We start from the raw sequence: 72,089 nt of genomic DNA, 5'->3' as shown, positions 1-72,089 counted from the left end.
TCTAAACTACTGTCTAGTGCAGTTATTTTATTAAAAAAATAAACATGCTGTCATCTTTATTTTTTAATATACTACACTAGACAGTATTTTGGGGCAGATTTATAAAATTTACCAGAGATCTGATCTCTGGTTAATTTTATAAGCGCTAATTGCTACCGCGAGATTGCGGTAGCAATAACCAGACACTTGTAATGGCTGATTAAGTATCACGCGCCCGCAAACTGGCAAATTTGCCTGTTTGCAGGAGCACAATAATTTAGCACTCCACTTGTAATCTAACCCTAAGTCTTTACTCATTGCTGAACATTAACGTGCTGCTCAGCGCCTTCAACAGAGGTATTATGAATTTAGTGATAAACTAGGCAGATTATTAGCCAGAGCTCTTAAGCGGAGGCAATTAAAGTCACATTATCCACACCCTAAAAGACAAACAAGGGAAAATTAATGCTGACAGTCCATCAATGGCAAAGGTGTTCGAGAATATTTTCACTCTCTATACAATTTGTCAAAGAGCACTTAACACAAGAGGAATCTGGTCTATATAACATAGAGGAGCAACATTTCAATAATTATCTTAAAAATGTGACACTACCATCATTGCAAATAGAAGATAAAGGATTTCTTGATAATTTGTTCTCACCAGAAGAAGTACTATTGGTGATTAAGTCTCTCCCGATTGGTAAGAACCCAGGACCCGACGGTCTCGGCACTAAATACTATAAGCTTTTTGCTAACATTTTAGTCCCTCACCTGACGGAACTTTTCAAAACAGTAGAGCAAAATGGTGGCTTCTGTTAAGAGCCTTAAGGTACACAAATCTCCAGGGCCAGACGGGTTTGATGCCATGTTCTATAAAAAGTTTGTGGCTCAATTGTGCCCCATCCTCACCCGTGTGTTTGGCGAGGCCATGGACACTGGTAGATTCCCCCAGGATTTTTTAGAGGCATCGATTATAACTATACCCAAGCCCGGGAAGAACCCTGAGTTCTGTGAAAGTTACTGCCCAATTTCTCTCATAAATGGCGATGTAAAATTATACGCCAAAATCCTGGCCTCGAGGCTAAATAAGACCCTTCCGGTCTTGATCCATCCAGACCAGGTGGGATTCACCCCGGGACGTCAGGGCTCAGACAATACAAGACGCCTACTGAACATTTTCTTTGAGGCGGCTGCGCTCGGAATCCCACTGGTTACCCTGTCGTTAGATGTCGAAAAAGCATTCGACAGGGTCCGGTGGGAGTACATGGTTGAGGTCTTGCGTTCTTTCGGGTTTCCTTCCGCCTTTATCACGGCGGTAATGGCTCTTTACTCTGGCCCATCTGCTATAGTGAGAGGGTTAGGATTTGTATCCAGGGCTTTTAAGATCAAGAATGGCACGAGGCAGGGGTGTCCTCTGTCGCCACTTCTTTTTGCCCTGATGATGGAACCTCTGGCGACCAGGCTTCGGACGACCCCCTCTGTCCAGCCCCTAGTACTCTATGATATCCTGCAAGTCCTAGCGCTGTTTGCGGACGACTTGACGATATTCTTAGCTGAGCCGGAAGAATCGCTTCCTGAACTATTTAAAATATTGGCTGAGTTTGCTAACTTAACATACTATAACATATATAGTATACTATAACATATATAGTATACATATATACTAAGACAGAAGCCTATGCTATAGGCCTATCCGAGGCCACATTGGAGACCTTGAGGGGGTCTTACCCGTTCAAATGGTCCATTGAAGGACTAAGGCACTTGGGTGTGATGCTCTCTCATGACCCCAAACGGATTGTGGCCGCAAATTATGGGTCCCTTCTCAGGGATTTTCAGCAGACGGTGACTGGCTGGAAGGTCTCAGAAGTGTCATGGACGGGCAGGGTCGCGGCTGTGAAGATGTTTTTGCTCCCAAAACTGATTTATTTTTTTAGGTGCCTCCCGGTTCCAGTCCCGGCATATCTTCTTAACCATTTTCAGTCTGTCTTTACGAAGTATATATGGAAAGGACGTCACGTGAGGCTTCCGCTGACCCAATTACAAAAACTAAAAAGATGCGGGGGCATATCAGTGCCAAATATTTCACTTTACTACAAAGCTGCTATGCTCTCACATATAGCTGCTTGGGGGGTTAGGGATTGTTCCTCCGGCTGGTTCCAGATAGAACAGGGTTCGTTACCCGCTGGAGTGGACTTGGCAGATCTTATCTGGATCCCGGACCATGCTGAGTTCCTGAGCGGAATCCACAGTCGCATAATTAAGGCCTGCCTGAGACTTTGGAGGGAACTGAGATCCCTCGATTTGGTTGCACTGTATCCCTCCCCAATACACTCCATTAAGGCTTTACTACATTGCCTCCCTGACTCCCACCCCAAGAAATGGGAGGCCTTAGGGATCAGACTACTATCGGATCTGTATAGAGGAGGCGTATTGGCTATCCCGCCCCACTCCTACCCGACGGACAACTTCCCTAGAGAGCTACAGTTTGAATACCTTCGTCTGGTTTCACTCCTTCTGTCCTGGGGATTTCAGAAATCGAACATGCGAGTCCTCACCAAGTGGGAGAGGAGATGGTTTGCGGGCAGATCTTTGCGTGGTTCCCTGTCATTCCATTACAGAACTCTCCTTGACTCTCCTCGCTTCACAAAAACTCAGTCTACGGAGGATTGGGAGAGGGACTTGGGGGTGGTGGCTTCAGATGGGATCTGGCAGTGTGCTCTCCAGGATGTCAATGCGGCAGTGCGGTGCTCTAACTTGTTTGAATTATATCTTAAAATTCTACTTAGGTGGCATTGGGTCCCGACCAGGTTGCATAGAATATACTCCTCCCGGTCGGCAGATTGCTGGAGGGCTGGGCGCACAACGCGGTACACATCTACACAATTGGTGGGAATGCCCCAGACTGGGACACTTTTGGACTCAGGTAGCGGACTTACTCCAACGGTTAGGTCTGACTGACACTCTCAAAGGAGATATGGCACTCTTCCACCTTGGACTGCAGGATCTCCCAAAACCATCCCGACTACTATGTGTTATTATTCTCCTGACGGCAAAGCTTGTTATAGCCAGGCAGTGGGCAAAACTTACCCCTTTCACGCTGGCCCCAGTTCTAGACTCCCTATACTATATCCAAAAAATGGAAGAATATGCGCTGAGAATTGAGGGTCGCTATGACTTTTACTGTTCTATTTGGTTTATATGGGATGAATATAGACAGGCTAGAAATACCAGTAGTTCAGCGGGAGGTCAGGTCGCTGCGTAGTTCCTTAGACTTAACTGGATTGGTGGTGGCCCGACCACTCCTCCAAGGCTTGCTGGAACCCCTCCTTTCCTCCCCCTTTTTTTTTTTTCCTCTTTCCCTTCCTCGTGCCCTAACCCCTAGCAGAAGTTCTTCGGGTTTATACCCCCCATTACCACGTTATGATCATTAGATGTGTTAAGCTTTATAGTTTACGAATTTGCATCCTGTACATCTTAGACGATTACACCTTGTACAACATTTGGTTTCTATTTTATATGACTCACAATGCGAAGTCCTGAAACCAAGAACTCTGTCTTCTGATCAGTACCAGATACCAGATCCCGTGAGCGGATCTACTTTGCATTGTTGACGTTAGAGTGTTCCACTATTTAACAAAAAATGAGGCACCATTAAGGTCAATACCATGTTCCCATTAATGTTCTTTGTATACTTGTTTGAAGTACGGAATTATTGTTATGTATTACTACCTGAGATATTGTCCTTTACTTTGTGATTGTAACTCTGACTTCTTTTATTGCCTCAATAAAAATATTTAACAAAAAAATAAATTAAAAAAAATGGTGGCTTCTCCTGTTGTCTGCCCATACAACAGTTATCCTGAAAACAGGGAGATCCCTAGACAAACCTGAGAATTTCAGGACCATCTATTAAATACCGACATAAAAATCTTTGCCAAAATAATAGCTCAATACATTTTTAACACATTTAATTTCTCCCGACCAGGTAGGTTTCATACCTGGAAGAGAAGAGAGAGATAGCACCATTATAACTATATATTTGACTGATTATGCTCATCTTCATAAAATATCTATGCTTATAGTTTCTACCGACAGAGATTAAGGCAATTACGGTTCTCTCTAAGGCCTTTAGTTATCAACGTGTCTACTTACCTGCCTTCGACAGCCCCAATACGCTCGCCTAAGCTCGTCTCACATCGCTGCCGCGGACCTGAATTTGTTCGCCAAAGTTATCAAAGTTATCAAAAAAGCTGTCAAAAAGCCGCGCACCAAGTACGGGGCGATGAGCAGCGGACTGTGATAGTTATCACTCATCCGATCTCACTGCTCTTCGGCTTTTTCCCAGCTTTATTGATAAGCTGTCACTAAGCACCCACACTTAACTACACTGTTCTACCCCCTATACCGGCGCCTCCGGAGCCCCCCGCAACTAAATAAAGTTATTAACCCCTAAACCGCCGCTCCAAGACCCCGCCGCAACTATAATAAATATATTAACCCCTAAACCGCCGCTCCTAAACCCCGCCGCAACTAAATAAAGTTATTAACCCCTAAAACGCCGCTCCCGGACCCCGCCGCCACCTACATTATACCTATTAACCACTATCCTGCCCCCCCTATACCACCGCCACCTATAATAAATTTATTAACCCCTATCCTGCGGATCCCGTACCCCGCCGCAAGTAAATAAATTGTTTAACCCCTAAACCGCCGCTCCCGGACCCCGCCACCACCTATATTAAACGTATTAACCCCTAATCTGCCCCCCTACACCGTCGTCACCTATAATAAATTTATCAACCCCTATCCTGCCCCCCTATACCGCCCCAACCTATAATAAAATTATTAACCCTAAACCTAAGTCTAACCCTAACACCCCCCTAACTTAAATATTAATTAAATAAATCTAAATAAATTTACTATTATTGACTAAATTATTCCTAGTTAAAACTAAATACTTACCTATAAAATAAACCCTAATATAGCTACAATGTAATTAATAATTACATTGTAGCTATTTTCGGATTTATTTTTATTTTACAGGCAAATTTCAATTTATTTATCTAGGTACAAAAGCTATGAAATAGTTATTAACTATTTAATAGCTACCTAGATAAAATAAAGTCAAATTTACCTGTAAAATAAAAACTAACCTAAGTTACAATTACACTTAACACTACACTATCATTAAATAAATTATTCCTATTTAAAAATAAATACTTACCTGTAAAATAAACCCTAAGATAGCTACAATGTAATTAATAATTACATTGTAGCTATTTTAGGATGTATATTTATTTTACAGGTAACTTTGTATTTATTTTAACTAGATACAATAGTTATTAAATAGTTATTAACTATTTAATAACTACCTAGCTAAAAGAAATACAAATTTACCTGTAAAATAAATCCTAACCTAAGTTACAATTAAACCTAACACTACACTATCATTAAATAAATTAACGCCTAGATTTAGAGTTCTGCGTTAGCCGTCAAAACCAGCGTTAGGGGCTCCTAACACTGGTTTTGGGCTACCGCTGGTATTTAGAGTCAGTCAGGAAAGGGTCTAACGCTCACTTTCCAGCCGTGATTTTTCCATACTGCAGATCCCCTTACGTCATTTGCGTATCCTATCTTTTCAATGGGATCTTTCTAACGCCGGTATTTAGAGTTTTGGCTGAAGTGAGCGTTAGAAATCTCCAGCCGCAGAAAAAAGCCAGGAGTTAAGAGCTTTCTGGGCTAACGCCGGTTCATAAAGCTCTTAACTACTGTGCTCTAAAGTACACTAACACCCATAAACTACCTATGCACCCCTAAACCGAGGTCCCCCCACATCGCCGCAACTCTAATACATTTTTTTAACCCCTAATCTGCCGACCACACACCGCCGCAACCTACATTATCCCTATGTACCCCTAATCTGCTGCTCCTAACACCGCCGACCCCTATATTATATTTATTAACCCCTAATCTGCCGCCCCCAACGTCGCCGCTACCTACCTACAATTATTAACCCCTAATCTGCCGACCGGACCTCACCGCTACTATAATAAAGTTATTAACCCCTAATCCGCCTCACTCCCGCCTCAATAACCCTATAATAAATAGTATCAACCCCTAATCTGCCCTCCCTAACATCGCTGACACCTAACTTCAAGTATTAACCCCTAATCTGCCGACCGGACCTCACCGCTACTCTAATACATTTATTAACCCCTAAAGCTAAGTCTAACCCTAACACTAACACCCCCCTAAGTTAAATATAATTTTTATCTAACAAAATAAATTAACTCTTATTAAATAAATTATTCCTATTTAAAGCTAAATACTTACCTGTAAAATAAACCCTATGATAGCTACAATATAAATTATAATTATATTGTAGCTATTTTAGGATTAATATTTATTTTACAGGCAACTTTGTATTTATTTTAACCAGGTACAATAGCTATTAAATAGTTAATAACTATTTAATAGCTACCTTGTTAAAATAATTACAAAATTACCTGTAAAATAAATCCTAACCTAAGTTACAATTAAACCTAACACTACACTATCAATAAATTAATTAAATAAACTACCTACAATTATCTACAATTAAACCTAACACTACACTATCAATAAATTAATTACATAAAATACCTACAAATAAATACAATTAAATAAACTAACTAAAGTACAAAAAAATAAAAAAAGAACTAAGTTACAAAAAATAAAAAAATAATTTACAAACATTATAAAAATATTACAACAATTTTAAGCTAATTACACCTACTCTAAGCCCCCTAATAAAATAACAAAGCCCCCCAAAATAAAAAAATGCCCTACCCTATTCTAAAATAAAAATAGAAAAGCTCTTTTACTTACCAGCCCTTAAAAGGGCCTTTTGCGGGGCATGCCCCAAAGAATTCTGATCTTTTGCCTGTAAAAAAAAACATACAATACCCCACCAACATTACAACCCACCACCCACATACCCCTAATCTAACCCAAACCCCCTTAAATAAACCTAACACTAAGCCCCTGAAGATCATCCTACCTTATCTTCACCACGCCGGGTATCACCGATCAGTCCAGAGGAGGCTCCGAAATCTTCATCCAAGCCCAAGCGGGGGCTGAAGAGGTCCATCATCGGGCTGAAGTCTTGATCCAAGCGGGCGTGAAGAGAACCATCATCTGGCTGAAGTCTTGATCCAAGCGGGCGCTGAAGAGGTCCATCATCGGGCTGAAGTCTTCTATCAAGCGGCATCTTCAATCTTCTTTCTTCCGGATCCATCTTCATCCCGCCGACGCGGAACATCCATCCTGGCCGACGACTTCCCGACGAATGACGGTTCCTTTAAGGGACGTCATCCAAGATGGCGTCCCTCGAATTCCGATTGGCTGATAGGATTCTATCAGCCAATCGGAATTAAGGTAGGAAAATTCTGATTGGCTGATGGAATCAGCCAATCAGATTCAAGTTCAATCCGATTGGCTGATCCAATCAGCCAATCAGATTGAGCTTGCATTCTATTGGCTGTTCCGATCAGCCAATAGAATGCGAGCTCAATCTGATTGGCTGATGGAATCAACCAATCAGAATCAAGTTCAATCCGATTGGCTGATCCAATCAGCCAATCAGATTGAGCTCGCATTCTATTGGCTGTTCCGAGCAGCCAATAGAATGCAAGCTCAATCTGATTGGCTGATTGGATCAGCCAATTGTATTGAACTTGAATCTGATTGGCTGATTCCATCAGCCAATCAGAATTTTCCTACCTTAATTCCGATTGGCTGATAGAATCCTATCAGCCAATCGGAATTCGAGGGACGCCATCTTGGATGACGTCCCTTAAAGGAACCGTCATTCGTCGGGAAGTCGTCGGCCAGGATGGATGTTCCGCGTCGGCGGGATGAAGATGGATCCGGAAGAAAGAAGATTGAAGATGCCGCTTGATAGAAGACTTCAGCCCGATGATGGACCTCTTCAGTGCCCGCTTGGATCAAGACTTCAGCCCGATGATGGACCTCTTCAGCGCCCGCTTGGATCAAGACTTCAGCCAGATGATGGACCTCTTCAGCCGGATGATGGATGTCTTCAGCCCCCGCTTGGGCTTGGATGAAGATTTCGGAGCCTCCTCTGGACTGATCGGTGATACCTGGCGTGGTGAAGATAAGGTAGGATGATCTTCAGGGGCTTAGTGTTAGGTTTATTTAAAGGGGGTTTGGGTTAGATTAGGGGTATGTGGGTGGTGGGTTGTAATGTTGGGGGGTATTGTATTTTTTTTTTTACAGGCAAAAGAGCAGAATTCTTTGGGGCATGCCCCGCAAAAGGCCCTTTTAAGGGCTGGTAAGGTAAAAGATATTTTCTATTTTTATTTTAGAATAGGGTAGGGCATTTTTTTATTTTGGGGGGCTTTGTTATTTTATTAGGGGGCTTAAAGTAGGTGTAATTAGCTTAAAATTGTTGTAATATTTTTATAATGTTTGTAAATTATTTTTTTATTTTTTGTAACTTATTTCTTTTTTTATTTTTTGTACTTTAGTTAGTTTATTTAATTGTATTTATTTGTAGGTATTTTATGTAATTAATTTATTGATAGTGTAGTGTTAGGTTTAATTGTAGATAATTGTAGGTAGTTTATTTAATTAATTTATTGATAGTGTAGTGTTAGGTTTATTTGTAACTTAGGTTAGGATTTATTTTACAGGTAATTTTGTAATTATTTTAACTAGGTAGCTATTAAATAGTTATTAACTATTTAATAGCTATTGTACCTGGTTAAAATAAATACAAAGTTGCCTGTAAAATAAATATTAATCCTAAAATAGTTGCAATATAATTATAATTTATATTGTAGCTATATTAGGGTTTATTTTACAGGTAAGTATTTAGCTTTAAATAGGAATAATTTATTTAATAAGAGTTAATTTATTTTGTTAGATAAAAATTATATTTAACTTAGGGGGGTGTTAGGGTTAGACTTAGCTTTAGGGGTTAATACATTTATTAGAGTAGCGGTGAGGTCCGGTCGGCAGATTAGGGGTTAATACTTGAAGTTAGGTGTCAGCGATGTTAGGGAGGGCAGATTAGGGGTTAATACTATTTATTATAGGGTTATTGAGGTGGGAGTGAGGTGGATTAGGGGTTAATAACTTTATTATAGTAGCGGTGAGGTCCGGTCGGCAGATTAGGGGTTAATAATTGTAGGTAGGTGGCGGCGACGTTGGGGGCGGCAGATTAGGGGTTAATAAATATAATATAGGGGTCGGCGGTGTTAGGGGCAGCAGATTAGGGTGACATAGGGATAACGTAGGTTGCAGCGGTGTACGGAGCGGCAGATTAGGAGTTAATAATAATATGCAGGGGTCAGCGATAGCGGGGGCGGCAGATTAGGGGTTAATAAGTGTAAGGTTAGGGGTGTTTAGACTCGGGGTACATGTTAGGGTGTTAGGTGCAGACTTAGGAAGTGTTTCCCCATAGGAAACAATGGGGCTGCTTTTTTGCAGGTGTTAGGCTTTTTTTCAGCTCAAACGGCCCCATTGTTTCCTATGGGGGAATCGTGCACGAGCACGTTTTTGAAGCTGGCCGCGTCCGTAAGCACCGCTGGTATTTAGAGTTGCAGTGGCGTTAAATTATGCTCTACGCTCCCTTTTTGGAGCCTAACGCAGCCATTCTGTGAACTCTAAATACCACCGGTATTTAAAAGGTGCGGGGGAAAAAAAGCATGCGTAGCTAACGCACCCCTTTGGCCGCAGAACTCTAAATCTAGCCGTAAATTAATTAACTACAAATACCTACAATTAAATACAATTAAATAAACTAACTAAAGTACAAAAAATAAAAAAAACTAAGTTACAAAAAATAAAAAAAATTACAAGATTTTTAATCTAATTACACCTAATCTAAGCCCCCTAATAAAATAACAAAGCCCCCCAAAATAAAAAAATGCCCTACCCTATTCTAAATTACAAAAGTTAACAGCTCTATTACCTTACCAGCCCTTAAAATGGCCTTTTGCGGGGCATGCCCCAAAGTAATCAGCTCTTTTGCATGTAAAAAAAATTACAACCCCCCAACATTAAAACCCACCACCCCCAGACCCCTACTCTAACCCACCCAAACCCCCCTTAAAAAAACCTAACACTAACCCCCTGAAGATGTCCCTACCTTGAGTCGTCTTCACCCAGCCGACCACCGATGGAACAGAAGAGGACATCCGCAGCGGCCGAAGTCATCATCCAAGGGGCGCTGAAGAGGTCTTCCATCCGATAGAAGTCTTCATCGATGCAACGTCTTCAATCTTCATCCATCCGGAGCGGAGCGGAGTCTTCTTCAAACGAGCGGACGCGGAGCCATCCTCTTCCAATGACACCTACCCGACGAATGGATATTCCTTTAAGTGACGTCATCCAAGATGGCATCCCTCGAATTCCCATTGGCTGATAGGATTCTATCAGCCAATCGGAATTAAGGTAGGAAAAATCTGATTGGCTGATGCAATCAGCCAATCAGATTGAGCTCGCATTCTATTGGCTGATCGGAACAGCCAATAGAATGCGAGCTCAATCTGATTGGCTGATTGGATCAGCCAATCGGATTGAACTTGAATCTGATTGGCTGATTGCATCATCCAATCAGATTTTTCCTACCTTAATTCCGATTGGCTGATAGAATCCTATCAGCCAATCGGAATTCGAGGGACGCCATCTTGGATGACATCACTTAAAGGAATATCCATTCGTCGGGTAGGCGTCGTTGGAAGAGGATGGCTCCGCGTCGGCTCATTTGAAGAAGGCTCCGCTCCGTTCCGGATGAATGAAGATTGAAGATGCCGCATGGATGAAGACTTCTATCGGATGGAAGACCTCTTCAGCGCCCCTTGGATGATGACTTTGGCCGCTGCGGATGTCCTCTTCTGTTCCATCGGTGGTCGGCTGGCTGAAGACGACTCAAGGTAGGGAGGTCTTCAGGGGGTTAGTGTTAGGTTTTTTAAGGGGGGTTTGGTTGGGTTAGAGTAGGGGTATGTGGGCGGTGGGTTTTAATGTTGGGGGGGTTGTATTTTTTTTACATGCAAAAGAGTTGATTACTTTGGGGCATGCCCCGCAAAAGGCCCTTTTAAGGGCTGGTAAGGTAATAGAGCTGTTAACTTTTGTAATTTAGAATAGGGTAGGGCATTTTTTTATTTTGGGGGGCTTTGTTATTTTATTAGGGGCTTAGATTAGGTGTAATTAGATTAAAAATCTTGTAATATTTTTTTATTTTTTGTAACTTAGTTTATTTTATTTTTTGTACTTTAGTTAGTTTATTTAATTGTATTTAATTGTAGGTATTTGTAGTTAATTAATTTACGGCTAGATTTAGAGTTCTGCATTTATTTTAACCAGGTACAATAGCTATTAAATAGTTAATAACTATTTAATAGCTACCTAGTTAAAATAATTACAAAATTACCTGTAAAATAAATCCTAACCTAAGTTACAATTAAACCTAACACTACACTATCAATAAATGAATTAAATAAACTACCTACAATTATCTACAATTAAACCTAACACTACACTATCAATAAATTAATTACATAAAATACCTACAAATAAATACAATTAAATAAACTAACTAAAGTACAAAAAATAAAAAAAGAAATGTTACAAAAAATAAAAAAATAATTTACAAACATTATAAAAATATTACAACAATTTTAAGCTAATTACACCTACTCTAAGCCCCCTAATAAAATAACAAAGCCCCCCAAAATAAAAAAATGCCCTACCCTATTCTAAAATAAAAATAGAAAAGCTCTTTTACCTTACCATCCCTTAAAAGGGCCTTTTGCGGGGCATGCCCCAAAGAATTCTTTTACCTGTAAAAAAAAAATACAATATCCCCCCCAACATTACAACCCACCACCCACATACTCCTAATCTAACCCAAACCCCCCTTAAATAAACCTAACACTAAGCCCCTGAAGATCATCCTACCTTATCTTCACCACGCCGGGTATCACCGATCAGTCCAGAGGAGGCTCCGAAATCTTCATCCAAGCCCAAGCGGGGGCTGAAGACATCCATCATCCGGCTGAAGAGGTCCATCATCTGGCTGAAGTCTTGATCCAAGCGGGCGCTGAAGAGGTCCATCATCGGGCTGAAGTCTTGATCCAAGCGGGCGCTGAAGAGGTCCATCATCGGGCTGAAGTCTTCTATCAAGCGGCATCTTCAATCTTCTTTCTTCCGGATCCATCTTCATCCCGCCGACGCGTAACATCCATCCTGGCCAACGACTTCCCGACGAATGATGGTTCCTTTAAGGGACATCATCCAAGATGGCGTCCCTCGAATTCCGATTGGCTGATAGGATTCTATCAGCCAATCGGAATTAAGGTAGGAAAATTCTGATTGGCTGATGGAATCAGCCAATCAGATTCAAGTTCAATCCGATTGGCTGATCCAATCAGCCAATCAGATTGAGCTCGCTTTCTATTGGCTGATCGGAACAGCCAATAGAATGCGAGCTCAATCTGATTGGCTGATTGGATCAGCCAATCGGATTGAACTTGAATCTGATTGGCTGATTGCATCATCCAATCAGATTTTTCCTACCTTAATTCCGATGGGCTGATAGAATCCTATCAGCCAATCGGAATTCGAGGGACGCCATCTTGGATGACGTCACTTAAAGGAATATCCATTCATCGGGTAGGCGTCGTTGGAAGAGGATGGCTCCGCGTCGGCTCATTTGAAGAAGGCTCTGCTCCGTTCCGGATGGATGAAGATTGAAGATGCTGCATGGATGAAGACTTCTATCGGATGGAAGACCTCTTCAGCGCCCCTTGGATGATGACTTCGGCCGCTGCGGATTTCCTCTTCTGTTCCATCGGTGGTCGGCTGGCTGAAGACGAAATCAAGGTAGGGAGATCTTCAGGGGGTTAGTGTTAGGTTTTTTTAAGGGGGGTTTGGGTGGGTTAGAGCAGGGGTATGTGGGTGGTGGGTTTTAATGTTGGGGGGGTTGTATTTGTTTTACATGCAAAAGAGCTGATTGCTTTGGGGCATGCCCCGCAAAAGGCCCTTTTAAGGGCTGGTAAGGTAATAGAGCTGTTAACTTTTGTAATTTAGAATAGGATAGGGCATTTTTTTATTTTGGGGGGCTTTGTTATTTTATTAGGGGGCTTAGATTAGGTGTAACTAGATTAAAAATCTTGTAATAATTTTTTATTTTTTGTAACTTAGTTTTTTTATTTTTTGTACTTTAGTTAGTTTATTTAATTGTATTTAATTGTAGGTATTTGTAGTTAATTAATTAAATGTATTTAATGATAGTGTAGTGTTAGGTTTAATTGTAACTTAAGTTATGATTTATTTTACAGGTAAATTTGTATTTCTTTTAGCTAGGTAGTTATTAAATAGTTAATAACTATTTAATAACTATTGTATCTTGTTAAAATAAATACAAAGTTACCTGTAAATAAATATAAATCCTAAAATAGCTACGATGTAATTATTAATTACATTGTAGCTATCTTACGGCTAGATTTAGAGTTCTGCGGCCAAAGGGATGCGTTAGCTACGCGTGCTTTTTTTCTCCCGCACCTTTTAAATACAGCTGGTATTTAGAGTTCACAGAAGGGCTGCGTTAGGCTCCAAAAAGGGAGCGTAGAGCATATTTACCGCCACTGCAACTCTAAATTCCAGCGGTGCTTACGGATGCGGCCAGCTTCAAAAACGTGCTCATGCACGATTTCCCCATAGGAAACAATGGGGCTGTTTGAGCTAAAAAAAAACCTAACACCTGCAAAAAAGCAGCGTTCAGCTCCTAACGCAGCTACATTGTTTCCTATGGGGAAACACTTCCTAAGTCTGCACCTAACACCCTAACATGAACCCCGAGTCTAAACACCCCTAACCTTACACTTATTAACCCCTAATCTGCCACCCCCGCTATCGCTGACCCCTGCATATTATTATTAACCCCTAATCTGCCGCTCCGTACACCGCCGCAACCTACATTATACCTATGTACCCCTAATCTGCTGCCCCTAACACTGCCGACCCCTATATTATATTTATTAACCCCTAATCTGCCGCCCCCAACGTCACCTCCACCTACCTACAATAATTAACCCCTAATCTGCCGACCGGATCTCACCGCTACTATAATAAATGTATTAACCCCTAAAGCTAAGTCTAACCCTAACATTAACACCCCCTAAGTTAAATATAATTTAAATCTAACGAAATAAATTAACTCTTATTAAATAAATTAATCCTAATTAAAGCTAAATACTTACCTGTAAAATAAACCCTAATATAGCTACAATATAAATTATAATTATATTGTAGCTATTTTAGGATTAATATTTATTTTACAGGTAACTTTGTAATTATTTTAACCAGGTACAATAGCTATTAAATAGTTAATAACTATTTAATAGCTACCTAGTTAAAATAATTACAAAATTACCTGTAAAATAAATCCTAACCTAAGTTACAATTAAACCTAACACTACACTATCAATAAATTAATTAAATAAAATACCTACAATTATCTACAATTAAACCTAACACTACACTATCAATAAATTAATTAAATAAAATACCTACAATTAAATACAATTAAATAAACTAACTAAAGTACAAAAAATAAAAAAGAACTAAGTTACAAAAAATAAAAAAATATTTACAAACATTATAAAAATATTACAACAATTTTAAACTAATTACACCTACTCTAAGCCCCCTAATAAAATAACAAAGACCCCCAAAATAAAAAAATGCCCTACCCTATTCTAAAATTAAAATAGAAAAGCTCTTTTACCTTACCAGCCCTGAAAAGGGCCCTTTGCGGGGCATGCCCCAAAGAATTCAGCTCTTTTGCCTGTAAAAAAAACATGCAATACCCCCCAACATTACAAGCCACCACCCACATACCCCTAATCTAACCCAAACCCCCCTTAAATAAACCTAACACTAAGCCCCTGAAGATCTCCCTACCTTGTCTTCACCTCGCCGGGTTCACCGATCCGTCCACCAAAGTCTTGATCCAAGCCTCCGAAGTCTTGATCCAAGCCCAAGCGGGGGGCTGAAGACATCCATCCTCCGGCTGAAGTCTTGATCCAAGCGGGCAGAAGAGGACATCCGGACCGGCAAACATCTTCATAAAAGCCGCATCATCTATGTTCTTCAATCCGAACATGACTGGCTGATCTTCAAGACCTCCAGCGCGGATCCATCCATCTTCACCGATGACTTCCCGATGAATGACGGTTCCTTTAAGGGACGTCATCCAAGATGGCGTCCCTCGTATTCCGATTGGCTGATAGGATTCTATCAGCCAATCGTAATTAAGGTAGGAAAATTCTGATTGGCTGATGGAATCAGCCAATCAGATTCAAGTTCAATCCGATTGGCTGATCCAATCAGCCAATCAGATTGAGATCGCATTCTATTGGCTGTTCCGATCAGCCAATAGAATGCGAGCTCAATCTGATTGGCTGATCGGATCAGCCAATCGGATTGAACTTGAATCTGATTGGCTGATTCCATCAGCCAATCAGAATTTTCCTACCTTAATTCCGATTGGCTGATAGAATCCTATCAGCCAATCGGAATTCGAGGGACGCCATCTTGGATGACGTTCCTTAAAGGAACCGTCATTCGTCGGGAAGTCGTCGGTGAAGATGGATGGATCCGCGCTGGAGGTCTTGAAGATCAGCCGGTCGTCATCGGATTGAAGAACATAGAAGATGCGGCTTGGATGAAGATGTTTGCCGGTCCGGATGTCCTCTTCTGCCCGCTTGGATCAAGACTTCAGCTGGAGGATGGACGTCACTCTTCAGCCCCCCGCTTGGGCTTGGATCAAGACTTCGGAGGCTTGGATCAAGACTTCGGTGGACGGATCGGTGAACCCGGCGAGGTGAAGACAAGGTAGGGAGATCTTCAGGGGCTTAGTGTTAGGTTTATTTAAGGGGGGTTTGGGTTAGATTAGGGGTATGTGAGTGGTGGTTTGTAATGTGGGGGGGGGGGGTATTGTATGTTTTTTTTACAGGCAAAAGAGCTGAATTCTTTGGGGCATGCCCCGCAAAGGGCCCTTTTCAGGGCTGGTAAGGTAAAAGAGCTTTTCTATTTTAATTTTAGAATAGGGTAGGGCATTTTTTTATTTTGGGGGTCTTTGTTATTTTATTAGGGGGCTTAGAGTAGGTGTAATTAGTTTAAAATTGTTGTAATATTTTTCTAATGTTTGTAAATATTTTTTTATTTTTTGTAACTTAGTTCTTTTTTATTTTTTGTACTTTAGTTAGTTTATTTAATTGTATTTAATTGTAGGTATTTTATTTAATTAATTTATTGATAGTGTAGTGTTAGGTTTAATTGTAGATAATTGTAGGCATTTTATTTAATTAATTTATTGATAGTGTAGTGTTAGGTTTAATTGTAACTTAGGTTAGGATTTATTTTACAGGTAATTTTGTAATTATTTTAACTAGGTAGCTATTAAATAGTTATTAACTATTTAATAGCTATTGTACCTGGTTAAAATAATTACAAAGTTACCTGTAAAATAAATATTAATCCTAAAATAGCTACAATATAATTATAATTTATATTGTAACTATATTAGGGTTTATTTTACAGGTAAGTATTTAGCTTTAAATAGGAATAATTTATTTAATAAGAGTTAATTTATTTCGTTAGATTTAAATTATATTTAATTTAGGGGGGTGTTAGTGTTAGGGTTAGACTTAGCTTTAGGGGTTAATACATTTATTATAGTAGCGGTGAGATCCGGTCGGCAGATTAGGGGTTAATTATTGTAGGTAGGTGGAGGCGACGTTGGGGGCGGCAGATTAGGGGGTTAATAAATATCATATAGGGGTCGGCGGTGTTAGAGGCAGCAGATTAGGGGTACATAGGTATAATGTAGGTTGCGGCGGTGTACGGAGCAGCAGATTAGGGGTTAAAAAAAATATGCAGATGTCAGCGATAGCGGGGGCGGCAGATTAGGGGTTAATAAATATAATATAGGGGTCGGCGATGTTAGGGCCAGCAGATTAGGGGTACATAGGGATAACGTAGCTGGCGGCGGTGTACGGAGCGGCAGATTAGGGGTTAAAAAAAATTAATAGAGTGGCGGCGATGTGGGGGGACCTCGGTTTAGGGGTACATAGGTAGTTTATGGGTGTTAGTGTACTTTAGAGCATAGTAGTTAAAGTAGTTAAGAGCTTTATAAACCGGCGTTAGCCCAAAAAGCTCTTAACTACTGACTTTTTTCTGCGGCTGGAGTTTTGTCGTTAGATTTCTAACGCTCACTTCAGCCAAGACTCTAAATACCGGCGTTAGAAAGATCCCATTGAAAAGATAGGATACGCAAATGGCGTAGGGGCATCTGCGGTATGGAAAAGTCGCGGCTGCAAAGTGAGCGTTAGACCCTTTCCTGACTGACTCCAAATACCAGCGGGCGGTAAAAACCAGCGTTAGGAGCCTCTAACGCTGGTTTTGACGGCTACCGCCCAACTCTAAATCTAGGCCTTAGGGTTTATTTTACAGGTAAGTATTTATTTTTAAATAGGAATAATTTATTTAATGATAGTGTAGTGTTAGGTGTAATTGTAACTTAGGTTAGTTTTTATTTTACAGGTAAATTTGACTTTATTTTATCTAGGTAGCTATTAAATAGTTAATAACTATTTAATAGCTTTTGTACCTAGTTAAAATAAATTAAAATTTGCCTGTAAAATAAAAATAAATCCGAAAATAGCTACAATATAATTATTAGTTAGATTGTAGCTATATTAGGGTTTATTTTAAAAGTAAGTATTTAGTTTTAAATAGGATTAATTTAGTTAATAAGAATAATATTTATTTAGATGTATTTAATTAATATTTGTTAGGGGGGTGTTAGGGTTAGGGTTAGACTTAAGTTTAAGGGTTGATAATTTTATTATAGTGGCGGCGGTGTAGGGGGGGCAGGATAGGGGTTGATAAATTTATTATAGGTGGCGGCGGTGTAGGGGGGGCAGGATAGGGGTTAATAGGTATTATGTAGGTGGCGGCAGGGTCCTGGAGCGGCGGTTTAGGGGTTAACATATTTATTATAGTTGTGGTGGGCTCCGGGAGCGGCGGTTTAGGGGTTAATACGTTTATTAGAGTGGTGGTGGGCTCCGGGAGCGGCGGTTTAGGGGTTTGCATGTTTACTATAGGTGGCGGCGGTGTAGGGGGGCAGATTAGGGGTGTTTAGACTCGGGGTACATGTTAGGGTGTTAGGTGTACACACTTCCAATAGGAATCAATGGGATGTCGGGCAGCAGCGAACACGAACTTTCGCTATGGTCAGACTCCCATTGATTCCTATGGGATCCGCCACCTCCAGGGCAGCGGATTGAAAACCAGGTACGTTGGGCCGGAAAAGTGCAGAGCGTACCTGCTAGTTATTTGATAACTAGCAAAAGTAGTCAGATTGTGCCGAACTTGTGTTCGGAACATCTGGAGTGACGTAAGAATCGATCTGTGTCGGATTGAGTCTGGTGGATCGAAGCTTACTTCACTAAATTCAACTTTTGCCGGTGTTTAGGGCTTGATAACTTAGGCGAATCAGCCTCGCCACAAATACGCTGCGGAATTCCAGCGTATTTGAGGTTGACGGCTTGATAACTAGAGGCCTAAGTCTCTTTGTCAGCCATGAAATTCGACCACAAATTTATTAAAAATGTTTTCTCCCTTTATACTTCTCCCACTGGTGGCAGAAAGTCCAAAAAGAAATGGAAATAAAATTAAGTGTAATGCTCAGAAGCAGACCAACTATCTTATTGTTTCATGGCCTTCCTAAATTGAAAGATAAACCTTATAGCGCTAAATCTCTAATTCCCAAAAACTGGAAATCCTCCTCAGCTACCGCAATTGGTGAATGGAGATCACAAGTGGAGAGGTTTCTCCAATTGGATCATTTCAGATATCTAAAAGAAGGTAGAACTGACATATATTAATACATGATTGAGTTGTGGAGAACAAAATCTTATTCCTCTTAAACAATACATTATTTGGTTGGATAGGCATGGTGTGAGCAACACCCAGGCCCCCGTGAGGCAGTTTGGGTGCCATATACCACCTATATTTACATCACTTAGCACTTTACTACAACACAAATCAAATCAATAAAATCCATTTTAACTCCTTCCCCCCCTCTCCCTTCTTTCCTTACCTCTTTTCTTTCTTTCTTTCTTTCTTTCTTTCTTTCCTCTTTGCCTTATACATATTTAAGTGCAAAATATATCTGTTTCTAATTGTTTATGTATATTAATATGATGTGTTCAGACTAGACATATATCTAGGACTTTCTCAATTGAATGTTAAAGTTATGTTTTATTCAGAAATAAAAAAACAAACAGAGCTGTTCATAATAAGTAAGCATGGACTCTTTAACCGGACATGAGTTTCCAGGAGGAAGACGGCATTCTATCACAATTCTCTTACAAAATTTTCGTCACTTTTATATATAGATGCCTGAAAAGAGATGTATTTTTTTCTATGTATTTCATGGTGTTTACTTATGTTAAGTTTGTAATTCATTAATATTCAATAAAGCTCTTATAAAAAAATAAATAAGTATTGGCACTTGAAGTAACACCTTCCCCTAGAGTAATTTACAAGAAGACAAAAAAATCTAAAACAATACTTGCCCTAGCAAATGTAAAACTGAAAAGAAAATAATGAAAGACCAAGACCTCTTTGGAAATGTACTTAAAGGTTTTTCCCTTGCTTTGAGAGAGTCAATATACAAAATTTATATGCAGAGAAAAAGAAGGAATTTATAGCCACACAAACTGTGGAAAACTTTAGAATTAATGAAACAATCAGATGTTCAGAAGGGGGTTGTGTGTATGATTGAGTGCACCTGCAAAAATAGTACTTAGGTGAAACTACAAGACCCCTAAAGGACATAATACGGGAGTACCTTAGTTTCATTAGAAGAGGAGATTTAGATCAATATATTTATAAACATTTCAGAAAAAATCATGGAAACAATTTCAAAGATCTAACATTTTGGGCAGTATACAATGTACAACATAACTGGAGAGGAGGGAATTTTGAAGAGAAGTTACTCTACAGGGAAGCTGAACTTATTTACAAATTAAAAACCTTGCAACCAAGAGGTTGAAACTATGTCTTTAACCCATTTGATAAACAAATAGCTACTTGCAAGCAACAGAGCAATAATAAAATAAGATATGAGAGCATTTTCTTTTTGCCTTTTTATGTCCCTTTAAATGTTATTTGGGGGGTTAGCTAAGGGTTAGGGCTAACAGTGGTGGAGGACCAAGTTGTGGTTAACATTAATTGTGGTTTGGGGCCAGGTCTTCTATGTATAGGGTTTACTATAACCTTTATTACATAGTTACCAATGGTATAGCAACAGTGACCAGCAGAATTTAAGGAGCTGGTCATGTCAGTTATCCCTAGGAACCTGCTACATTTACTGTTGCTAATAGTAACGTGCAGAACTCTTAGTATCTCCATTTCTATGGCTTGCATGAGATATAGGCATTTGTATCCCCAAATCTACTATGTTTCTAACAAAATATTACAACAAACAAGACACTATAGATGCAGATAGGTTTTACAACACATTGTATAAAAGATATGGACATTTTAAGCAGAATGGCTTTAACATTGATGATATACCATAATCTGGTATACAGTTAGGTCCCTTTAAGAGCCTTCTTGCCAGTTCCCAGCTGTCATGTCTTTCAGCACACCTCTCATTCCCACACCACCAATGATCACTGCCAAGGACAAGATGACCTTCAGTCAGACTTATGTCACATAACACTCACAGCAGCCTTGCACTGACTGGCATTATGCAAAGCATTCTCACGCACCAGGGTGACTATGGGGAGCGAAATACATAAACTGTGCTGCTCTCCATACCCGGTTGATTCCATGGAGGTCAGAAATGAGTTACTGAAGACAAAGGACAGCTGATGTCCTCTCTGCTAGTAATGCTGGTGAAAGATTAATTTATAATATATATTGTTTATGCGTGTGTGTGTGTGTATATATATATATATATATATATATATGTATATATATATATATTATGGGAGAGCAATGTTAGAAAAGGCTTGTATGGTTATAGAATTAAAGGCAATGATAACATATAGCGTGTACAAGTAGTTTTCTTGCTGAAAGATGATTTAATAATTACACATTACAGCCTGTGCCTGGGAGTTATCATACTTAAAAAAATTTTTTTAAAGGAACATTTTTTTAAGCTAATTTCTATAGAAGCTTTTAGGAGCAGTGCCCCCTCTTGTATTGTCGAGCCTTAAATCTGTTTGATAATACTGAAAAGTGTAATGCATCGTATATCTTTTTGATCACGCATAAGGTGGTGTTCAAATTAATAATAGTTTGACCTTAAGCATGGTATTAACAAAAATAGGCTAGATTAGGAGTGGAGCTTTAACTGTTGTGTGCAATGGAAATAGTGAGCGTATTACAAGTTGAAAGTAAATTAGTTCGCTCGAGCACAAACGAAATTTATGCTCGTCAGGTTAGAGCAATTTAAGATCTTGCGTAAAGGGTGGTGGTGGGGGGGGAATGTGCCTTTAAACACCACATGAATACACTTAAAAGCACAGCTACATTCATATAAACACTATCTGCTAAAAAATATTTTTATAAAATAATAAAATTATAGTATAAGGTGTTTGAAAAATAAGGCTGTAAAGGTCTTTAACATATATATGCATACATGCACGTCTAAATATTTGTGTGTATGTACAGTATATATATAGATGTGTGTACAAATGTATTTATGTTTTAGTCACCTAGATTACAAGTTTTGCGCTAAACAGAGTGTGAAACTAACGCCAAAAAAGTTGCGTTATTTCACTCTCCATAGCGCTGCCATTACGAGTTACTGAAAGGCCTCCTTGTGCGTGCGATATGATGGTGTTAAGCTCCATACCACACAAAATCCAAAGGCTGATTTAACATGCTCGTGCAATCTTTCCCCCATAGACATCAATGGGGAGAGAGTCTTAAAAAGAAAACAAACACCTGAAGTGCAGAATGAAAAATCTCCGTAACGCAACCCCATTGATGTCTATGGGGGGAAAAAAGTTAAGTTTACACCTAACACCCTAACATAAACCCCAAGTCTAAACACCCCTAATCTGCTGCCCCCTACATCACCGACACTTAAATAAAGTTATAAACCCCTAATACGTCGCCCCCAACATCGCCGACACATAAATAAAGTTATTAACCCCTAATCTGCCGACATCGCCAACACTAATAAAAGCTATTAACTCCTAATCCGCCGCTCCCCGACATCGCCAACACTATAATAAAGTTATTAACCCCTATTCCGTTGCTCCCCGACATCGCCAACACTATAATAAAGTTATTAACCCCTATTCCGTTGCTCCCCGACATCGCCAACACTATAATAAAGTTATTAACCCCCTATTCCGCCACTCCCAAACATCGCCGAAACTATAATAAAGTTATTAACCCCTGTTCCGCCGCTCCCCGACATCGTCAGCACTATAATAAAGTTATTCTGCCACTCCCCGACATCGCTGATACTATAATAAACCGATTAACCCCTAAACCTTTGCCTTCCACACCGCCGTCACTAAATAAACCTATTAACCCCTAAACCTCCAGCCTCCCACATCTCCGCAACTAAATAAACCTATTAACCCCTATTAACCCCTAAACCGCTGCCCCCCCCCACATAGCAAAACAAAAACTTAAACTATTACCCCTAAACCTAATACCCCTCTAAATTTAAATTAAAATTACAATATAAGCCGGTATTACAAGCTTTTTTTTTTTTGGCCAAAAAGGTGAGCGGTACAGCCTATCCCACAAGATTCGTAACGCATTCTAAAGTCAGTAGTTATGAGTTTCACACTACAAAGCCGTAGCATAAAACTCATAACTAAAGTGCTAAAAAGTACACTAACACCCATAAACTACCTATTAACCACTAAACCGAGGCCCTCCCGCATTGCAAACACTAAAATAAAATTATTAACCCCTAATCATTGCCGCCACTAGAATAAACATATTAACCCCTAAACCGCCGCACTCCCACCTTGAAAACACTAGTTAAATATTATTAACCCCTAATCTGCTGTCCCTAATATCGCTGCAACCTACCCACATTTCTTAACCCCCTATCTGCCGCCCCCAACGTCGCCGCCACTATATTATATTTATTAAACCCTAAACCTAAGTCTAACCCTAAAACCCCCTAACTTAAATACAATTCAAATAAATCTAATTAAAACCTACAATTAATAACTAAATAATTCCTATTTAAAACTAAATACTTACCTGTAAAATAAACCCCATCGCCTAGATTTAGAGCTCTGCGTTAGCCGTCCAAACCAGCGTTAGGGGGTCCTAACGCTGGTTTTGGCCGCCCTCTGGTATTTAGAGTCAGTCAGGAAAGGGTCTAACGCTCACTTTCCAGCCGCGACTTTTCCATACCGCAGATCCCCTTACGTCAATTGCATATCCTATCTTTTCAATGGGATCTTTCTAACGCTGGTATTTAGAGTCTTGGCTGAAGTGAGCGTTAGAACGACAAAACTCCAGCCGCAGAAAAAAGTCAGGAGTTAAGAGCTTTATGGGCTAACGCCGGTTTATAAAGCTCCTAACTATTGTGCTCTAATGTACACTAACACCCATAAACTACCTATGTACCCCTAAACCGAGGTCCCCCCACATCGCCGCCACTATAATAAAAATTTTTAACCTCTAATCTGCCGAACGCACACCGCCGCAACCTACATTATCCCTATGTACCCCTAATCTGCTGCCCCTAACATCGCCGACCCCTATATTATATTTATTACCCCCTAATCTGCCCCCCCCAACGTCGCCGCTACCTACCTACACTTATTAACCCCTAATCTGCCGACCCGACCTCGCCGTCACTATAATAAATGTATTAACCCCTAAACCGCCTCACTCCCTCCTCAAAAACCCTATAATAAATAGTATTAACCCCTAATCTGCCCTCCCTAACATCGCCGACACCTAACTTCAAGTATTAACCCCTAATCTGCCGACCGGACCTCGCCGCTACTATAATAAATGTATTAACCCCTAAAACTAAGTCTAACCCTAACCCTAACACCCCCCTAAATTAAATATAATTTTTATCTAACTAAATAAATTAACTCTTATTAAATAAATTAATCCTATTTAAAGCTAAATACTTACCTGTAAAATAAACCCTAATATAGCTACAATATAACTAATAATTATATTGTAGCTATTTTAGGATTTATATTTATTTTACAGGCAACTTTGTATTTATTTTAACTAGGTACAATAGCTATTAAATAGTTATTAACTATTTAATAGCTACCTAGTTAAAATAATTACAAAATTACCTGTAAAATAAATCCTAACCTCAGTTACAATTAAACCTAACACTACACTATCAATAAATTAATTAAATAAACTACCTACAATTATCTACAATTAAACCTAACACTACACTATCAATAAATTAATTAAATAAACTATCTACAATTATCTACAATTAAATCAACTAAACTAAATTACAAAAAAAAAACTACTAAATTACAAAAAATAAAAAAAGATTACAAGAATTTTAAACTAATTACACCTACTCTAAGCCCCCTAAAAAAATAACAAAGCCCCCCAAAATAAAAAAATGCCCTACCCTTTTCTAAAATAAAAAGTTAACAGCTCTTTTACCTTACCAGCCCTTAAAAGGGCCTTTTGCTGGGCATGACCCAAAGAAAACAGCTCTTTTGCATTTAAATAAACATACAATACCCCCCCAACATTACAACCCACCACCCACATACCCCTAATCTAACCCAAACACCCCTTAAAAAACCTAACACTAAGCCCCTGAAGATCTCCCTACCTTATCTTCACCACGCCGGGTATCACCGATCCGTCCAGAAGAGGGTCCGAAGTCTTCATCCAATCCGGCAAGAAGAGGTCCAGAAGAGGCTCCGAAGTCTTCATCCTATCCGGCAAGAAGAGGACATCCGGACCGGTAGACATGTTCATCCAGGCAGCGTCTTCTATCTTCATCCACCCGGCGCGGAGCGGGACCATCTTGAAGCAGCCAACGCGAATCCATCCTCTTCTTCCGGCGACTCCCGATGAATGAAGGTTCCTTTAAGGGACGTCATCCAAGATGGCGTCCCTCAAATTCCGATTGGCTGATAGGATTCAGCCAATCTAAATTAAGGTAGGAAAAATCTGATTGGCTGATTGAATCAGCCAATCAGATTCAAGTTCAATCCGATTGGCTGATCCAATCAGCCAATCAGATTGAGCTCGCATTCTATTGGCTGATAGTTTAGTTAATTAATTTATTGATAGTGTAGTGTTAGGTTTAATTGTAACTTAGGTTAGGATTTATTTTACAGATAATTTTGTAATTATTTTAACTAGGTAGCTATTAAATAGTTAATAACTATTTAATAGCTATTGTACCTAGTTAAAATAAATACAAAGTTGCCTGTAAAATAAATATAAATCCTAAAATAGCTACAATATAATTATTAGTTATATTGTAGCTATATTAGGGTTTATTTTACAGGGGGTTGTAGGGGTTGGCAATGTTAGGGGCAGCAGATTAGGGGTACATAGGGATAATGTAGGTTGCGGCGGTGTCCGGAGCGGCAGATTAGGGGTTAATAATAAAATGCAGGGGTCAGCAATAGCGGGGGCAGCAGATTAGAGGTTAATAAGTGTAAGGTTAGGGGTATTTAGACTCGGAGTACATGTTAGGGTGTTAGGTGCAGACTTAGGAAGTGTTTCCCCATAGGAAACAATGGGGCTGCGTTAGGAGCTGAATGCTGCTTTTTTGCAGGTGTTAGGTTTTTTTCAGCTCAAACTGCCGATTGTTTCCTATGGGGAAATCGTGCACGAGCACGTTTTTGAAGCTGGCCGCGTCTGTAAGCAACGCTGGTATTTAGAGTTGCAGTGGCGGTAAATTATGCTCTACGCTCCCTTTTTGGAGCCTAACGCAGCCCTTCAGAGAACTCTAAATACCAGCGTTATTTAAAAGGTGTGGGGGGAAAAAGACACAAGTAGCTAACGCACCCCTTCTAACGCAAAACTTTAAATCTAGGTGTAAGCTAGCTACAATATAACTAATAGTTACATTGTATCTAGCTTAGGTTTTATTTTTATTTCACATGCAAGTTTGTATTTAATGTTAATTTAATGTTTGCGATGCGTGAGTGTGGTGGTTTAGGGGTTAATATGTTTATTATAGTGACAGCGACGTTGGGGGCAGCAGATTAGGGGTTAATAAATGTAGGTAGGTTGCGGCGACATTGGGGGAGGGAGATTAGGGGTTAATAAATATAATGTAGGTGTCGGCGATGTGCGGAGCGGCAGATTAGGGGTTAATAAGTATAATGTAGGTAGCGGCAATGTCCGGAGCAGCAGATTAGAGGTTAATAAGTATAATGTAGGTGTTGGCAATGTTGGGGGCAGCAGATTAGGGGTTAATAAGTGTAAGATTAGGGGTGTTTAGACTCGGGGTTCATGTTAGGGTGTTAGGTGTAAACATAAATTTAGTTTCCCTATAGGAATCAATGGGGCTGCGTTACTGAGCTTTACGCTGCTTTATTGCAGGTGTTAGGCTTTTTTTCAGCCGGCTCTCCCCATTGATATCTATGGGCAAATTGTGAGCGAGCACGTACAACCAGCTCACCGCTGACTTAAGCAGTGCTGGTATTGGAGTGCGGTATGGAGCACAATTTTGCTCTACGCTCACTTCTTGTCTTTTAACGCTGGGTTTAGAAAAACCTGTAATACCAGCGCTGTAGGTAAGTGAGCGGTGACAATAACGTGCAAGTTAGTACTGCACCCCTCTTACCGCAAAACTCGTAATCTGGCCGATAGAGCGTTATACTCAGAGAAGTATTTCTGCCACGCATATGAGCCAAAGTATACATAAAGCTCAATATTTGTTGCAGAGTTTAAAGAGTCTTAAGGTTTGTTGAAAAGGTACTAGGATACAGTTTGCAACTCTAGTCATATAAGTATAATAGGCTGGTATTGTTAAGCATATAGAACATAAGCAGTCCAATCACCTTTTGAGGAATAACTTGCAGAGTGGTAAGTACAAATGTATTTTTACGGTATTACCAGATATGAAAATAGCATTACAATACTTGTGGTCTGATGCGATGAGTATAACTATGATTTGAACAGCTGTTACCAAGAGCCGATGTCGTGACCGAGCAGACTGGTGTTATGCAGGAGACAAACTTGGCATTCAGCGTTACCGGAACAAAGGTAAGATGAGAGGTCATGTGATGAGCCGTATAGGCGATGAGTATGCAGCTGAGCAGTAATATCCAAATAAGTATCAGAGAGTTTGCAAATGCGATAGAGATTCCGTCTCTATAAACAGATACAGCCTAGGTGGAAATAAGATACTTGCGACTTTGAGTCCAAACAAATAACAAGATTACTTCACAAACATAATGAAGTCTAAGTTGAGTAGGACCTAATAATCAAAGTTAGTTTATGGAAAAAACACAGAGCAATACTTGAGGGTTAACTTCCTTCAATATTCAGGCAATGTTAGAAAGCCGCTTTGCTTCGCGCCGCCGGGGATGAAGATAGAAGACGCCTCCGTGATGGATGAAGATGTCGCCGCCTGGATGAAGACTTCTCGCCGCCTGGATGGAGATGGATGTCCGGACTTCAGGAACCGTGAGTAGATATTCTGGGGTTAGTGTTAGGTATTGTTTTTATTTTTTGGGGTGTTTTTTTTTCAGATTAGGGTTTGGGCAATTTGACAAAGAGCTAAATGCCCTTTTAAGGGCAATGAAAAAGAGCTGAATGCCCTTTTAAGGGCAATGCCCATACAAAGGCTTCTTATGGGGCTATTGGTAGTTTATTGTAGGCTAGGGGATGTTTTTATTGTTGGGGGGCTTTTTATTTTAGGTGTAATTGTTTTTATTTTTGATAATTTCGTTTATTATTTTTTGTAAGCATAGTGTTTTTTAATTTTCTTAATTTAGTGATTATTATTTTTTGTAATTTTAGATTTTTTTATTTTTTTTATTTTTTTTCGTAGTGTTAGTTTTTTTTTATTTGTAATTTAGATTTTTTAATTGGTATTTTTTTATTTTATTAGAATAGTAATGTTAAGTTAATTTATAGTTTAATGTAAGGTTTATTTTTATTTCACAGGTAAGTTTTTATTTATTTATTATAATTTTAATTTAAAGTTAGGGGGGTGTTAGGTTTAGGGATTAATAGTCTAATTTAGTGTTTTGCGATGTGGGGGGCTGGTAGTTTAGGGGTTAATAGGTTTATTTAGTGACAGTGTTGTGGGAAGCCGGAGGTTTAGGGGTTAATAACTTTATTATAGTGTCAGCAATGTCGGGGAGCGGTGGATTAGGGTTTAATAGCTTTATTATAGTGTTGAAGAACTCAGCAGCAGATTAGGGGTTAATAAATTGATTTAATAGTCGCAATATGGGTGGGCGGCGGATCAGGTGTTAATAAGTTTAATATAGTATTTGCAATGCGGGAGGGCAATGGTTTTGGGTTTAATAGGTAGTTTATGGGTGTTAGTGTACTTTGTAACAGTTAAGTTATGAGTTTTGTGAAACATTTTTGTTACACAAAATCCATAATTACTGCTCTCAGATGGCGGTATGGATCATGTCGGTATAGGCTGTAACGCAAGAATTTTAGCCTGAGCGCACAACCTGTAATACCAGCGCTATGAAAATCCCACACAAAAACGTAATTTTTTTGAGTGCGGAATGGACGTTGCATTACAGGCTAAAATGCTTGCGCATAGCTATACCGACACGACTCGTAATATGCATTCTTGGCCATAACCCAAAACTTGTAATCTACCTGTATGTGTTTTACTGTATATTTACTGTACATATTTCACATTCCAATGTTCTTCACTTATAGAACAATGTCATTTTTATTATAAATACATATTTTTATATATATCTATATATCTGTACAGCTATTCCTATTGATATATAGGTAACGATATCTATTTTCCATTAACAGTATCAAATATATCTAGAAATATATATTGAATAATAATAATTACATTTTCTATGTGAAGAACATAGGAATGGAAAATATACATAACATAGGGTTCAGCAGATGAAGACTTACTAACTTCAATGAGCATTTTTGAAATATTACATATAAAATATTAAAAATATTAATAATAATTAATAAAAATATATATATATTCTATGGATTATTTAGATTTTTTACAGTATGTAGAATACCTTTTTATTAATCATTATTGTTTTTTAATATTTTATATTTAGTATCTCAAGAACGCACATTGAAGTTACAATTCTTCATGTGCGCTAACCTGACACTGAACCCCGATGCGCGTTACGCATATTTTCCATTCCTATGTTCTTCACATAGAAAATAATGTAATATTTATTATTAAATATATATATATATATATATATATATATATATATATATATATATATATATATATATATATATAGATACAGTTGTGCTCATAAGTTTACATACCCTGGCAGAATTTATGATTTCTTGGCCATTTTTAGAGAATATGAATGATAACACAAAAACTTTTCTTTCACTCATGGTTAGTGTTTGGCTGAAGCCATTTATTATCAATCAACTGTGTTTACTCTTTTTAAATCATAATGGCAACAGAAACTACCCAAATTACCCTGATCAAACGTTTACATACCCTGGTGATTTTGGCCTGATAACATGCACACAAATTGACACAAAGGGGTTTGAATGGCTATTAAAGGTAATCATCCCCACCTGTGATCTGTTTGCTTGTAATTAGTGTGTGTGTATAAAAGGTCAATGAGTTGCTGGACTCCAGACAGACCCTTGCATCTTTCATCCAGTGCTGCACTGACGTTTCTGGATTCTGAGTCATGGGGAAAGAAAAAGAATTGTCAAAGGATCTGTGGGAAGAAGGAAGTTGAACTGTATAAAACAGGAAAGGGATATAAAAATATATCCAAGGGGGGGACTTCCGGGCAGCAGCCATCTTACTGGTCGCACTGAGTCTCAGCTCCTTAAGTTTTCTCCAAAATCACTAATATTGTGAAGCTAAAACTGGATGTACATTACTCAAACAGTTGGAGAAACTGGTCTGTGGATGGCCTGATTTGAAATTTTGGGTTTTGAATCTCGACGTGGCACTTTTGCCCTCAGTACCGGGCCACTCAACTTGAGGCCTTCCCTTATAACAGAAGCCTCAACGTCGTCCCCACAATAAACTGTGCCTGAGTGCGCAGTCCTTCTTCTTCTGAAAGACAGCTCTATCCCTACTTATGAGAGGACTATATACTTGCAGCATACTAAGGTTACAAGTTTAAGATATCCCCTACACGCTGACTGGAAATGGAAGAAGCCATCTTCCTTAAGCAACTACGTGCGGTGCTGCAGGAGCATATTCAGAAACTGGATGAAAGAATGGCAGCGATCTTGCACCCAGCTCTTCAAAAGCCGGATATGGTAAGGCTTACCGGCATACAAGAGACCAATCATTTGAACCCCGATTTAACAGACATGGATATGACAGGGAAAGGAGCTCCCTCTTCGGAAGCTGACAGCAGGGCTGCTCTACATTTGAAGACAGCGGATTATCCGAAGCAGCTTATCCCCAACAGCCTGGCTATCATAACAGGGGTAGAATCAGCGCCTGAGCCTACCACAATGCAGCTCCAACTCAACAAACCAGCGGTTGAAGCACACAGGAGCTTTGCGAGTGTAGGAGTAAATCCCCATCAGATGACAGAAACTCGCAGTGGTTCTGCTGACATGCACAAACCATCTCCCGCAGCAAGCCTGGAGTACACACTGCCAGCAACCCCTGGGACTGCAGCTTTTCTCTGGGATACTCCAAATACAGAAGTATGGCCGCACTCCCTTATTACTCACGGTCCAGCCACCGGAGTGATTAGCAGTTCCGCTGCATATTATCAGACCTCCCAACAACTGCCTTCTATTTGCGACTACACAATGATAAGGGGAATACTCCGGGTCTCAGAAGATCTTTCTCAACTGACCCCATTGCCTTTCCTCAAGTTTGTGCTTGCCGATCCGGCTCCAAATGCCACCTGGTTACAAGAAAAAACTCTCCCTATAACCCAGGTACTGAACTTTCAGATTGGAGTGGGCTGAGAACCTTCCCCCCCAACCCTAATTTAACAAGCTTCCCCCCCCCCCCCCCACATTGTGAGTAGTTCGGGAGGCAAAAATATGTTCTGATACCCTTTCCCTGCAATGGACAGACGTTTGTATTAGAATTGTTTATACATGTGTTTCTTTTTATCTTTTCTTTTTTTTTTTTTATTATTTTATTAACTGCTGGTGCTTACTCTCCTAAAGTAATAGTTGTTCTTTTTAAATATCTAATGTAAACAGTGTTTTGTCATGCTATGTTTCAAGCCACTTGTAATAGTAAGTGACCACCTGCTCACTACACTTAAAAGCACGTTCTAGCTGCAGAATTCACTTTAATACTGAAGATATATTCTGCATACCAAAGTCTCACCACCACATTCAAGCTCACTTCTATAACCAATCCTGTAAAGCCTGTATAGATACCATAAGTAAAACACACAGCCCTCTGTGTAATAATTATATATAGAAGGCCTTTGATTGCCCGTAGGATAATTTCTGAAGTCTTTCCAGGGTCAAATGTACTCCAATTGAAGAGAGTTTTAGCATTAGCCTGCTTTAGTTTGTTGTTATTTAGTGTTGTTGCATTTAAAATATTTATTTTTTTCTTTTCTTTTTTATTAACTGCTGGTACTTACTCTCCTAAAGTAATAGTCATTCTTTTTAAATTTCTAATGTAAACTGTTTTGTCATGCTATGTTTCAAGCCACTTGTAATAGAAAGTGACCACCTGCTCACCACACTTAAAGGCACATCCTAGTTGCAGAAATCACTTTAATCCCGATGATATATTCTGCAATCTAAAATCCCACCACCGCATTCAAGATCACTACTATAACCAATCCTGTAAAGCCTTTATATTTACAATAAGAAAAACACACAGCCTTACTTATTCTGAGGGATGGCTTATTTTACAGACATATCTCTCTAAATTTAACCTTCAGTCACTCTCTGTGTAATAATTATATATAGAAGGCTTGTGATTGCCCGTAGGATAATTTCTGAAGTCTTTTCAGGGTCAAATCTACTCCAATTGGAGAGAGTATTAGCATTAGCCTGCTTTAGTTTGTTGTTATTTTGTGTTGTTGTATTTAAAATATTAAAATCCCAACAATGTGTACTCATACTCTATAAGGGACAGTTATCGGACCTATAGCGAAACACAGAAGAAAAAGTACCACCATAACTTACCTAATATATATATGTATGTATATACAGTATATATATATATATATATATATATGTATTTACAATAAAAAGTAGATTATGCTGTGAAGTAAAGAACATTGGAATGTGAAATATTCATGACTCCTGTCGGGTTAGCGCGCGAGCAATAGGTGTTAGGTTTTATCTTCTGATTGGTTCAGCCAATCGGATTGAACTTGAATCTGATTGGCTGATTCAATCAGCCAATCAGATTTTTCTACCTTAATTCCGATTGGCTGATAGAATCCTATCAGCCAATCGGAATTCGACGGACGCCATCTTGGATGACGTCATTTAAAGGAACCTCATTCATCGGGAAGTCGTCGTGCCGGATGGATGCTCCGCGGCGGATGAGCGAAGAAAGAAGATTGAAGATGCCGATTTGCTTGAAGACATCGCCAATGGAAGAAGACTCTCTGCCGCTTGCTTGAAGACATCCCGCGGATGGAAGAAGACTTCACTGCCGCTTGCTAGAAGACATCGCCCGGATCGGATGAGGAGTTCAGCCTGGCTGGGTGAATACAAGGTAGGGAGATCTTCAGGGGGGTAGTGTTAGGTTTATTTAAGGGGGGTTTGGGTTAGATTAGGGGTATGTGGGTGGTGGGTTGTAATGTTGGGGGGTGGTATTGTGGTTTTTTTTTCAGGCAAAAGAGCAGTTTTCTTTGGGGCATGCCCCCACAAAAGGCCCTTTTAAGGGCTGGTAAGGTAAAAGAGCTTTGAATTTTTTTTAATTTAGAATAGGGTAGGGAATTTTTTTATTTTGGGGGGCTTTATTATTTTATTAGGGGGCTTAGAATAGGTGTAATCAGCTTAAAAATCTTGTAATCTTTTTTTTATTTTTTGTAATTTAGTATTTGGTTTTTTTTTGTAATTTAGTTTAGTTTATTTAATTGTATTTTTAGATAGATATTTGTAGTTTATTTAATTTATTGATAGTGTAGGTGTATTTGTAACTTAGGTTAGGATTTATTTTACAAGTAATTGGGTAATTATTTTAACTAGGTAGCTATTAAATAGTTAATAACTATTTAATAGCTATTATACCTAGTTAAAATAATTAACAATTTACCTGTAAAATAAATATAAACCCTAACATAGCTATAATGTAATTATTAATTATATTGTAGCTATCTTAGGGTTTATTTTATAGGTAAGTATTTAGATTTAAATAGGAATATTTTAATTAATAATATTAATATTAGATTTATTTTAATAAGAGTTTAGTTAGGGACATTAGAGTTAGATAGGGTTGTTATACTTCATATATATATATATATATATATATATATATATATATATATATATATATTATAATAACGATATTAACTATATTAACCCTAATATAATTAGGGTTAATATAGTTAATATATATAATATAATAATTATATTAACTATATTAACCCTAATATAATTAGGGTTAATATAGTTAATATAGCTGGCGGCGGTGTAGGGGGATTAGATTAGGGGTTAATAATTTTAAAATAGATAGCGGCGGGGTAGGGGCTCACTTTAGGGGGTTATAGATTTAATATAGCTGGCGGCGGTTTAGGGGTTAATAACTTTATTAGGTAGCGGCGGTTTAGGGGTTAATACATTGTTATTTTTAGGATAGTGAGGGGGTATAGCGGATAGAGGGTTAGACGTGTCGGGCTATGTTAGGGAGGCGTGTTAGACAGTGCGGGTGATTTAGACTTTAGTCAGGTTTTGTAGGCGCCGGCAGTTTCTAACGTGCCGCAAGTCACTGGCGACGCCAGAAATTTGTACTTGCGCAGATTTCTGGACATCGCTGGTTTATCCGATTTACGGCACGTTAGCATCTGACGGCGCCGTATATGGGATAGCTCGAGTTGCGAGCTGAAACTGCGGGCGACGCGGGTTCCCTCGCTTGCGCCGCAAACTACGATCTATATCGGATCGCGCCCCATATACTTGCAGTGAGACTCCCACTGTGTGCGCATCCCTGGTGCTGGTGAGGTGCAGACAGTTGGGACCTCATGGAATATAAGCTGTGATGTCACATTATACAAGGATTTACTAAGCTATCCGCACACTCAATGCTGTGTTAGTCTCCATCCACATGGCAGAATTATTTTTACACCATGGGAGTTCATTGTATATCTGCCAACAGCCTTACTTTTTAATGATCTCATTATGTTAAGCACTATTAGAGACATTTACTCACTACAACAATCATTGCATGCACTCTTGTTCTAGGTTCAGCTGCTTAGTTTTATAGAATGCAATAATGCATTAAAACCTGATGTACTCATAAAGGGAGTTAAGCTGTCAGCGGATATAAAATTAACTGGTTTAAAGATAATTCTGACATGTGATTGGAGACAAACACAGCATTGAGTGTGCAGATAGCTTAGTAAATCATTTTATCATGCAACGTCACAGCTTATATTCTATGGAGTCCCGGCTTTCTGCACCTCACCAGCACCAGGGATGCACACACAGTGGGAGTCTCACTGCACCCCAAACTCCCAAAACAAGTGAGTGATGCAGCTGCAGAAATAAAAGTTACTCCAGCAACAGTTTTAACAAGCAGCCTGAAACTAGGATGTTTCCTCTGCTACACTGAGCTGCATTGCAGGGGCAGGGTACCCTCTTCCATGATACCTTTATAGTTACCCACCACCTGCACTGCTCCAGCCATCTAAATAGCATCAACTAAAATAGAAAGTTCTAAGAGCAAAACAAATCATTTGCATTTATTAGTTTCACAAGCTCCATTTATATCATGCATTAATTATAAAATACTTGCTAGGTGGTATTTAACCCCAGTTCATGTATTGTGAACCCCCATTTGAATAACCCATGAGCCGCCACTGTGTCTCAATAAACAAGGACTCAGTCATCTTGAGAAGGTGGTATGTGAAATGTGTTAGATGGTGGCAAAGTATCAGACTTATTTACATGTTGTTACTGCTTTGAATTTTTAAATGGACTTAAATAAAATACATGTTTTACTTTATAATTTACCCAAGTGACTTTACTTGCAATCATGTTGCCTGTTAACACTCCATATTATTAGGAGCATTCAGCTAGTACCTATTTATACCTCATTATTTTTCCAGACAATTATAGTCTTTTGTGACTGCAGCTCATGGGAATTAACTGTCTAAGGTATTAAAGTACTATATCAGTGATCCGTCCAACTACAAATATCACTATAGTTACAAGCGTAAACAGGGCTTGCTATTGTCATTTTGTTAATAAAATCTCTATTGTTTTGCAGTCTCTTATGTGATCAACTCTGCTGAGGCATGATAAGGCTGAGAAGTGGAAAATCCATACTATTCAGACTTAAATTACAGGAAAAAGGGCAAATAAATAATGAACATATATTGTAAATTATCATGCCCCTAGAAGCTTACTTGAGCACTGCCAGGGCCACGCTAAGCTGAGACTTAGAAATTCTGTAAAGATTGGGGGTCAGGTTAAGAGGAAGATCGTGAGCATGGCTAGAGTCCAAGGCTGGGAAAGAAACAGGGGCTTAGTACTGCTGATAGTGTGGGTGTGCTGTGTGCATTGCAATGTTGGAGATGGATTCAGAAGGGTGCACAGGGTCTGCTGGCTTCTAATAACTGTGTGAAGTGTGTGATAACAGTATTTGTACCCTCGGTGTCACAAGTGACCGTGTGGCCGAATTGGCACCAAGAATCACAGAGGAAGTGTTAAAAGGATCCTGCTAACACCAATACTTGCTTGGTTATTCTCTATAGAAGTCCTGGCATTCTTGTTTATGACCTGTTCACCTGGTTCTGACCCTAGCGTGAACCCTGGCTTAAATGTTTTGCCTTACTCTTGCCTGTAACTTGAATTGTAGACTAATGAACTGGTTGCTGACTTCTGGAACAGAACTTTTGACAACTCTTTTGCTGTGACGCTTGTCTCTATGGGGTTCTGGTATTGGACCCTAGCCTGACCACTGACTGTTCTGAATTTTAACTATTAAAACTATTTAAAGGACAAAAGTAAGATTTCATAGAAAACTGTAGAATTGTAGACATGATTAATTATTTTGTACTAAGTTGCTTAATGTAAAACCTTGGGTTTGAATTCTGATCTTCTTTTCTGCTTAATATTGTCCATTTAAAATATTTAATTAACTTGCTGAATTATCCTTTGTTACCAATTATCCTACAATTAAAATGACTATGTCTCATTAAGGTTTGACCTTTCCTTAAAGGGACAGTATACACTCATTTTCATATAACTGCATGTAATAGACACTACTATAAAGAATAAGATGCACAGATACTGATATAAAAATCCAGTATAAAACTGTTTAAAAACTTACTTAGAAGCTGTCAGTTTGGCTCTGTTGAAAAGGAAGCTGGAAAGCCCAATGCAAGTGGCAAATAAGATACTCCCCCCCTCCCCCTTCTTTTGCATATGAAAAGACCCCTTACACAAACAGGAGCAAGCTGGAGAAGGTAGCTGACAGTATTCACATAAAACTTTGGGGCTTGGTTAGGAGTCTGAAAATCAGAGCAATGTTATTTAAAAATAAGCAAAACTATACATTTATTTAAAAAAAACTTTATGGGCTATATAAATAGATCATCTACAAAACATTTATGCAAAGAAAAAATTAGTGTATCATGTCCCTTTAAAATATAGAAACCTGCCAATAAACACAGATGAGATTGCATATTACTAGTGCTTTCTTCTTATGTGTAACAGCCATCTGGGACTTTCAGTTTCACCATCATATATGAATCTCATCTATATCACAGACTCAAAGAAGCTCTAGGCAACCCTTAGGCATCATACTCAATATTCTTTAGCAAATCAAGGCATTTCCGGCTCCGAATGAGAGGTCTCAACACCATTTTAAGGTAGGATACATTAATAAATTAGGGATATTCTGGAGACTGCTAGCATGTTACAGAAAAAGTACAGTTTGTGGTGTAAGTGATCAAAAACATCTGACACATCTAGTTTGTTGGACTTTTTTGAATGATTGGTCTCATGGATGGGGAATGTGATATTTCCATTATAAATGATCTCTAGTGTTTACATGCCTCCCAACATTTGTGGCTGGCTTTCTGGAACACAGCAGGTTTAGGGGGTCATCACTCTTTTGTGGGTTGGGCAGCAGTTTGAGGGGCAGGGTGAAGGGTTGATATTGGGCTGGATCATGAGTGTGTCTGGGTAGTTCATGGGTGTCTGGCTGTCTGTGGGTTTGTCCGTTCAGTCCAAGGGCAGGGCTGAGGGAAATCCTGCAAATAGGAACATATGGCTGTCTCAGTTGGATAACGCTCAGAATCTGGGACTGTCCTTTACAAATAGGGACAAATGGGAGCTCTGTGTTTACAATGGTCAGGCTCCTTTATAAAGATATAAAGGAAACTTACCACACACCCTATCAACACAATAAACAAGAAATCAAGTGGCTTAAGTTAGTTTAATTGATATCAGATGTGGGTATTACTAACACACAATTGTTGTGAATCATCTAGTACTGTACTTATTTTTTAGATTTTTATTGAAATCCTCCCTCAACCCCATTTTACCTCCAAACGGTACTTCCATACACATTTAAGGCTTATGAAATATTAGATAAATGTGGTGCTACAATAATTACTAGTTCTTCATCATACTCCCCAAATGGTAGCCTGGCAGTGGGAGTTGTCATGCATACCTCAGTAAGGGTTAAAAGTAGTTAAGGTTCTTGGAGACTTGTTTGTTTTTGCTAATATCCACATTCATTACCATAGCATAACACAAAAATATCACACCTAGTTACACAGCTGAGACGTGCAACTAGCGCTGCTGATTGGACCAGAGGAGGTTTACACTTTGGAATAACAGTGCTCTGCAGTTCCATAGCGGTAATTCTACTGTGTGCTTAAACCCTTTGCGGGTATTAAAAAAACAGTAGTGAAGGGATAGTCGTACAATGACATGCTTTAAAAAATGAGACCAGGTAATTGACTATTATAGCACTTTAACTTTTATGGTAGTACTTTTTCTACAAGTCCAAAGGGACATATAACCCAAATGCTGAATCACTTGAAAGCTGACTAGAAAATATCATATGAACATCTCTGTGTAAAAAAGGTAGAAAGTTTATCTCAAATTGTCCTCAATAACCAAATCCCATTGTAAAGGAACTTTAAGCATCCAATCAGGATGCTTGTCCTGAGACTTGAAAGGGAGTGTACATCTGGGACGTTCAGCAACAGTCACTTTATTTCTGTCCTCAATTCAAGGAAATTTACTATAAAATTTCACAAGGTTATAGTGAAATCCCCCAAGATTATTGTAAAGCTAAATTTTCATAATTCAGATAGAGCATACAGTTTTAAGAGACCTTCCAATTTACTTCTATTACCAATTTTTGCAAATTTTTATATACACACTTTCTAAGGCACCAGCTCCTACTGAGCATGTCCACAAGTTCACAGGGTATATGTATACTAGTGTGTGATTGGCTGATGGATGTCACATGATACAGAGGGGGCAGCAAATGGGAAAAATTAATTTGTCAGAAAAAAATCTGCTTATTTGCAAGTGAGTGTTATTACATTGTCTTTTTATTATGTACATGTCAATTATGGAATTCTACTGTATTTAGTGGTCCTTTAACCCCTTAATGACCACAGCACTTTTCCATTTTCTGTCCGTTTGGGACCAAGGCTATTTTTACATTTTTGCGGTGTTTGTGTTTAGCTGTAATTTTCCTCTTACTCATTTACTGTACCCACACATATTATATACCGTTTTTCTCGCCACTAAATGGACTTTCTAAAGATACCATTATTTTCATCATATCTTATAATTTACTATAAAAAAAAATTATAAAATATGAGGAAAAATGGAAAAAAACACACTTTTTCTAACTTTGACCCCCAAAATCTGTTACATATCTACAACCACCAAAAAACACCCATGCTAAATAGTTTCTAAATTTTGTCCTGAGTTTAGAAATACCCAATGTTTACATGTTCTTTGCTTTTTTTGCAAGTTATAGGGCAATAAATACAAGTAGCACTTTGCTATTTCCAAACCAATTTTTTTCAAAATTAGCGCTAGTTACATTGGAACACTGATATCTGTCAGGAATCCCTGAATAGCCATTGACATGTATATATTTTTTTTTAGTAGACATCCCAAAGTATTGATCTAGGCCAATTTTGGTATATTTCATACCACCATTTCACCGCCAAATGCGATCAAATACAAAAAATTGTTCACTTTTTCACAAATTTTTTCACAAACTTTCGGTTTCTCACTGAAATTATTTACAAACAGCTTGTGCAATTATGACATAAATGGTTGTAAATTCTTCTCTGGGATCCCCTTTGTTCAGAAATAGCAGACATATATGGCTTTGGTGTTGCTTTTTGGTAATTAGAAGGCCGCTAAATGCCACTGCGCACCACACGTGTATTATGCCCAGCAGTTAAGGGGTTAATTAGGGAGCTTTTAGGGAGCTTGTAGGGTTAATTTTAGCTTTAGTGTAGTAGACGACCCCAAGTATTGATCTAGGCCCATTTTGGTATATTTCATGCCACCATTTCACCGCCAAATGCGATCAAATTAAAAAAAACATAAAATTTTTCACAATTTTAGGTTTCTCACTGAAACCATTTACAAACAGCTTGTGCAATTATGGCACAAATGGTTGTAAATGCTTCTCTGGGATCCCCTTTGTTCAGAAATAGCAGACATATATGACTTTGGCGTTGCTTTCTGGTAATTAGAAGGCCGCTAAATGCTGCTGCGCCTCACACGTGTATTATGGCTAGCAGTGAAGGGGTTAATTAGGGAGTTTGTAGGGAGCTTGCAGGGTTAATTTTAGCTTTAGTGTAGAGATCAGCCTCCCACCTGACACATCCCACCCCCTGATCCCTCCCAAACAGCTCCCTTCCCTCCCCCACCCCACAATTGTCCCCGCCATCTTAAGTACTGGAAGAAAGTCTGCCAGTACTAAAATAAAAGGGTTTTTAAAAATAATAAAACATTTTTTTAGCATATTTACATATGCTACTGTGTAGGATCCCCCCCTTAGCCCCCAACCTCCCTGATCCCCCCCAAAACCGCTCTCTAAGCCTCCCCTCTGCCTTAATTGGGGCCATCTTGGGTACTGGCAGCTGTCTGCCTGTACCCAGTTTGCAAAAAAATATGGGTTTTATTATTTTTTTGCCCGGTTTTTCTGTAGTGTAGCTTCCCCGTCCCCACAGACCAACCGCCACCACCTAACTGATTGTTGTTTTTCTCTGATTTGTTTATTTTATTTTACTGTTTGCTTTCATTTTCCTACAAAAAATTTCTGTGTGTAGCGGTTCCCACCCGCTCCCTCCCCGTGCACGCGCCCGCCCCCACCTTCCCGTGCACGTGCGCACGTCAGTGCGCGCCCCCTGGCATCCCCGCCCACGATCCCGCCCCCCTCCACACCACGAGGGCCATCGATGGCCGCCACCCGCCTCCCGGTCCGGCTCCCACCCACCAACGAAGTAAGCCACCGATCTCCGGTGCAGAGAGGGCCACAGAGTGGCTCTCTCTGCAACGGATGGCTTAAAAATGTTATTGCAGGATGCCTCCGTATCGAGGCATCACTGCAATAACCGGAAAGCAGCTGGAAGCGAGCAGGATCGCTTCCAGCTGCTTTCCACACCGAGGACGTGCAGGGTACGTCCTCAGGCGTTAACTGCCTTTTTTTTGAGGACGTACCCTGCACGTCCTCGGTCGTTAAGGGGTTAAAGGGATAGGAAAGTCAAAATTAAATTGCATGATTCAGATAGAGCGTGTCATTTTAAGACACTTTTAAATTCACTTCTATTTTCAAATGTGCTTTGTTCTCTTAGTATCCCTTGTTAAAAATTGAATATGCACATATCATACACTAGTGGGAGCTGCTGCTAATTGGTGCCTGCACACTTTTGTCTCTTGTGATTGGCTAAATAGAAATTTTCAGCTTCCTGTCAGTATTGCAATGCTGTCCCTTCAGCAATGGATAACACGAGAATGAAGACAGTTTGATAATAGAATTAAATTGGAAAGTTGTTTAAAATTGTTTGTTCTATCTGAATCCTAAAATAACATTATGGGGTTTACTATCCCTTTAAGCATATGGGTAACATATACCTTTAATATTTATTTTTTTTCCTCTGAATACAATGGTTCAGTTTTATAAAAAAACATACAAATACCAATAGCACTACAATTAGTATATTGTAAATAATACAACGTTTTACAAATATAGCTTGTATACTGTATCTTGTATTTGATACAGAGCATATACAGCCCTACCTAATTTAATGACATAACAAAAAGTGTTCAGTAAGAGAACGGAATATATATATATACACACTACTGAGCAACGAGCACTTACTAATCTTTACTACAATGTGACATGGGATGTGGGCGTGTTTGAAACAGTGTGTTTAAAACATAGCTTAAATTTTGATAAATATTAAAAATGGGCAAAATAAAATGAGGGTCCAGTTTTATTCTATTATGTAGCATTTATACCCTCAGTGTTTTATAGCTAAATATTCGTTATCACGTCTAGTTATGGGCATATTTTCAAATCAGCATTAATGCTAGTGATCATTACAGCTGTGATTGTGTTTGCCTCAGACTCACATTTTGTATTATGTGGCCTGATCAACTATGTTTATTAACCACAATATGAACTGTACAACCTTTTGGATTTCAGAAGTGCACAACCCACAGAAATGTACTGAAGTGGTGGTGAATAAATACAATGAAAATTGTACTTTTCTCCTCCATGTTGTCTCCTTACATGCTGCACAGAACATTTCTTACTCATGAACTCATGATCTAAAGTTCACTGTCAGGAAAAAACAGGGACGGAAAGTGATATGTCAACATGATTTAAGGAGGGTCAGTTAGTTCAGAGAATGATCATTACTACTGGCCCTTCTTCAATGCTCACAGCTGAATGCGCTCTCTCATATGTTCAGGATATGAAATAATGTCCAGGGCACGCAAATTGAATAAGCAGCTTCCATACATAGGCAGAACTTGGTTAAAGAAACTCATATCCCTAGGGAGCAAGTTAAACAGTTGAAGCCCCTGCACATTCTGTGCTGGGTATTATCTGTATAATGCAAGTCATTAGATTCATTGCTGACATTTTTTCCTCAATTCTCTGTTGCAAATGCATTTGGTGTTAAGCCTCAGTAACTGTTGCTTGCTGAACATTCTGCTGCTGATGCTGTTGGGGAGCATTGGTGATGGAAAAAGAAATTGGTCTCTGCAAGATATATTGAGAAACCAAGTCTTCTTTTATAGATATTTACTCTTTCACTTACAAAAGTGCTGGCAACATATTCTTGGAAAAAAAACATACTTGTCATTCTGTATCTATTTATTTTTAAGCAAAATCCACATAAGTCCACAGAATTACATTGTATTGAGTGCAATGGTTAAAATAAAGTATTTTTAGGCTGTGAGCATTTGTATATTAAATTTGATACAGCTGCTTTAAATTGTTTTAAAATGCTATGCATTTAATTATGAGTACACTTAGGGCCAGATTACAAGTGGAGCGCTAACAGTTACGCTCAAGCGATAAGGGGTTAATCGCGGGTGTTTGCGCTCGTTGGTTTTACCAGCCGCATTACAAGTTGAAAATAAACGCATTCGCATGAATGATTACCGTGTACTCAGAGCTCTGGTCAACCTAAAGTGTCACAAAACACATCAAAAACTGCATTACAAAGTACACTTACACTCATAATAACACTATATAATAAAAATTGTAACGGATTCCCGCTACCCCAACTGAGTAGCTCCGTCGAGAGGACCTTCCTCTACCTGGAACCAGCTGCTATGTAGCAGAGAGAAGTGATTTTAGCAGGAGCCCACTCAAATAACTATAGAGACTAGCATTCAGGTGAAACAAGAACCAACATTTATTGGGGAAAACACACAACATTTATACAGAAACTGATCTTGATAACAAGCCTTATCTGACCATCCCATCTCCCGCCATTCCCACCCATCCAGACAGGCTGGCACCTCCATTGCGTCCATTGTCCCCCCCAATGGACAGTGGCACAAGAATGGTGCATTTGGGGTGATCCCTGGAGAGCGGAACCCCTTACAGTGTGTTGTTGTGAAGCCCTTGGCCCCCAGCTACTTAAGTCCAAAATTCACTTTGATCCATGGCTGGGGGTTGGAGTTATGGGCTGTCCAACACACAATGGGATAACCTCTTGGAAAGGGCCATAAATTGGGGAATCCTAAACCCCTGGTTCCTGAGAAGGCTCACCCCTGAAAATCACCCTACCTCTTGCCCTCTCCATGGGGGACTAATTCCCTAAAGAGCGGAGCTCTAGGGCAAAGCACCGCTGGAGCGACCGGGGTCAAAGAAGACCGGGGATCCGAACTGTCATGGCCGGCCGATGGTTCCATGGTGCCGGCCAGCCACATGGCAGTCTGCTGAATAGGGCTCGGAATCCCCGGTTTTCAATGAAGTTCACCTCCGATCCCCCAAGAGAGTGGAGCTCTGGGGCAGGGCCCCCCTGGAACAGCCAGAAGTAAAGATCCCCAGAGGGGATATGGAGTTAACCCCTGCAGCCCTGTGTCCGTGACAACTCCCCCTTCCAGTTCGGCAGACCCGGCTAAATCCACATACGGGTCGGCCTGGGGCTGTCCGAGGAGTTTATGCCATCAGTGTTTCCGTTGCTTTTTCCCAGCTTGTACTGGATGTCAAAGTTAAAGGGCTGCAGGGCTCCACTGCATAAGTCTTCCATTTTCCCCGCAAATTGGTTAAGCCAGACTAGGGGGGTTGTGGTCTGTGAGGACAGTGAAAGGACTCCCATACAGGTAGGGCTGTAGTTTCTTAAGGGCCCAGACTAGGGTCAGACACTCCTTCTCCACCGCTGCATAGCCTACCTCCTTTGGTAACAGCTTCCTGCTGATATAGGCTATGGGGTGGTTCTGTCCCCCTTCATCCACCTGGCTTAACACTGCTCCCACCCAGAACAATGAGGCATCTGTGTGGACACAAAAGTGTTTGGGTGGTCAGGAGCGGCCAGGACAGGGGCAAATATTAAGGCAGACTTAAGGCTCTGGAAAGCCATTTCACACTCTGGGGACCACAGGACTTGTTGGGGGAGACGTTTGCTGATTAGGTCATTCAGGGGTTTGACTTGGGCACTGTAGTTAGGGACAAATTTCTGGTTATACCCAGCAGTCCCTAGAAAGGCCAGAACTTGGGTCTTGGGCTTTGGAGTTAGCCAATTGGCCACTGCGTCAACCTTAGCCAGCTCTGGTCTCTGCTTCCCGCAGCCTACTTGGAGGCACAGGTACTGGACCTTTAAGCAGCCAATGGTACATTTATTGGGATTCAAGGTCAGTCCAGCGTCCCTGATGTGATCTAAAATGACCCCCAGGTGAACCAAATGGTCCTCCCAGGTGTCGCTATAGATGGCAATGTGATCCAGGTATGCACACGCATAGTCCTGGAGACCATCCAGTAAGCGATCCACCATCCTCTGGAAGGTGGTTGGGCATTCTTCATCCTGAACGGCATGACCTTGATGTGGTAGAGGCCGAAGGGGGTGATGAAGGCGGACTTGGGTACAGACTCAGGGGCTAAGGGAAAACTGCCAGTATCCCTTGCAGAGGTCAAGGATGGTCAGGAAATGGCTGTGGGCTATGTGGTCTAGTAGGTCATCTATGCCGGGCATGGAGTAGGCATCGGTCATGGTCCTGTCATTGAGCCTACAGTAATCTATGCAGAACTGGGTGGACCCATCCCGCTTGGGCACTAGCACCACCGGGGAGGCCCACGGACTGTTGGATGGTTCAACAACACTGAGTGCCAACATTTCCCGGAGTTCCCGCTGCATACTCCCTCTGAACGCCTTTGGGACCTGGTAGGCAGCCTGCCTTAGGGGCGTCAGGGGTGGCAGGTATTGTTCCAAGTCCCGTGAGAAGCCAAAAATGTCATAAGCAGCTGCTTTAGGGTCCCGTTGAATCTCTCACACAACCCATTGGTTTGGAGGTGGTATGGAGTGCTGTGCAGGGATTTGATCCCACACAAGGTCCATAACTGCTTGGTAATCTCTGCAGTAAACTGGGTTCCCTGGTCGGAGACCACCTTCTGGGGGAAGCCCACCCTGGTGAATATCCAGAGCATGGTGTCCGCCACTGTCTTCGCTTGGATATGGACCAGAGGGATTGCCTCCAGGTAGCAAGTGGCATAGTTGACCACTGTAAGTATGTACTTCCTTGTGGGGCTGGGTCAAGCCAGGGGGCCAATGATATCTACTGCTACCCTACTAATCAATAATGGGTAGGGGGTGCAGGGTCGCTTTAGAGTGGTCCCCTTTCTTTCCAACTCTCTGGCACACTTCGCAGGTCTTACAGTAGTTCTTGATGTCCACTGTAATGCCTGGCCCAAAGAAGGTCTGAGGTAGGCGGTGGTGGGTTTGGGATTTTCCTAAATGTCTGGCTAGGGGAATGTCATGCCCAATCTGCAGCAGGTCAGACCTCATGGACATCCAGTATAAGAGCCCCCACTCCCAGTGGCAATGCTCCTTCCCGGGGCCCTGGGGGTCAGTACCTACTTGGTCACGGTAAGGGGCTAGAGACGAGTCACTGAAAGTCTCCTGGGCAAACTCTGTGCGGGATGCCCAAGAGAGCTGGTCGGGGGGTAGGTTGGGTGTTGATGTGGTAGGGGGGTAAAGTTGGAGTCGGGGTGGTATGTCTTCCCTGGGTCCTCCGAGCCAGCATGGTGGCTTGATGACCTGGCCTGCTGCCGGGTGGTCATTAGTCATGTATCCGGGGAGGTATTCCCCATGAAGGCCGAAGCAAGGTGGCCGAGGTCATTCCCCAGAAAGAACTCGGCAGGCAATTTGTGCATTATGCCCACCTCCACTGTACGGGACCTGGCACCCCAGTTCAGGTGCACCTGTGCTGTGGGGATGTGTATCACCGCCCCTCCAGACACCCGAACAGTCAGGGTTCTCCCTGCTTGGCTAGAGGCAGGGGTCAGGTGGGGCTGGATCAGGGTGACTGTAGCCATGGTATCTCTCAATCCCTGGGCCGCCTGCCTATTCACCCAGATGCCCTGGCAATGATGCTGGTGATTATCTACAGCTGCGGTGTGTACCTCCTGCACAACTCCGATTTCTTCCTCAGCCCAGTTAGCATACTGGGTAGGACTGTCCACATATAAGCAGTGTGCGGTGGCTTGATAGCTTGGAGACGGTGCTCGTACCCACGGTGGCTGTGGGGGGTTCCTGAGGGCCTAAGCTGGAGAGTTCCTGGGGGCTTGGGCTGGACAGTCTAGTTGGGGAGAGAGAGACCGGCTAAGCCTGGGATTGTCGGGGTTTCACTGCGAGGCGAGCCTGCGTTAGAGCAGGATGGGGAGTTGGCTGGGTTTCTGGACCAGCCTGCTGCCGGGCATCCACATATTGGTCGGCTAGTGTTGCAGCTTGGTCCGCTGTGGTGGGTCCCTTGTCCTTCACCTAGTCCCGTACTTCCGCAGTCATGCGGTTGTAAAACTTTTCTAGGAGCTGGACAGCTTCCTTAAGGGTGGTGATGTGACAACCATTAATACAGGAATTCAGGGACTGGTCTAGCCGGCGAGCCCATTTTGTGTAAGGCTGCCCCTCCTGCAGTTGCAGTCCCCTGGAACTTCAGCTGATGAGCTTCTGGGGGTTAGTCCATAGTGATCAAGGAAACGCTCCCTCACTCGGTCATAATTGTCCTGGTCCTCAGAGAGGATGGAGTGGAACTCCTCCAAGGCCCGGCCGGATAACTTACCAATCAGGATGGTTGGCCAGATCAGCAGCTGCCACCCCCTGAATCCGGCACTGGGTCTCAAACAACTGGAGGTAGCGGTCAATATCCTCTTCCACATCATCCTTGCTAGGAAAGCATCATGTGGTAGCTTTTTGGGCCGGGAAGGGGGGTCCATGTCTCCCCCATGGATTTTTGAAGCTCCAACATACGTACTTTGGTAGCTTCCATCATCACCTGGGTAACGATCTCTGTGGGTGGGTTTGGTCCATAGAGATCCAGCCGCCACTGGATCTGCTTCTGTAGGTCAGATTCGTTAGTCACTTGGGAGGAGACGATACTATGGTGCCTGCTGCCTTGGTCATTATCCGACCCGCCCGCTGGCTCATTAGCTCTATCACGCTCCATCAGCTGTCTTGGTCTTGTTGCCAGCTACTCCTCCAGTAAGCTCTGCAATTCATCCTTCCGGAGTCTTTGGTACGTTTCCATCCAGCAAGGGCTTCAGGTGGTGGTTTGGATGTTCCAGGTAGTCTGAAGCATCCCACCGCTGCCACCACTGTGACAGATTCCCGCTACCCTGACTGGGTAGCTCCACCAAGAGGACCTTCCTCTACCTGGAACCAGCCGCTATGTAGTGGAGAGAAGTGATTTTAGCAGGAGCCTGCCCAAATAACCAGACAGACTATTATTCAGGTGAAACAAGAACCAACATTTATTGGGAAAACACACAACATTTATACAGAAACTGATCTTGATAACAAGCCTCATCTGACCTTCCCATCTCCCACCATTCCCACCCCTCCAGACAGGCTGACACCTCCATTGTGTCCATTGTCCCCCCCCCAATGGCCAGTGGCACAAGAATGGTGCATTCAGGGTGATCCCGGGGGAGCGGTGCCCCTTCCAGGGTGTTGTTGTGAAGCCCTTGGCCCCCAGCTACTTCAGTCCAAAAATCATTTTGATCCATGGCTGGGGGTTGGAGTTATGGGCTGTCCAACGCACACTGGGACAACCTCTGGGAAAGGGTAATAAATATGGGTATCTGAAACTCCCGGTTCTGGAGAAGGCTCAACCATGAAAATCACCCTACCTCTTGCCCTCTCCCTGGGGGACTAATTCCCCAAAAAGTGGAACTCTAGGGCAAAGGACCAGTGGAGCAACCAGGGTCAAAGAAGACCGGGGATTCGAGCTGGCGCGGCCGGCCAATGGCTCCATGGTGCTGGCCAGCCGTGGGGTGGTCTGCTGAATAGGGCTCGGAAACCCTGGTTCCCAATGAAGTTCACCTCCGGCAACTGACCCACTTTTTGCCCCTCCCTAGGGCTCTAATCCCCCAAGAGAGTGGAGTTCTGGGGCAAAGACCCTCTGGGCGTGTGGTGTAGCAGCCAGCCGGTAGTTCCAGAAGAGAAATAAGTCAGTCAGAGATCAGTTCCTTTCAGATCAAGTTCAACACACATTTCTCACAAAAGGAAAGTCTTTGTAGATTGTGGTTGCTCTGAGGAGACCAAAACCACCAAAAAATTAGAGGGGGTGAGGTAGTAGGGGTATGGAGTTAAACCCTGAAGCCCGGTATCCGTGACAAAAATTATTAAAAAAAAATATTGCAATATCAGCAACTGTGGCAAACAAGTTTTAATTTTGTGACGTTTCGGGACAGCAACAGTCCCTTCCTCTGACATATATATATATATATATATATATATGTGTGTGTGTGTGTGTGTGTGTGTAGATATGTATTTATATGTGTATTTATGTATTTAAAGGCACATAAAATATAAACACATACATACATATGTACACATATATATATAAGTGCATTGGAGCCCTTTACAGTTAAGTAAAAGTATATTTTTGCAATATTCATATTTAATAAAGTGTTATACTGTGTATTTACTGTAAATATTTCACATTTCAATGTTCTGCACATAGCAGAATATATTCTTAAGTATTTATAAATACATATTCATATATATATATATATATATATATATCTGTATATATATATATATATATATATATATATAAATATATATTGTACCAAAATATCATCAGATATATGTAGAAATATGTATTTATGAATAAATAGAACATATTCTGTTATGTGAAGAGCATTGGAATGGGAAATATTCATATTTTCATGTCGAGTTAGCGCACTTGAGAATAGGAGATCGTGTTTGCGCACGAGTTGGGTGTTAGTTTTTTTTTCCTCCATTGACTTCTAAGTTTGGCTTTTTGCGCTGGTCAGTTATCACTCAAGTGAATTTTTTTTATTTTCAAGTCATAATACGAGCGCAACCTGACGAGCACAAAAAGCTTACATCTAGTACAGTTAAAGCTTGAGCGGGAGCGTTAAATAATGCTCCACTAGTAATCAAGCCCTTAGTTTGTAGATGTAAGAAAGATATTTATTAATACTATGCAGATATTTATAGCTACTTCTAACTCAGTCATTATATGTAGTTAAATAAACAGTAAATGATCTGCCTGCAACCATAAATCAAAGAAAACATAATTTATATCTTACCTGATAAATTATTTTCTTTCATAGTGGCGAGAGTCCAAGTTCCCTTACATATGGGATATACATTCCTTCCAGGAGGAGGCAAAGTTTTCCAAACCCCTCCCACCTCACACATGCCTAAGTTTAACGTATAGCCAAGCGGTGAGGTGTAGGGAGGAGTAAGTGCAAAAAATTAGGAGCAGGGAAAAAATATGTGCTTAAAACAAAAACAATCCCAAATGGGTGGGGGCTCATAGATTCTCACCACCATGAAAGAAAGTAATTTATCAGGTAAGATTTAAATTATGTTTTCCTTCATATAGGTGGCGAGAGTCCACGATCCATTACATATAAGATCTAATACCCAAGCTGTGGAAGTCAATGAGTATCAATAAAGGGAGGGATTAAAAAAACAGCTAAGAACTTTTTTTGCTGAGAAATTAAATCCACAATCCAAAAGAAAATATATCTCTTACAACAAACTCAAAATATAGACACAATCATCAAACTGCCTGATGGACCTTTCTACCAAAGGTTGCTTCTGAGGAAGCAAAAATATAAAAATGGTAACATTTAGTAAAGGTATGCAAAGAAGACCAAGTGGCCACTTTACAAATTTGATCAACTGAAGCCTCATTCTTGAAAGCCCAAGATGTGGTAACTGATCTAGTAGAATGAGCTGACCCTCCTCCAAATAAACCCTTTGAATCAAAAGTTTTAACCAAAAGACTAAAGAAATAACAGAGGTCTTCTAAACCTTTCCTGGTGCCAGAAAAAAAGAAAAACAAACTAGAAGTGTGTCTGAAATCTTTAGTAGCATCAACATAATATTTCAATGCTCTTACAACGTCCAAGAGATGCAAAGATCTTTCATAAGCATTCTTTAGATCAGGACATAAGGAGGGAACAAAAATCTCCCTACAAATGTTGTGTGACTAAACAACTTTAGGTAAGAATGTAAAAGTAGTTCGCAAAACAGCATTGTCCTGATGGAAAATCAAATAAGGATACTCACATGAGAGAGCAGACAATTCAGAAACTCTTCTGACCAAAAGAAACAATACTTTCCAGGAAAGTAGTTTAATGTCCAATTTATGTATAGGCTCAAAAGGAGGAGCCTGCAAAACACTTAACACTAGGTTAAGACTCCAAGGAGGAGAAATAGGCCTAAAGCCTGAACAAAACAATGAATATAAGAAAGATGCAATCTTTCTATGAAATAATACAGAAAGAGCAGAAATATGTCCTTTCAAAGAACTGGCAGATAAACCCTTATCTAAACCATCCTGCAAAAACTGAAAAATCCTAGGAATTCTAAAAGAATGGCAGGAAAAATCATAGTTGATACACCAAGAATAGAATATCCATATTCAATATCCATGCCATCAAGTTTAGAGATTTTAGATCTAGATGTAAAAAGGGACCTTGAGATAGAAGGTCTGGCCTTAGAGGAAGAGACCATGGTGGGCAACTGGACATTCGTACCAGATCCGCATACCAAATCCTGTGAGGCCACGCTGGGGCATTCAGAATTATAAACGACTGTTCCAATTTTATCTTGGAAATCACTCTGTAAAGTAGGATCAGAGGAGAAAACTGACGTACACTGGCTGGAAGGACTAAGGAACTGCTAGAGCATCTACTACCTGTGCCTGAGGATCCCTGGACCTTGCAAGGTACCTGGGAAGTTTGTTGTTCAAACGTGAGGACATCAGATCTATTTCTGGTAGGCCCCATAATTGCATAATCAGATAGAACACATCCTAATAAAGAGACCACTCTCCTGGACGTAGAGACTGACAACTGAGAAAGTCTGCCTCCCAGTTGTCCACTCCTGGGATGTGAATTGCAGTAATCGGGCAAGAATTGGCTTCCGCCCGAGAAGATTCGAGACACTTCCATCATAGCCAAGGAAATGTGAGTTCCCCCTTGGTAATTGAAATAAGCTACTGCTGTAACATTGTTTGTCTGAAAACATAGATAAGGCTCCCTTTTAAATGGAGGCCAAGCCTGAAGGGCCCTGAAAAGTGCACAGAGTTCTAAAATATTGATTGGTAACCTTGCCTCCTGAGCATTCCAAACCCTTTGTGCTGACAGAGACCCACAAACAGCTCTCTAACCTGAAAGACTTGCATCTGTGTTGATCACACACCAAGTAGGATGAGCAAAAGAAGCCCCCTGAATAATAGACTGGTTATTCAGCCACCAAGTCAGGGATAGGTGCGTTCTGGAATCTAAGAATGTCACTTGGGATATCTAAGTATAATCCTTTCACCATTGAAGCAACATACAAAGCTGAAGAGGCCTCATATGAAGTCGAGCAAAAGGAATTGTGTCCGAAGCTGAGGCCTAGTACTTCCATACACAGAGCCACTTAAGGGAATGAGAGAGACTGAAGGTTCAGACAAGCTGATATCAATTTTATTTGTCTCTGTTCTGTGATGGAGTCATGGACACTGAATCTGTGTAGAAACCTAAAAAGGTAACCTTTGTCTGAGGAATCAAGGAACTCTTTGGAAAATTGACCCTACAACCATGTCTTTGAAGGGACAACAATAGTTGTTTTGTTTAACATTCTGCTAAATTAAAAGATTGAGCTAGTACCAAGATATCGTCCAGGTAAGGAAATACTGCAATACCATGAGCTCTGATTACAGACAAAAGGGCACCCAGGACTTTGGTAAATACTATTGGAGCTGTAGCTAGACCAAATGGAAGAGCAGCAAATTAATAATGATTTTCAAAACAAAAATCTCAGAAACTGGTGATGTTCTGATTGAATTGGGATGTGAATGTAAGCATCATTTAAATCTATTGTGGACATAAAGTGACCTTGCTGAATAAAAGGCAGAATAGTCCTGATAGCTTCCATTTTGAAAGATGGTATTCTTACAAATACGTTTAGAGTTTTCAGATCCAAAATTGGTCTGAACGAGTCTTCCTTCTTTGGTACAATGAAAAGATTTAAATAAAACCCAGTCCCCCGTTCATGCAAAGGAACTGGAACAATTACACCCACATCTTCCAGATCTGAGAAAGAATGAAGGAAAGCTTGAGCTTTTATTGGATGTTTTGGAATATGGGTCAGAAAAAAACATCCTGTGGGAAACCTTGTTCTGAATGCAATTCGATATCCCTGAGAAATAATGTTTTGAACCCAGGGTTCTGGGACAGATTGAAACCAATCCTACAGAAAGAGGTTTGGGGGCCATACCTTTATGCAGTCTTGGAGGCTAGAACAGATTTCCTGTTCTGTTTGATTTGTTCCAATTTGTACTGGGTCTCCAGACTGAGCCAGAGGGGCTGTTTTTAGCGGAGGAGTCAGTTTTTTGTTCTTTATTCTGACAAAAGGAACGAAAACGATTAAGAGCTTTACATTTTCCTTTTGACTTATTGTCTTGAGGAAGCAAATCTCCTTTACTTCCCGTAATAGTTGAAATAATAGAATCCATCTCAGACCCAAATAATTTCTTTCATTGAAAGGAAGAAGAAAGTGTCCTAGATTTAGACACCATATCAGCATTCCAGTTTTTCTTCCAAATGTATAATTATTGATCGAATGTGTGACACTCCTGTGCTTATAATAAACTATGCACATTAGTGGTGGTTAGTAAATTAACATAGAGGCAACCCATAAACCAGAAATAATCTTTTGGGATCCAATTAGCCAACATTAGGATCCTCACATGCTTAATTGCTCCAGCTGCTGTAAATTGTAATTGTTAGCTCCAGAGAAATGATGCAGTTTACATGAATTTGGTATTGTTTTATCCCAAGAGGACACATCATATAACATATACTCCCCGCTTGGTGACCAATGGTATAATTTATTCAAGAAGAAAAATCTAAATAGTGTTTTCTGTAGTCACACTGCCTACTAGTTTAAATATTGTTGATATTCCACTCTGTATTTGAAAATCAATATAAATGTTATTTATCAATGATTAAAGCCAAGGGCAGACATGATAGCAGTAACTGAATCAGGTAACCCAATCTTAAGTGTTTCAGATATTACCTTTTCACAGACTAGGAGTCCCTGTAAACAATGTTCTGTATACAGTACATACGCCTAGATTACGAGTTTTGCGCTATAGAGGGTGCGAAACAAACGCAACAAAAGTTGCGTTATTTCACCCTCCTTAGTGCTGCCATTACAAGTTTCTGAAAAGCCTCCTTGTGCGTGGTTGCAATAAGCTCCATACCGCACAAAATCTAAGGGCTGCTTTGACGTGCTCGTGCACTCTTTCCCCATAGACATCAATGGAGAGAGAGTGTTAGAAAAAAAAGTAACACCTGCGATCGTAACGCAACCCCATTGATGTCTATGGGGGAAAAAAGTTACGTTTAAACCTAACACCCTAACATAAACCCCAAGTCTAAACATCACTAATCTGCCGTCTCCGACATCGCTGACACCAAAATAAAGTTATTAACCCCTAATTTGCCATCACCGACAACCAAATAAAGTTATTAACCCGTAATCTGCTGTTCCCGACATCACTGCCACTAATAAAAGCTATTAACCCCTATTCTGCTGCTCCCCGATATCACCGCCACTATAATAAAATTATTAACCCCTATTCCGCCGCTCCCCGACACCACTGCCACTATAATAAACGCCTATTCCGCCGCTCCCTGACACCGCCGCCACTATAATAAAAGTTATTAACCCTTCTTCCGCCCCTCCCCGACACCACCGCCACTATAATAAAGCTATTAACCCCTATCCCGCCGCTCCCCGACATCACAAAAAACTAAATGAAACTATTAACCCCTAAACCTAACAACCCCCTAACTTTATATTAAAATTACAATATCCCTATCTTAAAATAAAAAAAACCTACCTATGAAATTAAAAAAACCTAAGTTTAAACTAACAATTAACCTAACATAACTATTATACTAAAATTAAAATAACTACCAATTAAATAAACTAAATTACACATTAAAAAAAAATAACACTACTAAAAAAAATAATTCTAAAATTACAAAAAATAAAAATACTAAATTACGAAAAGTAACAAACACTAAATTACTAAAAATAGCAAACAAAACTATTCAAAATAAAAACAATTACACCTAATCTAATAGCCCTATAAAAATAAAAAAGCCCCCCCAAAATAAAAAAACACCCCTAGACTACAATAAACTACCAATAGCCCTTAAAAGGGCCTTTTGTAGGGCATTGCCCTAAAGAAATCAGCTCTTTTACCTGAAAAAAAATACAAAGACCCCCCAACAGTAAAACCCACCACCCAACCAACTCCCCCAAATTGCTTTCAGATGGCGGTATGGATTGTGTCAGTATAGGCTGGAACGCAAGCATTTTAGCCTCACCGCACAACTTGTAATACCGGCGCTATGGAAATCCCACGCAAAAACTTTGGTTTTTTTTTAGTGTGGGACTGACGTTGCGTTACAGGCTAAAATGCTTGCGGTATAGCTATACCGTCACGACTCGTAATGTCTGCGTTACTGTTTTTACACTGAAATGGCCATTTTTCAGCATTAAAACCGTAACGCACAACTAATAATCTAACCGATAGTTAATTGATAATAATGAGTATAAAATGTAACCCTTTAATCACCTATACGTAAGATAATATTTAAGGAAAAATATAACAATAACCTTTCTAACACTACAAATATATGTTTATCATTAAAACTTCTTAAAATTTTTAGTTTTAACTATGAATATCCATTAGGCATCATGTTGAGCTATAAGTGATAATTTGTTACCTCACCTAAAAGGTAAGATCCTTTTTTACACACACATATATTAAATATTAAAATGTGTGTAATAGTGAAAAAAAATATTAAAAGTGTTTTGAAGGGATATATGTCAAAGTGTTTGACAGAGAAAGGCTTTAAAGGTGTCTATATTTGTGTATACAGGTAGCCCTCAGTTTACGCTGGGGTTAGGTTCCAGAAGGAATGGTTGTAAATCGAAACCGTTGTAAATTGAAACCCATTTTATAATGTAAGTCAATGGGAAGTGAGGGAGTTAGGTTCCAGGCCCCACTCAAAATTGTCATAAGTAACACCTAATACATTATTTTTTTAAAGCTTTGAAATGAAGACTTTAAATGCTGAACAGCATTATAAACCTAATAAAATAATCACACAACACAGAATATATATTTAATATATATTTAAATGAACAAAAACATTTGCTAAACAGCATTATAAACTTAACCCCTTAACGACACGAGTCGTACAGGGTACGTCGCACACAACCTGGTCTTTAAAGACCAGCGACGTACCCTGTACGACTTTGGGGATTAAAGCGGCTGGAAGCGATCCTGATCGCTTCCAGCCACTTTACGGTTATTGCAGTGATGCCTCGATATCGAGGCATCCTGCAATAACATTTTTCCCCCATCCGATGCAGAGAGAGCCACTCTGTGGCCCTCTCTGCACCGGCATCGATGGCCGCAATCGTTGGTGGGTGGGAGCTTACCGTGGGAGGCGGGTGGGCGGCCATCAATGAGAAACTGAAGAGAGAGGGGGGCGGGATCAGGGGTGGGATCGTCGGGAGCGTGCACTGGAGCGCGTGCGTGCACGGGGAGGGAGCGGGTGGGCTCGTGCATGGGGAGGGAGCGGGTGGGAACCGCTACACTACAGCAAAACCATGTTATATGAGTGGCAGTAAGGGGGGATAAAATAACCCACAAAAGTAAATCTAAGGGATCTGGGAGTGGGTGGGGGATTGGTCTGTGGGGGGGGAAGATACACTACAGAAAAAATAAAAAAAAAATAAAAAAAAAACATTTGTTTTTGCAAACAGGGTACTGGCAGACAGCTGCCAGTACCCAAGATGGCTCCCAGTAAGGTAGAGGTGGAGGGTTAGAGAGCTGTTTGGGGGGGGATCAGGGAGGTTGGGGGCTAAGGGGGGATCCTACACAGCTGCATATGTAAATATGCTATACAATTTTTTAAATTTTTTTAAATATACCTTTTATTTTAGTACTGGCAGACATTCTGCCAGTACTTAAGATGGCGGGGACAATTGTGGGGTGGGGGAGGGAAGGGAGCTGTTTGGGAGGGATCAGGGGGTCTGATGTGTCAGGTGGGAGGCTGATCTCTACACTAAAGCTAAAATTAACCCTGCAAGCTCCCTACAAACTACTTAATTAACCCCTTCACTGCTAGCCATAATACACGTGTGATGCGCAGCAGCATTTAATTACCAGAAAGCAACGCCAAAGTCATATATGTCTGCTATTTCTGAACAAAGGGGATCCCAGAGAAGCATTTACAACCATTTATGCCATACTTGCACAAGCTGTTTGTAAATAATTTCAGTGAGAAACCTAAAATTGTGAAAAATTTTAAGTTTTTTTTTATTTGATCGCATTTAGCGGTGAAATGGTAGCATGAAATATACCAAGATGGGCCTAGATCAATACTTAGGGTTGTCTACTACACTACACTAAAGCTAAAATTAACCCTAGACGCTGCCTACATGCTCCCTAATTAACCCCTTCACTGCTGGGCATAATACACGTGTGATGCGCAGTGGCATTTAGCGGCCTTATAATTACCAAAAAGCAACGCCAAAGTCATATATGTCTGCTATTTCTGAACAAAGTGGATCCCAGAGAAGCATTTACAACCATTTATGCCATAATTGCAAAAGTTGTTTGTAAATAATTTCAGTGAGAAACCTAAAGTTTGTGAAAATATTTGGGAAAAAGTGAACAATTTTTTTATTTGATTGCATTTGGTGGTGAAATGGTGGCATGAAATATACCAAAATGGGCCTAGATCAATACTTTGGGATGTCTTCTAAAAAAAAATATATACATGTCAAGGGTTAATCAGGGATTCCTGAAAGATATCAGTGTTCCAATGTAACTAGCGCTAATTTTGAAAAAAAAGTGGTTTGGAAATAGCAAAGTGCTACTTGTATTTATGGCCCTATAACTTGCAAAAAAAACCAAAGAACATGTAAACATTGGGTATTTCTAAACTCAGGACAAAATTTAGAAACTATTTAGCATGGGTGTTTTTTGGTGATTGTAGATGTGTAACAGATTGTGGGGGTCAAAGTTAGAAAAAGTGTGTTTTTTTCCATTTTTTCCTAATATTTTATCATTTTTTTTAAAGTAAATGATAAGATATGATGAAAATAATGGTATCTTTACAAAGTCCATTTAATGGCATGAAAAACGGTATATAATATGTATGGGTACTGTAAATGAGTAAGAGGAAAATTACAGCTAAACAAAAACACAGCAGAAATTTAAAAATAGCCCTGGTCCTTCAGGGAAAGAAATTGATAAATGGCCTTGGTCCTTAAGGGGTTAATAAAATAATCACACAACACAGACTTTTCTTGCATTTTTCTGCAAACAGTTCTTTCTATGCATTTCAATCTGGACTGATTTATAGACAGGAAGATCTTGTTCCTTTGAAAGCTGCTCGATAACTCAGGTCTAGTTACACAAATTAATTTCAGCTTGCTTGGCTTGCATATCTTTGCTGCAACACAAGCTACACTTACTGGCTATTTTAATCAATGCACTGCTTCTCAATGCTTTTCAATAGCAGTCACATGACTGAAAAAAAGGTTGTTATTCTAAAACGGTGCAATTTGAACCGAGACAAGGAAACTTTCATTAGAGCCCGCTTCTTGGCCGTCTGTACTTACACCAATGATGCTCAGAAGGTGCTCACAGTTTGGGAACCGGTGATCTAAAGGGATATTAGATAACCATGAAAGTGCAAGGATATGTTATTTCTCTAGGGCTGCAGGGACCCATTAGTGCTTAAACTGTTAATTCTGAGAGGCTAAACAGGGCAGAGAGAGATTGCAGAGGAAGAACAAGGTAGATTTATGAGACAATGGAGAAAAAAAAGAGTGAAGAGCTATGAGAAAGTGGAAAAAAAGAGTGTAAAGAGAAGATATGGGGGCCGATTTATGAAAGTGCGAGCGGACATGATACAATGTAGCGTATCATGTCCACTGCACATCAATCAATGCCGACAGCATACGCTGTTGGCATTTATCATTGCATAAGCAGTTCTTGTAAACTGCTTGTGCAATGCCGCCCCCTGCAGATTCGCGGCCAATTGACCGCTAGCAGGGGGTGTCAATCAACCCGATCATATAGGATCGGGCGGATTGATGTCAGAGCAGGCAGACAAGTTATGGAGCAGTGGTCTTTAGATCGCTGCTTTATAACTGCTGTTTCCGGCGAGCCTGAAGGCTCTCGCGGAATCAGGGGCATCAAACTCCATTCAGAGCTTGATAATTCGGCCCCTTGGTCTGAGAGAGAAGGGAGAGGGTAAAAAGAGAGATTAAAGAGAGGAGGAAGTCAAGAAAGATGATTAAGAGCGAGAAGGGAGAGATGATAATTATTAAAATAAAATCTCCAGGTCTGCTATTACCTACCATGACTGTCAGCACTCTCTGTATTCTCTATGTTCTACAATGTCCTTTGTCTTTACTGCTGTTGTCTTCACCAGAATCTCTAGTTGATGTTTCTAACTGCTTTGAAATTTTTTTTGTTAACTTAGTAGCATTATTTCACTTGTTATGGTATAAAATAAAAACAATATTACAAAATGTTTCACAATGGTTAAACATATGCAAAGAAGGGGTGAAGTAGTGGGTGTGGTGTGGGTGTGATTAGAAGCTTTGAGTAACATTTTGTCCTGGCTAGTAGCTTAGGACTTGATTGATGTATATACACTTTCAGCCATTCCCTGTCAAGCACCTTGGCATAGACCATATCCCTTTAAAATAAATTTAATACTTTTTTTGTTTTTAAAATATAAATACTTCAAACAGCATTGTTCTTAACTAAGAAGAAATTTTAATTTTTTATAATCTTTTTTAAAAAAACAATACATTGATATTGATGTATAGCTATAAATATATATATATATACATACAGTATATACACACACATATACACATCGATATAGAGATATATTTACAATAAAATTAACAATTTCTTCTAAGTAAAAATCAACGCTATTTTAAATATTTCTTAACGCATCTTTGGCTGTAGCACACATACCCTAGCGCACCTTTGGGTTAGTGTGAGAGCAGAACAGGCTTTTGTACAGTGAAACAATTATTTATATACTAGTCCTAAAGCCCATTTACACAGGTCATTTTTTGCAGTACAGCAGTCCCACCCCTTGCTCTCTCTCTCTCCCCCTCTCTTTAGTGCTCTCTCCCCCTCTCTTTTGTGCTCTCTCCCCCTCTCTTTTTCACTCTCTCCCCCTCTCTTTTGCGCTCTCTCTCTCCCCCTCTCTTTTGCTTGCTCTCTCCCCCTCTCTTTTGCTCTCTCTCTCCCCCCTCTCTTTTACTTTCTCTCTCCCCCTCTCTTTTGCTCTCTCTCCCCCTCTCTTTTGTGCTCTTTCCCCCTCTCTTTTGCGCTCTCTCCCCCCCTCTCTTTTGCGCTCTCTCTCACTCCATCTCTCTTTTGCTCTCCCTCTCCCCCCTCTCTTTTGCTCCCTCTCTCCCCCTCTCTTTTGCTTTCTCTCCCCCCTCTCTTTTGCTCTCTTTCTCCCCCCTCTCTTTTGTGCTCTCTCCCCCTCTCTTTTGTGCTCTCTCCCCCTCTCTTTTGCGCTCTCCCCCACTCTCTTTTGCGCTCTCTCTCCCCCCCTCTCTTTTGCTCTCTCTCTTCCCCCTCTCTTTTGCTCTCTCTCTCCCCCCTCTCTTTTGCTCTCTCTCTCCCCCCTCTCTTTTACTCTCTCACTCCATCTCTCATTTGCTCTCTCTCTCCCCCCCTCTCTTTTGCTCCCTCTCTCCCCCTCTCTTTTGCTTTCTCTCCCCCCTCTCTTTTGCTCTCTTTCTCCCCCTCTCTTTTGCGTTCTCTCTCTCTTTTGCGCTCTCTCTCTCCCCCCCTCTCTTTTGCACGTTCTCACTCCCCCTCTCTTTTGTGCTCTCTCCCCCTCTCCTTTGTGCTCTCTTCCCCTCTCTTTTGCGCTCTCTCTCTCCCCCTCTCTTTTGTGCTCTCTCTCTCCCCTCCCTCTCTTTTGCGCTCTCTCCCCCCCCACTCTTTTGCACTCTCTCTCTCCCCCTCTCTTTTGCTCTGTCTCTCTCTCTCCTTATTTTTGCTCTCTCTCTCTCCATCCATCTCTTTTGCTCTTTCTCTCCATCCCTCTCTTTTGCTCTCTCTCTCCCCCTCTCTCCCCCCTCTCTTTTGCTCTGTCTCTCTCCCCTCTATTTTGCTCTCTCTCTCCATCCCTCTCTTTTGCTCTCTCCCCCTCTCTATTGCTCTCTCTCCCCCCTCTCTTTTGCTCTCTCTCCCACCTCTTTTTCTCTCTCTCCCCCTCTCTATTGCTCTCTCTCCCCCCTCTTTTTTGCTCTCTCTCCCCCTCTCTTTTTCTCTCTCTTCCCTCTATTTTGCTCTTTCCCCTCTCGTTTGCTCTTTCCCCTCTATTTTGCTCTCTCTCCCCCCCTCTCTTCTGCACGTTCCCCTCTCTTCTGCTCTTCTCCCTCTCTTTAGCTCTTTCCTATCTCTTTTTGTCTCTCCCCCTCTCTTTCTATTTCTCTCCCCTCTCTCTCGTGCCGACCACGCCCGACCACGCCCCCGCTATGCCTGACCATGCCCCACACCACGCCTGGTCATGCCCAAGCTCCCGCCCAGCCACGCTCATGCTCCTGCCAGCCATGCCCACTTTTGCAGCAAGCAGCATGTCAGGTAAGGCCAGGTGTGTTTGTCCTTGTGCTGTCTCTACTGCACATGACAGCTTCGGACATTTATATTATAGGATAACCATATTTCATTGCAAAATGCTTGTATTTTTGGGCATGCCACAATATGTGGAACAAAGTTCCTATAGTTGTGTATTTCTGCCAACAGGAATTAAGGGATATTAAGTCTATGGGGCCGATTTAGGTAGCTGCAAATGCAGCTGTTTCCGTGCAAGCCTTCAGGCTCGCCGGAAACATAAGTTAAGAAGCAGCAGTCTTAAGACCGTTGCTCCTTAACTCATCGCCACCTCTGAGGTGGCGGACAGCAATCATCCCGATCGGATACAATCGGGATGATTGACACCCCTGCTTGCGGCCAATTTGTCCGCAAATCTGCAGGGGGTGGCATTGCACAAGCATTTCACACTAAATTTATCGATGTCAGGCAGGCAAACATGATCCGCTACAGCGGATCATATCCACCAGCATCTTCATAAATTGGCCCCTATGTGGTGTAAGGTACCATCAGGCCAGGGGTTTATAGTTGGTTTCTATGAGTGCAGAGGAGTGTGATGATTTTGCTGTATTTGCGAAAAACGCAATTTATGCTTACCTGATAAATTTATTTATTTCTTGACAAGGTGAGTCCACGGATCATCGTCAATTACTGTTGGGGATATCACTCCTGGCCAGCAGGAGGAGGCAAAGAGCACCACAGCAAAGCTGTTAAATATCACTTCCCTACCCACAATCCCCCAGTCATTTCACCAAAGGGAAAGGAGAGAAAGGAAGTAACACAAGGTGCAGAGGTGCCTTAGGTTTATATAAGAAGAAACTGTCTGAATACAGGGCGGGCCGTGGACTCACTGTGTCAAGAAAGAAAGAAATTTATCAGGTAAGCATAAATTTCATTTTCTTTCTAATGACACGGTGAGTCCACGGATCATCATCAATTACTGTTGGGAACCAATACCCAAGCCAGATGACACAAATGATAAGGGAGGGACAAGACAGGAACCTAAACAGAAGGCACCACTGCTTGAAGAACCTTTCTCCCAGAAGAAGCCTCAGCTGAGGCAAAAGTATCGAATTTATAGAATTTGGAAAAAGTGTGCAAAGATGACCAAGTTGAAGCCTTGCAAATCTGTTCCACAGAAGCTTCATTTTTGAAGGCCCAGGAAGAAGAAACAGCCCTTGTGGAATGAGTTGTGATTTTATCAGGAGGTTGCTGTCCAGCAGTCTCATATGCCAAGTGAATAACGCTCTTCAGCCAAAGGGAAAGTGAAGTGGTCGTAGCTTTCTGACCCTTGCGTTTCCCAGAAAAGCAAACAAACAATGCAGAAGACTGACGAAACTCCTTAGTTGCCTGCAAATAAAATTGTAGCACTCGCACAACATCCAGATTATGTAACAAGCGTTCTTTGTGACAAGAAGGATTAGGACACAAAGAAGGTACAATGATTTCCTGATTAATATTCTTGACCGAAACAACCTTGGGCAGGAAACCAAAATTAGTACGCAGAACCACCTTATCAGAGTGAAATATAAGATAAGGGGAATCACACTGTAAAGCAGAGAGTTCAGAAACTCTCCAAGCAGAGGAAATAGCAACAAGAAACTAAACTTTCCAAGATAACATCTTAATATCTAAAGAATGCATAGGCTCAAACTGAGCCTGTTGAAAAACCTGAATCAAGGTCTCAATGACCGACTCTGAAAATCCATGCTTAGATAAAACTAAGTGTTCAATCTCCAAGCAGTCAGCTTCAGAGAAATGAGATTTGGATGAAGGAAGGGACCCTGAAGTAGAAGGTCCTTCCTCAGAGGCAGTCTCCAAGGAGGAAAGGATGACATTTCCACTAGGTCTGCATAACAAATCCTGTGAGGCAATGCCGGGGCTATGAGAATTACAGATGCCCTCTCCTGCTTGATTCCAGCAATGACTCTTGGAAGGAGAGAGAACGGAGGAAACAGGTATGCTAGACTGAAATTCCAAGGAACTGCCAGAGCAATGATCAGAAATGCCTGCGGATCTCTTGACCTTGAGCCGTATCTCAGAAGTTTGGCATTCTGACGATAAGCCATGAGATCCAACTCCGGCTGCCCCCACTTGAGGGTCAAGCTGTTAAACAAATCCGAATGAAGTTCCCACTCCCCGGGATGAAAAAGTCTGTCTGCTCAGAAAATCTGCTTCCCAATTGTCCACTCCTGGGATGTGGATTGCAGAAAGACAGCAGTTGTGGGTCTCTGCCCACTGAATAATTCAGGCCACCTCTGTCATGGCCAAGAAACCCTGAGTTCCCCCCTGGTGGTTGATGTAGGCCACCAAGGTTATGTTGTCTGACTGGAATTTGATAAACCAGGCTAAGGCTAACTGAGGCCAGGCCAGAAAAGCATTGAAGATTGCTCTCAGCTCCAAGATGTTTATGGGCAGGACTGACTCCTCCTGGGTCCATAAGCCCTGAGCCTTCAGTGAGCCCCATACTCCTCCCCAACCAAGAAGGCTGGCATCCATGGTCACAAACACCCAGGAGGGTCTGCGGAAGCAAGTACCCTGGGAGAGATGATCCTGAGAAAGCCACCATGGAAGAGGGTCTATTGACGCCTGATCTACATCTACACACGGAGACAGGTCCGTATAGTCCCCGTTCCATTGTCTGAGCATTCAGAACTGCAGAGGTCTGAGATGGAACCAAGCAAACAGAATGATGTCCATGGAAGCCACCATCAGACCGATTACCTCTATACATTGAGCCACTGACGGCCATGGAGAGGACAGAAGGGCAAAACAAGAGTAAAAAAAAAATTTTTTATTTTTTTTTTTACCTCCGTCAGAAAAATCTTCATTAACAGGGAGTCTATTATGGTCCCCAAAAATACGACCCTTGTTGCTGGAACCAGAGAACTTTTTTCCCGATTCACCTTCCATCCGTGAGATCGAAGAAAAGACAACAAGATCTCTGTATGAGATTCTGCTTGTTGAAAAGATGGCGCCTGAACCAGAATGTCGTCCAGATAAGGTGCCACTGCAATGCCCCGAGATCAAAGCACAGCTAAAAGAGCCCCCAGAATCTTTGAAAAAATTCTGGGAGCTGTGGCAAGGCCTAATGGAAGGACCATGAACTGGAAAAGATTGTTCAAAAAGGTGAATCTCAGAAACTTGTGATAGTCCCTGTGAATGGGAACATGAAGGTATACATCCTTTAGGTCTATGGTTGTCATGAACTGACCCTCTTGTACCAAGGGAAGAATTGAGCGTATAGTCTCCATCTTGAAGGATGGCACTCTGAGAAACTTGTTTAAACATTTTAGATCTAGGATTGGTCGAAAAGTTCCCTCCTTTTTGGGAACTATGAACAGATTCAAGTAAAATCCCAGACACCTTTCCTGAAAGGGAACTGGAACTATTACCCCCAGGGTGGCAAGGTCCTTGACACAATGTAAGAACGCCTCTCTTTTTATCTGGTCTACAGATAATCTGGAGAGGAGAAACCTGCCTCTGGGAGGAAAAGATTTGAAGTCTATTTTGTATCCCTGGGAGACAATGTCCACTGCCCAGGGATACTGTACATCTCTTATTAAAGCCTGTGAAAAAAGAGAGAGTCTGCCCCCTACAAGATCCGCTCCCTTCATGCTAACTTGGAATCAGCTGAAGGCTTTTAAGATTGTTTTCCCTTATTCAGGGACTGGTTGGGCTTCCAGGAAGGTTTGGCTTGATCTTGCTTTGAGGAAGTGGAGGAAGACTTGCCTTTAAAGTTACGAAAGGAACGAAAATTACTCTGACGTCCCTTCTGCTTATTATTTTTATCTTGAGGAAGAAAAGAACCCTTCCTTCCAGTAATATCTGAGATAATTTCCACCAAACCAGGTTCAAACAAAGTCTTACACTTGTAAGGAATTGCCATGAGCTTAGATTTAGACATCCGCAGACCAGGACTTCAACCACAAGGCCCTGAGAGCTAGGACCGCAAAACCAGAAATTTTGGCTCCCAGTTTCATAACCTGTAAGGAAGCATCTGTAATGAAGGAATTGGCTAACTTGAGAGCCTTAATCCTGTCCTGGATCTCATCAAAAGGGTTATTCATCTGAAGACAACGCATCAAACCAGTAAGCCACAGCGCTGGTAACAGTGGTGATACACACCGCACGTTGCCATTGTAGACCCTGGTGGACATACATCTTTTTTAGTTAAGCCTCCAATTTTTTATCCATTGGATCTTTAAAAGAACAATTATCCTCTATGGGAATAGTAGTCCTCTTGGCTAAAGTGGATATCGCTCCTTCTACCTTAGGAACCGTCTGCCATGACTCCTTAATAGAATCCGCTATAGGAAACATCTTCTTAAAAATAGGAGATGGAGAAAAGGGAATACCAGGTCTTTCCCATTCTCGAGCAATAATCTCCGCAGCACCTCCACCGCGGAGGGAACATCAAAAGTATTTGTTCAATTTTGACTTTTTAGGATTGACTACGATAGTTGTGTCGGAGTTATCCAAAGTAGTCAAAACCTCCTTAAGTAATAAGCGAAGGCGTTCTAGATTAAATTTGAAGGATACCACTTCAGCATCAGAAGAAGGAATTACACTGTCTGAGTCTGAGATTTCCCCCTCAGATGCTACCGACATGTCTTCTTCCTCAGGCTTATGGGAAGGGACACTCTGGATAGCCAGAACTTGATCAGAAACCGTACTAACTGTTTCCTTAAATTTCCTTTTACACCTTCCCTGCAACATGGGGAAAGCTGACAAGGCCTCAGATACCGCAAGGGATACCTGGGAAGAAATGTCTTGTAGAGAAAATCATACAGGATTGCAAGAGGAAACACAAGGCACTGTTTGTGGAGACTGAAAAAGTTAGGACGCTTGAGGAGAAAGCTGCAGCATATCTGCAACAGGAGATACCTGAGCAGCATTTGCTTGGGATAATGGTGTCTCATGGTCAAATATTTTATCTCTATAACTTAAAGGGACAGTTTACTCAAAAAATGTTACCCTTTTAATTTGTTCCCAATGTTTACAAGTTGCTCCTTTACCCTTATTTTGGCATTTGAAATAGTTGATTTAGCCTGTGGTATCCCCACCTATTCTGGAAGTTTGTGTCCGCAGGTCCAAGCTATAGATAAGCTTCGTAATCACAACCAGCAGAAGAAATTACAGTCCCAGTGGGATATAGCAGAGATAAGGTAATACAATTTTGATTTTCCATTGTTCTCTCCAAGTATTGGTGATTGTTTTATGGACAGATATAAGATAAAGAAACAGGTATATGTACACAATGTGATACAGTAATAAGATCTGATTATACCTACAAGCTCAACCCATTTTTATTAGGTTGTGGCTTCAAAACACAAAATAAAAGCTTTAAAGGGACACTGAACCCAAATTTTTTCTTTCGTGATTCGGATAGAGCATGCAATTTTAAGCAACTTTCTAATTTACTCCTATTATCAATTTTTCTTCGTTCTCTTGCTATCTTTATTTGAAAAAGGAGGCATCTAAGCTTTTTTATTAGTTCAGAACTCTGGACAGCTTTTTTTTATTGGTGGATGAATTTATCCACCAATCAGCAAGAACAACCCAGGTTGTTCACCAAAAATGGGCCAGCATCTAATCTTACATTCTTGCATTTCAAATAAAGATACCAAGAGAATGAAGAAAATGTGATAATAGGAGTAAATTAGAAAGTTGCTTAAAATTTCATGCTCTATCTGAATCACAAAAGAAAAAATGTAGGTTCAGTGTCCCTTTAATATACACAAATAAACCTTAAAAAGCTAATTTTCATACATTTTTTACTCTGCAGTTGGTAAAAAAAAAAGCAATTGTAAACACATTAAGGGAAAAACTATTTTACAGTATACTGTCCCTTTAAAGTTCTCTCAATGCATGAGGAACAAAAAGGAACTGGGGGTTCCACCTGAGCATCAAAACATAACTGACAAGCAGCAACTTTGCCTGGGATAATGGTTTGAAAAGCCTCTTGATCTATCTTATGTAATAAATAAGGATAAAGTGTAAAAATTCTTTATTTGAAAATAAAAAATAAACGTGTACTGTGTCTTTAAATAGAAATGTGTGCTAGCGCAACAAACCAAATAGACCTCAGGCTACCTATACACCTCAATAGCTTTACTGAGGTCTCTACCTGTCCTGCAGCTCACAGACTGACTTCCCTCACAGAAGAAACACTCCCCTTTTCAAATACAGAGCAGTTACAGAGCCCTAACTGCCAGAAAAAAATGGCTTACAACAGTAATCTCCATGACCAAAAGTATAAAAACTACTATAACACACTAAGCCACCATAAATCACCTCACAGTCTCAATGCCCAAACTGCCTAAAAGAAACCCCAAACATGAAGGTTTAATAAAGTCTCATATTAAAAAGACAGCTTTTAGCTGTAACAAGTGCCAGCAATCTCCTTGCAAAAGAAGATTAAATGGAACTTACCTGAAAGTGCTGTCTGGCAGCAGGACAGCTCACCTGGTTTGAGAGGGTGCAGCACCTCACATGGAAGAGAGAAAAACTGAGTAAACCTACTCAGATTTTCTAGTTAGGGCAGCAGATTCTTGAGAAAATGCAGTGAGGATTTTACCTCACAAGTTCTCAAGTGCTCAAAAGCCACCACTGCCCTACTGAAGAGACTGATGTGGACTAGGCTAGACCACAGAAAGTAACAGAGTAAGCTTACTCTGATAAAAAAAAAAAAATCTTGATTGAAGAAAACTTCCCATCAGACACCTAAACTTCACCTCCTCCTTGCACTACAGGCAAAGAGAATGACTGGGGGGTTGTGGGTAGGGGAGTGATATTTAACAGCTTTGCTGTGGTGCTCTTTGCCTCCTCCTGCTGGCCAGGAGTGATATTCCCAACAGTAATTGATGATGATCCGTGGATTCACTGTGTCATTAGAAAGAAATAGTATTCCATTCTTTGTAGCTTAATGTAAATTTGAGATCATTATGCCATGTTCGAGTATATGATGGTAATTTTGAAGAAGTATAAATAATGAGGTGAACATAAAGGAGAGATATAGCATTTTTTGGTCAGGTAGTAGCACTTTACAACTTTTCAAAAGAAGACCTAATGATAAAGTTGCTGTTATCTCAGCCATAGACTAAAGAAACCACGTCCCAAGTTCTTGATTTGTGATTTGGCTAGTAGTTAATGGACTCTTTTATTGAGTTGATTGGTAATTTATTTTGTGTATATCTTTAGAATATTTTGGCACAATTTGCAGTCCTATTGGAACGTTTGAATTTGTAAACGTTGGGGTAAGTGGGGATGTCATAACAGGAGGTTTGATGAAAAGGGTTTGTGCTGTTCCTGCTGGAATAAGGCATACTGTGCCTTTAAGGACGCCTAGAATGGTCTTATCAGTTTTAACTGCAATAACTTTTATATTCCCTTATTTAGTTGCTTGTGTATGGAGACATTCATACTCTGGAATTTGTTTCCCTATTATTGGACTTTGGTACTTTGTTAGAAGTATTTGGTAAGTGAGGTCACAGCCATTGATTCCAGCTTGCTGACATTTTGGGACGCAGGAGATGACACCTGCCTGGTCAGGAAAACGGTTTGCTGCTTGTTAGAAGGACAGGTATAGAAGAGATTTTTTTTTTTTTTTTGGGGGGGGGGGGAATTTAAGAATCTCTGACCATATGTTAAATATTTCACGTATGATAGGAAAGCTTCCAATTTGGGGAGGACACTGCGGTGACTGTAACCAGCACAAGCTCCCTAACTGTAGAGCTTCTGTTATGTTGTGTTCTAATTGGACCCATGCCTTGTAGGTAGAGTTATCATGGTGACACCATTCTACTATTCTACTCAAAAATACAGCATCCCGGTAAAGAGTTGTAGATGTGGGTGGTATATAGAGTGTAGTTTTGGAGATTCTTGGAGGCCTTTTCAGCCAAATTTAGGAATTTAGTATAATGCTTAATTTTGGTAGATAATGCTTTGGAAATGTCTCTTATTTTCTTTTTATTCGTTTAACCATTTATTTAGACATTTGATCTGGATTTACACTTTTTCAGTTTAACATATTTATGTTTACTGCTGGATGACATTCCCATTTTTACTTATGACATTGTGCATGCTACTTATTTTGCAGTCTCATTTTTTTGTACAGTATTTTTCTGATATTACTATCTGTCTAAGCTTTAGAGACATATGGTTACATATTTTTGTATTATGTTGTGAAGCGCCATTACTGTCTGTTATCTAACACATGTATAAAGAACTTTAATGTTGAATTATTTTACCTTCTAATATGCTATCAGGTCTATAACCTGGAAACTTTGTCAAAATTACTGCTTGTCGCTCACAATTTAATGCTAAAAAAGAAAATGATGGACAAAGTAATTCTGCTTATTATGGGTAAAACACTTAAAGTGGCATTAAACAAAAAATAAATGCTAGATAAGATGATACATTCAAAGCAAATATTAACCTTGGTTTTCTTATGTGCTGAGATCAATTAAGGTTAAATTATTAAAGGGTCACTAGAGTGTTCAACTAATGACAGTGTGTGTCAGTCTAGACCAAAATTGTTATTGTTTAAAAAGATAGATAACGCCTTTATTACCCATTCCCCAACTTTGCACAACCAACATTGTTATATTAATATACTTTATAACATTTAAACCTCTAAATTTCTGCTTGTTTCTAAGCCACTACAGACAGCCTCTTATCACATGCTTTTTTATTAGCTTTTCACAAAAAGAGACAGCTAATCTACGTGCATGACACTGCACAAAATGGCTAAAATGCAAGTCAATAGATAATAAATAAAAAGTCATGTGATCAGGGGGCTGTTAAAAGAGGCTTAGGTACAAGATTATCACAGAGGTTAAAATTATATTAATATAACCATGTTGACTGTGCAAAATTTGTGAATGGGTAGTAAAGGGATTATCTATATTACAATCTCAAAGTGTTTAATGTCCCTTTAAATTCTGTTCTCAATAGTTCATCTTTTTCACTGACAATATCAGGCCCTTACAACTGCATGAGTTTCAGTTACAGCAGTTTTACTTGGTAATCTCTAATGCAAATAAGGTCATTTAATTTATTTTTCTCATGCTTGTATTCTTAGAGTTTTCATGAAATGTTACAACAGATGCTATATTCTCTGAGGGGAAATAATCGTTACTAATCACCATGCTACTGTTTTCTCTTTTTTTTTTAGTGCAATAATGTTTTTTTTTAACAAATAATATATTAACAATCTAATAATCTAATACTAAAATAACAAGAGTATTGCATTGAGCAATGATACTTTTTTATTGGCCTAACTATACATTTATAAGATGACAAGCTTTCAGAAGAATGTCTTCCTTTTTCAAGTCTGAAGCAATACTGACCAATTTGATGGAATTTACAGATTATGAGGCCGAATTATCAAGCCGTCAACTGTGCTGCATTCAACAGCACCAATACGCTTGCCTAACATCGCGGCCGCGGACCTGAATACGTTCTCCTTATTTATAAAAAAAAGCTGTCAAAAAGCCGCGCACCAAGTATGGGGCGATGAGAAATACAGTTGTTAACTAACAGTCATCGATCTCACTGCTATTCGGCTTTTTCTCAACTTTATTTATACCCTGTCACTAAATGCTGCCACTTAAAATGTTTAACCCCTATCCCACGGCTCCCGGACCCCGTCACAACTAAATAAAGTTATTAACCCCTATCCCTCCGCTCCCGGAGCCCACCGCAACTCTAATAAAGTTATTAGCCCCCATCCCGCTGCTCGCGGAGCCCACCGCAACTCTAATAAAATTATTAACCCCTATCCCTCCGCTCCCAGAGCCCACCGCAACTCTAATAAAGTTATTAACCCCTATCCCACCACTCCCGGACCCCTCCGCAACTAAATAAATGTATTTACTCCTAAACCCCTGGCCTCCCACATCACTACCACTTACTAAACCTATTAACCCCTAAACCGCCAGCCCCCAAATCGCCATAAACTAAATTAAGCTATTAACCCCCTAAACCTAACAACCCGCTAACTTTACATTAAATATTAACTCATCCCTATCTTATAATAAATTTAAACTTACCTTTAGAATTAAAATAAACTATATTAAACTATTAATTAACCTACCCTAACTATTATACTAAAATTAAATTAAACTATATTAAACTATTAATTAACCTACCCTAACTATTATACTAAAATTACATTAAACTAACAATTAAAATAACTATATTACATTTCTAAAAACCTAACCCTACTCAAGTTATTTAAATCTACTATAAAGAATTACTAAGTTACAAAAAAATAACAACTAATTTACACAAAATAAAAAACACTAAAAAGGGCCTTTTGCGGGGCATTGCCCCAAAGAATTCAGCTCTTTAACCTGTAAAATAAAATACAAACACCCCCCCAAAAGTAAAACCCACCACCCACACAACCAAACCCCCCAAATAAAAACCTATCTAAAAAACCTAAGCTCCCCCTTGCCCTAAAAAGGGCATTTGGATGGGCATTGCCCTTAAAAGGGCATTTAGCTCTTTTTCAGCCCAAACCCTAAGCTAAGATTAAAACCCACCCAATAAACCCTTAAAAAACCTAACACTAACCCCTGAAGATCCACTTACAGTTTTTCGAAGACCGGACATCCATCCTCATCCAAGCGGCAGAATTCCTCAGCAAAGCCTGCAGAAGTTTTCATCCAAGCGGGCCGAAGTCTTCATTCAACCGGGCAGAAGTCTTCATCCAGATGGTATCTTCTATCTTCATCCTTCCGGTGCAGAGAGGCTCCATCTTCAAGACATCCGGCGCGTAGCATCCTCTTCTTACGTCGTCTGTTGCAGAA

General features: G+C 40.4%; 1 protein-coding gene across 1 annotated transcript; it reads right to left on the bottom strand.

The window, feature by feature from the left end:
* Positions 1 to 44,315: 44,315 nt before the first annotated feature.
* LOC128664534 (uncharacterized) lies at positions 44,316 to 44,846 on the bottom strand. Its single transcript, XM_053719354.1, has one exon. The coding sequence runs from the start codon at positions 44,844 to 44,846 to the stop codon at positions 44,316 to 44,318; it is 531 nt and encodes a 176-aa protein (XP_053575329.1).
* Between the last annotated feature and the right edge of the window lie 27,243 nt (positions 44,847 to 72,089).

Source organism: Bombina bombina, chromosome 6, assembly GCF_027579735.1.
Source record: "Bombina bombina isolate aBomBom1 chromosome 6, aBomBom1.pri, whole genome shotgun sequence".
Lineage (NCBI taxonomy): Eukaryota > Metazoa > Chordata > Amphibia > Anura > Bombinatoridae > Bombina > Bombina bombina.
Note: the sequence above shows the minus strand (reverse complement) of the source record. Positions and strands in the feature narration are given on the sequence as shown.

Coding starts and splice junctions, on each gene's coding strand:
- LOC128664534 (XM_053719354.1), bottom strand. CDS start 44,846: ATGGTGGATCGCTTACTGGATGGTCTCCAGGACTATGCGTGTGCATAC.